The sequence below is a fragment of the Coloeus monedula genome, assembly GCF_965178545.1.
Source record: "Coloeus monedula genome assembly, chromosome: 1".
Lineage (NCBI taxonomy): Eukaryota > Metazoa > Chordata > Aves > Passeriformes > Corvidae > Coloeus > Coloeus monedula.
The window spans coordinates 139037528-139105876 of NC_138781.1; the positions used below are offsets into that span (position 1 = coordinate 139037528).

Sequence of the window (68349 nt, forward strand, 5' to 3'; positions counted from 1 at the left end):
CCACACAGGGCTGCTTTTAAAAAAAATTCATCCCAGTAGTCACAATTCTTTCCAGACACTAAAATACGTAGTTATGGAGTTCACTGAAACCCACCAAAAGATACACTTTTTCTGGAAAATACTTCTTCCTCTCAGGGCACATTTATTTTCTTTAAAAAAGGTATGTTAGTACAGTTTGCATTTTTTTTTTCCAAAGCAAATTTGGGTTTGTTTAGTTTTATAGCAGAGAGAATTTAGAAAAGGAGTGAATAGATACACACCTGTCATCTCTTCAGAAAAAGAATGGGACTGAGGTTTCACAGCACACAGACATGGAATTTTCTTACTCTTTTCATCTGTTACCACCTTCTCTTTTGCAAATATTAAATGAGGAGGAAGTCAACTGACAAATATATGCAGTCTCATTATCATGTCTCATTTTTCCCGATAACAGCACTAGCAGGTTATGGGTGAAAGCTGGTACATTGATTAAGAAGTCAGAAAACCTCTTATATACATTTACAAACAAACTCTATATTGAGGACCAAATATTAAAGTTTACACTGCTGTTTTTTCAGGTGTGTTCTGTATTACACCCTTCATCAGTGACTTCCCTGTATTTTGAGTTCCCATTCCAGAACGCAAGTGCAGCAGGAGGGATCAGATTATATTTTAAAAAAACAAAACCCAAAACCAAACAAGCAAACAAACAACAACCAAACAAAAAACAAAAACAAACCCAAACAAACAAGAAAAAACCAAACCAGAAAAAGCTATAGAGAGATAGGAAGAGAAATTTGGGCAGAGCTTGGTTATGGCACAATAATTGTCAATCATTAACAGGCAAAGAAAGGAGGAAGGGATAGAGGGGAGGACAAAGGTTATAGTGATATACATGGAAGAGCAGTCCAGAAATATGTATTCATTGGGAAGGTAGGTTTTTTAAAACACACCTTTGGAAGGTATATAAACTAGGAAAAGGACTTGACTAGTTTGGAGATGTTACTGTGTATTTTATATATGTTCTTAGAGACCTCCTGTTGGTAATACCCAAAGATATCTCAGTAATACATGAGTGATTTCACTGGCACATGTTACTGCCACATTCATCTTCCCAGGAGAGTTTTTGTTTTTGTAGGTAGGGGATGTTCTTAATATTCTTACTGGGAGTAAGAAAACAGATGGACTATTTAAGAGGAGTGCATAGTCACGTAGGACAGGAAAAAGAACTTCAGTTTGATATGCAATTAATTGGGAGATCTGTCAACTATTTTAAAAATGCATGGAGGGAGAGAGGATTTCCTGCTCATGAAGGAAGCAACACTTAAAAACAGAAACATAAACTTCATCCTCTCAAATCTACTGGAAAAAAAAAAAAGACTGGCATATTGTTAGAGAGAGTGCAAGACTGAACTGTGTAGTCACTTTATACAAAATGAGAAAAAAATGATAGATAAATGCTTTATACAATGTTTCTGCTACCACAGGTGATATTAAAGCAACACTAGAAAACTGATGCCACAGCTCAATGTATATGTCTTTACTACTGTGCTATACAAAAAAAAGCAGTCCTGTTTTGTCTGGAGAGGCAAAATGTAAAAAAAGCTTACATAAAATTTCCTTCTGCCTCATTTCTCTGCACTCAGTTTTAATACTAGGATTCCTAATGCTGTATGGCTCAATATCCCCATTTCATAGATTAGTAGAGTAACAATTTACATTTTCTGCTCCAAAGATAGAAAGTCAGAAAAGCATAAAATGCATCTCCAGCTCTGAGTTTCCCTTACTTCCAACTGTGAGGTACTTCTACCACATTATGGGGGTTTTTTTTGCCTCCATGTTTTCTTTTCAGTATGGTTCACAGTTGGATGTAGACAAAATCAGGTGTTATCCCTATGACGCAGATAAACCAAAGCAGGAAAGACATCCTTCCCCACCTCATCTTTTGGAGTGCAAAAAATACTCACTAGTGAGGCAACCCAGTGACCAGGAGCTCCAAATTGCTTTGGACAGATGTCTGAAGGCTGCAGAGCCCGATGACCTTCCCTGCTAATCCCAAGTATTTCCTTCTCTTTACGTCTTCCTAAGGGCTCTTTTCTCCTCTGGTTCTCCCATTTCCTCTCCCTCTCAGATGCACCTTCTATCACCAGGCATCAGCAGCGGGGTCGGATTCCACTCCTGCAGTGAGAGAATGAGATTATTTCCTCCTCCATCTCCTCTTCCTCTTCCCCCTCTGCTGCCAACTCCTGCAGCAGTCAGTGTTTTTTCTTAAAGCCTCAGGTGCAGGAATTATGTGATTACACAGGAATTTAATCTGCCATTGAGAATAAAATGTTCCTAGCTACTGAAAACTCAGTGCAACAGAAGACAAATACAAATAACAATCCACCTTCCAATGTAGGGAAAAGGTTGCTTCAATTTTTGAATGCTTGGACTTGAGTGTATGGTCCCTGTTCCATCTCCTTTTACATGTAGTGTTATTCAGTATAGTTAACAATGGGTATAGCTAAAAATCTGTAGCCATCCAGCTGGAGCACTCAGCTGTTGGGGTAGGAGGAAAGAATCAGTCCAAAGTGCATTTTTGTCTGAGCTGCTCAGGGCAGGAATGCCTGTGCAAAGGGAAGAGGCACGAGAAAAGGAAGCCTGTGACAGCTCTGGATCCCTCGTGCCCACAGTGACATAGAAATACTAGAACTTCAATACTCCCTTCTTAGTAAAATAACCTGTATAAATAGGACCTTGTAGTAGTAGTATCAATTGATACTCTCATCTTCAGACCTTTTTCATTGCTGTGTACTTGGGAGCTATCACCGTTCCAGTCCAGTTGACAGAAATGCTGATAACCAGCTGGAAGATGATTGATAATTATTAAAAGCTCAGAGGTAACGGGAGGAAAGACATCTCTGCCTTAACTCACAGGGACAGTCACCTTTCACCTATATTTACTGACTAGTTTTCTGGATCAAAACAACTGGGGCAAAAATAAGGTTCCAACTTTCTAGTGTGCATTACTTTGGTTTCAGAAGAGTGTAATGTCTTTGGAGAATGGTTAGAGAATAGATGCCATACTCATGCCAAGTAGTTTACGCAAAGTTAATGGAAACATCAACTCAAAGCACTGCATAAAGGCATCACAAGTAAGTAAAATTAAATTAGAAAAGAAAAAGAGGGAAAGAGCAAGAGAAAAGTCAGCCTTGGTTTAGGAGTATTCAGAGATTTACCATAAGCTGATTGCAGTTCAGTGCTAGAATGATTTCAGCTCCAAAAAATCTGGACTGGATGGGCAGAAACTAAGAGAAAAGAACCAGCCAGCAACCAAGTATCACTCCCTCACCAGTGGTATTGGGAGAGAATTGGAAGGGTAAAAGCTGGAGAACTCATGGGTTGAGATAAAGACAGTTTACTAGGTAAAGCAAAAGCCACTCACACAAGCAAAGCAAACCAAGAAATGAATGAACCACTGCTTCCCAGGAGCAGGCAGGAGTTCAGCCATCTCCGGGACAGCAAGGCCCCGTCACATGCAACAGTTACTTGGGAAGACAAATGCTGTCACTCCAAATGTGCCCCCCTCCCTGTTTCTTCCCTCCACTTTTTTTACTGAGCATGATGTCATGTGGTCTGGACTACCCCTTTGGTCAGTTTGGGTCACCTGTCCTGGCTGTGTCTTCTCTCAATCTCCCATGCACCCCAGCCTCCCTGCCAGCATGGCAGCATGAAAAGCAGAAAACCCCTTGGCTCTGTGTAAGCACTGCTCAGCAATAACAAGAACATCACTATATTAGCAGCCCTGTGTTCATCAGAAACCCAAATCATAGACTCATACCTGCTGCTGTGAAGAAAACTAACTCTACCCCAGCCAAAACCAGCACAATCCAAGCTACGAAATAAGGACTATTTAAGAGAATATTCAGCTTAAGGGTCTAGCCACCTTCATGCCTACTCCACTTTAACTGGTAAAGAAACAAAAAAGTTTGAAGTATCTGCAACATGATATGGATTTTTTACTGTTAGGAAGTGTGCCCAAGTCAAGATCAGGTTAGAAATTACTTGGGCTCATTGTGTGATAGATATTGAACTGTGTGTTAATCACACCCATTCTAGCTCCTGTTATCCAGGTGCAATGGATCATCACTAATACCTGAAGGGCCAGCTGGAGACCAAAGGTTATGCCTCTGTGGAATTTATAATTTTTCATTACAAATATCTCGGGATTGGAGAAGAGGCATGGAGTTCCCCTGTGTGGATAAACAGGAGGCGCTGTTTCCCAGAAGAGTGAACTGGTCAGCAGCAACAAATCAACTTTAAAGCACAACAGTCCAAACAGTAAAGCAGGATGAACGAATCTGCGGTCTGTCTGAAGTGGTCTGTGTACCATGCAAGGAGGTTAAAAGTATGCATATCAAGTGCTGTGACTGATGGTTACTGAATTGGGAGATTCTTTTTTGTTAACTTTTTTGGAATTAATACTATCTCTGTTATCATTGGTTGCATTTGCAAGAAGTTTTTGTTCCCAGATGTTTATTCTCAGCCCTGTGGTTCTTGCGTAAATAGTCTTCCTCAAATGTGATCCTAGCTTTATGCAATGATTAAGATTTTTTTCAGGCTGCTTGGCTTGCTAGTTGTTCTTGACAGTCACGTTTCAGCTTTCTGAACATGCACATGTTCCTCTCATGATTTCTAGTAACAGCATCCCCTGACAGCCTCCAGTTTTGCTGAGCTTCCCCAGGCTGCTAGGGCATTTTGACAAGAGAGAAGACTCACAGTCTTCAAAAGAAAGATTTCCAGCTAACCCCTGGAGAAGCACTTTCTACTTGTCAATGTCTTTCATCACCCTCCCAGCTCTGAGAGGTGGTGATGATCTCCCCCGTGTTATCCAAGAGCAGCAAGAAGGGAAGTGGTCTCTTGAGATTGCTCTCCAGTGCCATTGGAGATGCCTCCAGATGTGTGCCTGCATTTTTTCTCTCACTGATGATGTTGTCTCACACATTTTGGGATTGAGAGAACCACAAGTCAAGGAAAAAGCCTTTCCCACTAGCATGAAAGTAGTAGGACTCTTAGACAAAACACTAGCAAACTCTCTCACTACTTTAAAGCAAGTAACAAAACATTTGAAAAGCAAAATTGACCCATTTAATATAAATCCCATAAATCTTGTTTACTTTGCTTGCATGATTAGGGTTGCTAATGTTAGCAGGAGGAAGATGAGCAGCATGTAGCACTATTCACTTCCCTCTGCATTTGAATTTTGTAATGCACACATTTTTCCCTTAGAAACTGAAGGCACTTTTTTAAAAGAATTTTTTTTTTCTTCCACATAAAAAACCAGAGAACCCACGGATGATAGGTTGGCAATAGCGACCAGCATGGAATAATTACCTCTTTAACACAGTTAAGAGATACAGAAGGAACTGTCACATCTGTGCCACCTACATACAGGAAGGAACAGACTGTGGATGTGTGCATTTGGTTGTCAGACCACTGCAATACTGATGCTGCTGGTACTCAGGGCCTTCAAAAAGGCATGTTTGTCAATATGCTTTTGAGTCCCTAATTGTACTCAACCAAATTTGATCTTCATCTCGAGAAATTATTTCGTGTACCTTCTACTTTTTCTCTCTAGGGCCTGGGCCTTAACGCTAAGATTGGTAGCTTGTAATTTGTTTTCCCAGCCTCAGTCTTTCTGTGGTCCTCAAAAAAGGGGAAGGAAACCCCTTTTTAACTTTGTTGCCATTAAGATCCCTGATCCTGTTCAAGGCTTGAGACATCGTTGGCTCAAGAAGGTGGAGCTATGTCCTGGATCAGATACATTGTTGGAGGTGAAACAGTAGCTATGGATACCATCTGCTCAGGGTACCGTGTCAGTGCTATCGCCTGGCTTTGCTATTTCCAGCCAGATTCGCAGAAGCAACAGGAAAAGTTAGCCAAGCAAGGCAAACAGGGCTGGGTTATTTTTGTTACATTCCGTTTCCTTGCAGCTGGTCAAAACACTCAGAACCTTCCAAATCTGACCAGATAGAAATGCAAGTGAAAACTGAACTTGAAGTGAGCAGCAGGCAAGCCTGGAGCAGTATCTTGTGTTTAGTACCTGATCCCCTTTGTCCTGCTCCGTTTCATGAGCAAGAATGAACAGCCTTTTGTGCACACAGAAACCAGAAGGTGTAAGTGCAAAGCCAGAAGATCTCACCTATTTTTAACATCTCCCAAACCCCAGGGCAAGACCCCAAGGAAGACATTATGCAGGACAATGGGGTCATGCCAGCCAGGAAGCCCCAGGGCAGCAGGGGCTGTAGCCAGGGCCCCACTGGGTGGCTGCAGAGCAGGAAGACCAAAAGGCAAAGAGCTGCTGAGCTGAGCTGAGCTGAGCTGAGCTGAGCCTTCAGCCCCAGGCAGACCTCAGGGGTCCTGGCCCTCTCCCTGCCATGGTGTTCTGCCATGTCTGTGCCTCTGCAGTTTACCTCCCTGCAGAGAGCTCCCAGGCCAGGGGACAGCAAACTGCCCAGCCCCTGCAAGTTCAACCACTGCAAGGAGCAGGGAGATGGTCTTATTTAAGGAGCTAGTACTGTACCAGTAAGCCCACTGCAGTGGCCGCTTCCTGAGTACTTACCCTGCCTCTGCTCATGAAAAATACCACCTAAATTAGACTTGGGCCATTAAGTTTGCTTGGTGCTCTTAGATAGGGATTTGTTTCTTTTTATTAGATACAGTTTTCCAAAGGGGTGGATAACTGCTGTTCCATCTTGAAATTAAAACAAACCCATGATCAACTTTCTTGTTATGTATAGTTTTCTTGCATGATTTAGAATTTGTTTCCTCTTTTCTCTGCTGCTGGGAAATGTGGGGCAGGGACACAACACAGCATCTGGGAAGCTGCTGTAATCCCATGCCTGAGATGGTTCATCAGCTCAGGTGCCACGGGAGCTGGGAAGAGAGATGGCTGCCCCTGTGTCATCCATCATGGAAAAAAAAATGCCTAAAGCAGTGTGTATTTAAGGTTACCATCTCCCACATGGCCCTTTGCTCAGAACATCCCAACATGTTGTTAGTTACGGAGCAGGGCTTTGGGCTTAGGTTTATTGTGAGAAACGAAAGGCGTGCTTACCATTTTCTGTAATAGCAGTGGAGTTTAAATGAATGATTGTAATAACAACTAGGGAGTGTGTTTCTCAGATTTTACTACATGTAAACACATTCATAAGTGTAATCAATGTCAATGACTTCCATTTAATTCTCAGATAAAGTTTCCTTTTAAATACCACACCAAATTTGACACAGTCAATGATAAATGGAATGCAATTAGTTCTACTATTTGCTTTGATGATATGCTAAATTATTTCTTACAACAGACCATTTATTATCCAAAGCTAATGGTTATGCTCTTGCATTTAACAAGTTGAATATATCTTAAACTGTGGCAAACTGCTACGTTTCAAAATTAGATACTAAAGCCTAGAAAAAAGTGATTCCATGAATGAGTTTCATCTAATAAATCCTTGACAATGCTCAAGTCATAAAATCTTAAATTGGAAGAATTTAGTATATATTTCTCATGATTGCACAAATAAAAAAATAATTATGCTGCCTCTTAGTGATTTGCAGTCACTGAATGGATATTTAATCCTAAGGAAAATGTTCAAATTTAAATATTCTTATGGCATTTTTAACATAAGTCATCTTCTAATTGTTAACAAGACAATTATTACTTTTTTTCCCTCCAGAAATTTATTATGAGCTTACCATGATAATTGAAAAATCAACAGAGAGAGTGTAGTACTTGGAAAGACAAAAGTAATTTCCTAATTTTTCACTTTGTGTTGGTTTTGCATGTCCTGGTTTTTGGTAGCAGGGGGGCCACAGAGGTGGCTTTCTGTGAGAAGCTGCTGGAAACTTCCTCCATGTCTAGCAGGGCCAGTCTCTGATGGCTCTGAAGATGGACATGCTGCCGGCCAAAACTGGGCCAATTAGAAATGATGGTAATGCCTCTGTGATAACAGATTTAAGAAGAAACCAAAACAAAGGTGGGGGGCACAGTTCTAATTCCAGTCAGAGAAGAGGAGGCAGTGAGAACATGTGAGGGAAAACAACATGGCAACATCAAGGTCAGTGGAGAAGGAGGGGGAGGAGGTGCTCCAGGCACTGGAGCCGAGGTTCCTCTGCAGGCTGTGGTGAGGACCATGGTGCAGCGGCTGTGCCCCTGCAGCCCATGGGGATCCACAGGGGATGCAGAGATCCACCCGCAGCCCGTGGGGATCCACAGGGGATGCAGAGATCCACCCGCAGCCCATGGGGGAGGTGCCCGTGGCGGAGCGCGTGGATGCCTGGAGGAGGCTGTGATCCAGTGGAACACCCGGCAGAGAGAGAGGGCCCTGCTTCCAGGCTGGAGCAGCCTGTCCTTGGAGGACTGCACCCCGTGGAAAGAGACCCACAGCACAGCAGTTCAGGAGGGCTGTGTGCCCGTGGGAGGGGCTCACGCTGCAGCAGGGGCGCGGTGGCTGCTGCTCCGGAGAGGGGACCCACGCCGGAGAGGTTCAGGGAGAACTGTCTCCTGTGGGAGGGACCCCCGGCCTCACAGGGGAAGACTCCTCTCCCTGAGCAGCGGAAGGAGATCTTGGGTGACAAACTGACCAAAACTCCCACCCCGCTGCCCCCCTGTGCTGTCAGTGGGAAGGAGGGAGGGGTTGGGGGAAAAAAAGCTGTTTTAAGGGCTTATTTTACTTCTCATTATCATCCTCTGATTTTGTTAGTATTTTGTATCTATAAGTTGAGCCTGTTTCACCCTTGGAGTGTTTTATCCCAGTCCTTATCTCAACTCATGAGCCCTTCATTAAATTTTCTTCTCCTCTGTCCAGCTGTAGCAGGGGAGGGTGTGTGAGTAGCTTTCGTGGGCGCCTGGTGTTTGGCCAGTGTCAAACCATGACACACTTAAACTGAAATTTCCTCCTATCATCAAAAGGCAGGTCTGTCCCATCTTGATTTATTTTATTCCAAGTTTCAAAATAATGCAGGCAGCAAATTCTGGTTGTTGTTAGAGAAAATTCTTTCACAACATGAGGGGTTACAGAAATGGGCAATTAATTCTTCATTCTGTGGTTACCTTAATAACAGAAAGACAGGCCTACATCAGGTTGCTCTGCCCCAGTCACCTTGCACACACATGTCTGCCCCCTCCCAAACACCTCCTGCCTCCCTGTTCTTCCTTCCTTCCTTCCACCCACAAGTGGCTGCAGTCCCTCCAGGCACATCTCTAAATCTTACACTCTTCTGCCATTTCCCTAATGTTTCTTCTTCCTTCTATTTATCGAATTCCTCAGAAATTTTTTTCTCACTCTAGTACCTTCTCCTATTTTCTGAGCTCCATGTTTTCTTGTTCCTTGTGCGCAGGGGTTATTCTTCTCAACAGTTCAATCCCTCTTAAAATGACAGGAAAAGTTGACACTAGGGATTAAGGAAAAATTAGAAAATATACCAGTGTTTCACAATGAACACTTAAAAACATCACAAATATCATACTGGTCTCAGTAAAATCCTAAAAATTAGCAACCATGGATTGCCCCTTCTGCCAAGGACCATGTAGAAATGAAAAGGACATCTTAGCATTTTTCCTTAGGAGAAAAAGAAATGCTCTAGACATTCAAATCATCCTTCCAATTTTGCTGTCCATACAATATCTTCATATATCTGTCCATCTTGAATAAAAACAGCTGCAACAGCGGGATTTGACTTGGGAAATTCCACTTGCAGGACCACAGCTAATACACTGCTGTGTTTGGTAGGCTTTACTTTAAGGCTCTGCCTCATTATTTTCTCTGTAAACTGTCTGGTCTCTAAATTCTGATCAGAAGTATATTCCCATCATCCAGATGACATCCTGTCTCCTGCCAACATTTTGGCTGGAATAACATTCCCTTGAGGTTCTCTGTCTAGATAAAAGAGACCTCAAAAAATTCTGCATGACTGGCCTAGGGCTGCCTGAAGCTGCAAGTTCTGCTTAACTCTGTCACAACACTCCATAGTATGTATTCATTGCCCCTGCATTTATCTTAGCAAGATTTCATAAAGATTTTTGACGGATGATACATGACTTCTAAACCTTGGTATCCCAACAGAAATATCAGAAAGTGGCAGAGAGCTGCTTCTTTTTCAGTTTGAGGAAAGGCTGCAGACACCAACAGTAGCAGTCTATCATTGCAGCAAAAGCAGTCCATCATACTTGCTGTAGCTTCCACTCAGCTCCAGTCAGATACAGCTCTGCGATTTTAGCACTTCAAAGTCTCTGCATTTCTCCAGCACTTATCTTTTTCTAGGGAGTCATGTTAAAATGACCCACCTGCAGAAGGTTTTGTCTTCAGCTTTTTCAGTGAAAAGGATTTATTTAGCAAATAGAATCCTCTTCCCTTTGGGGGGAGGGCACTGGGTAAAGCTCACATTCTGCTCATCATTTTTTCTGCAGCAGAGTGGCTGCTTGCACTGAGATGAGATGTCAGCAGGAGCTCAGTGGTCATCTGCTCTGCTTAGCCAAATAGCAATGGCTTGGACCAGCCTCAGCACACCCCGTCTTCTCCCTGGCCAGTCCTTGACAGGCTATTGGGGGCAAGGGGTGTTGAGAGATATAGAGGGAACCTGGGGCTGTGGAGGAGGAGGGAGACAAGGATGGGATGAGGTGAGATAGGATTTCTGCACAAATCATGGGAATCAGACATGGTTACTGCTGCTGCCCATGGAGCAAATTGTCTCCTCCTACAACACCTTAGATGAGCTTCTATGGGACGATGACACCACAAAGCCATGAAATCCATGTACCATTACCACTGGCCAGAGCCCCATAGGGGAGATCTAAATCACGCGTTCACATGGCATGCTTAATGACCCCATGAGTGAAGTATAAAACAAAGGTAATAATATAGAGCTGCAGTGAAATCCCTTAGGATACTGATGAGAGAGCAGGCAGCTCTGCTTCCTGCAAGGCAGGCGCTGATTTCCTCCGATGGCAGTACCAAGCTGTCACTGCGGCTGCTTGCTTTAGCGCGGGATGCCAGCTGCATGATACCATTAGCATTCCTCATCAGCCACGGCTTATGTCTCTCTGTGCACAGCATTGGAAAACCAGGTCATTCTCTTGGCTCATCCTCCTCTGATAACTCCTCTTTTCTTCCACTGCCGGGAAGACGAGGATGGAGTAATTAGTTTTCACTAATGTTCATCTCTATGTGGAACTGCTTTTTGCTCAAGCCAAAAATGAAGTTTTCACATAGTTTGCATGCCCTAAGAGGAGGAAAACTGGAGACAAATTTGGGAGGCACCCATTTTCCTTGTGTTATAATGATTCAGCTAATATTTTACAAAATACCACAGAGAATACAAATGACATGTTAAACTTCCAGTACTCACCGAACAGAGAATAAGTGAGTGTAATTCCAATGAAAATACAAAGTTAAATGCCTACCCATGCCAGATAACAACTGGTACTGCAAGGCTGTCATAACAAGCAACCTAAAATCACACCCTTAAGTAGAAAAGCTGCCCAAAGTTGTATTTAACTGCTCGGGGTTTGCAGGCAGATCAGAGTCCTGATATTCCGAAGAAGCTGCAGGGGAAAATAAAAATGATAAATTCAACCCAAACACCAGATAAGAAGTTCAGGTTTTCTTAATAAGACAATGGATGTGATGGCTTCTAAATCTTTGAGGAATAAATTTTGAAAGGACTGTATAGAGCATGATACAGAGAGATAAAGCAACAAACTTTATTAAAGAGTAAGTTATTTTGGGCTGTGGGTGAATACATAAACATAAATGCCCACAAAGAATTATCTGGTTGGTACAGTGAGGCTTGTATATTGGTAGAGTAACTGTATCAGTAATTAAAGCTGCATTAATGTGCTTGACTGATGCTCTGAAAGTGTCATTGTAATGGCAGTCACAGCACCAACTGAAGCAACTAAGCTGTGAGAGGAGGAGCTACTAGCTACAGAGGCTCCTTGTCAGGAATATGCTTGAAATTTAATATGTTGGTAGACTATTAAAAATAACATGATTTAAATAATAATACACCCCATCCCCCACTGTTTAGTATCCACTGGAATAATTGCAATATCAACCAAATTGCATGCAGTGTTTTAGGAGATAAAATACGAAGCAGAAAACGCATCAGTAGTCATTGATATCCTCTCATCACCAGGGGGGCTCTTTGGAAAGAAGCACACCAAGTTTCAAGCTACTACATTGTATTTTGGGAGGCTGGGAAGGATCAAAGTCACCCTGAAATTACAGTTGGATGTGAAGACACTAGAAACATTTAAATTTCTCTTTTGCAATGATTTAAGTTAAGAAGTCCTAAACATGGCATGTAAGCTGTCCAGACCTCTGAAAACACAGATCTGTTCCTTCAGTTAGGTGAGAGTTACAGCTCACTGGGAGAAAAATATCAGCCAGGAAAGTTTGCAAACAGATTTAGTGGGAATACTTGTGCTCCTAAAACAAGAGAAACATTAAAAAAAAAAAAATCCTACTGAAGCATAGATGATCCTAGCTGCCTAAATTCAGAAGAGTAATTTTACAGAAGATTCAGATACATCAGCATTATTAAAATAGGATTTAGCCCAGAAGGCCACACATCCCTTAAACTTGTCATAACAACTCCAGATATAATAGAAGCCCAAGGTCAAACTATACTTCAGATATGGGATGTTAGTTGCAGATATCTTTGTTATATTTTTCAGCTTCATCTCTTGCAAGCCATCGGGTCTCAAATAGATCCTGAAGAAATAAGGATCTTCAGTAAGTCAAATGTCCTATTACCTGCTTCCTGAAGTGATTAATTTAATAAAAACTATTTCAGTGTTGTCCACAATCAGTACCAATGTGATAATGAATATCACCTTAGTCCTCCATGTTGTGTGAAAACAGCATTTTGGTTCACAATGGGGTCATCACAATTTCATATATACACAAGACCAATACTACGGACTTAACAGTTACAATGATGCACAAAGAATTAATTCAAAGAACCCCTGGACAGAAGTCCTTCCTTGAATTTTTTTCCAGATTTGAGCCTGGAATGTCAAGTGTGCTTAAAATGTAATTTGCAGCAATGAGCATTTTACCATGATTGGGCTTTTCTTATGCATTGCCAAAAGTGAGATAAAGGAGCTTCTCTGACACTGTTAGGCCCCGATTCTTGCACTCTACATGCTTTGGTGATATTTAGACTATGAAAATATGCACAGTATTAGTGCTGGTCTTTTGTAATGCAGCCACTGAGCTGTTAAGAAGAAACCTAAACCTTGCAGTTGCCTCCTCCCATAAATCAAACACTGCCTGTTTCATCACTGGAGGTGCAGAATTAAATACCCTTTAGTTAGATCTTGTAGTGAAGACAAACACTCTGCTTTAGAAGTTAACCCTGCAAATAAAAAAGTACAAGCAGCCACCATTTTTTTATGTTTTACTGCATATTTTCAGGGGAGTGCGAGGAGAGAAAAAGAGATTTCCAAGTTCACAATATATTAGAATAAATCCCTTTCTAGAAACATTGCATAAGATAGTGTAATAGTTCTGGTTTGATTCATTTATGACTTAAGATATTCTTTACAGATGAAGGGACACCTCTTCCTACTGCCAGCCCTTGGCCAGCTGCTACTCCTGGCACTTTGTGCTCACCCAGCAAACGGCTCACACCCAGGCTCTAACACTTTCAGCTGAGTAGAGACTTCCATGGCAGGATAAAGTGACAATAGCAGAGGAGGCAGATTGTAAAAATCTGACCAGCCATAGTAACACACACTGGAGGACAGCTTGAGTGTGCATATTAACTTCTTTGTTTGTCTTTCTCCAACAGATGATACTTCTATTGCATAGTAAGTGAGCAACATTATTTGGGTTTTTGTATTTAATTAAAAGCTAAGAAAAAAAGGCTAAGTCCTCTTCTATTCTTATTTCTTGCAGCCAGTGATCTCAAAGGTTTTCACTAAACAGTTGTGCTAATACTCTTGTAGTCACATATCAAGAAGTGGGAAAAGTAGAAAACACTAGAAACATAGAATCACACAGTATTCTGAGCTGGGAGAGACTCAAGAATATAATTAAATCCAACTCCTGCCACAGGGCAGACTAAAAGGTAAACCATATACCTAAAAGCATTGTACAAAGCCCTCTTGACCACTGACAGGACTGGGGACATGACCACATCCCTGGAGACCTTGCTGCAGTACAGATCTCTGAGCATTCAGCCCAAAAACCGTGCGAAGAGACCTTTTGTTGACAGCACTGTCACGGAGCGCGCAGACCTTAGCTGTGGTTGTGCAATTGTGTTGTGAGGGTGTGTTGAAAAGGTCTGTGGGACTGAGTTTAGGCCTCAGGCTCTGAACATGAGCCAGCATGGTGGAGCTGCTCAGGAAGACTGCTTAGAAGCTGGTAGAGACACTACCATGGTAACGCCTGCAGTTGTTGGATCTGGTTCAGAAGGTTTGGCTCTAGCACCCATGGCCCATTAATGTTTATGCAGTGTAATATATTATAAATGAAAAGCAGTTCTGGGGGGGTCCTTTGTACTGCTGGTGATGAGGTGATTCCTTCCACAGTTTCACCCATGCTAGCATCTTCAATAGGAAGAGTGGTCTCTGGACCATTCATGTCTCACAAAAATGCTGCTGAAAGAGCCTGCAATCTTCTTTAGGATCCTAAAAAATGTAGTTGTAACAGCAAGATCTGCATTCCTTAATCTGCTTTTTCATTAAGAGAATATTTTATATGCAGATCAGCTTTGTTTGCCTCCAGCTTATTGCAGTTATGCATCTAAAGCATCACAGCCCTGAATGTTATTCATGAGTTGTAGTCTTCCACCCAGTACCACAGTGCATACACATCACTAACCTCACAGACATAGGAGAAGGAAAAGTCACAGTCCCTCTGTTTAATAAAACAAAATTATGAGGTCACTTCTCTCTGCCTGAAGATGTATTAAAAATAAGAAAAACATTCTGAAAATATTCTGAAAAAGGTCAGAGCAACAAATGACCCAGTAAAGTGCACAGCTCTTTGAGCAGCAATACCGCTGAGCAAAGAACTCTCTTCTTACTGTGCATCATAAATCCTGTCTCCAGTTCTTAAAGTGTTCACAAGTAATCTTTCAAAATAGAACATAAAACCAGTTTCTGCATATCTGTGATATGGGTATAAGGGCTTCCTACAGGAGCAAGCCTCACTTCTCCACCATCATCATCTATTACCATAATCTCCTACACTTCATGGTACTAAATGCCTGGTACTAAAAACAAAGTTTTATTACTGAAAAGAATTTTCTAAAATTACTGAAATTATTTTTAAATGCTACCCCAAAACACTTACATGGCATTTAAATGTAGTCCTAAACCACATGTGGCTAGTACAAACTGTGTTTGCATTTCTGTATTTGTGTGCTTTTAGGAGTGAAAAGGATTTAGACAGCAGTTGTGATCCTTTAAGGATGATGTAGTCCTTACAGAGCAACTGTTCACAAACTGCTACACACTTTTCCACTGCAATTCAGGTCCCTTTGAAGTTCTTCAAAGTCTCGTTCATGTTCATGATATGATAATCGTGGGTAAGCAGGCATGGAAACGCCACTGACGCTGCTTGTCTTGCAGAAACCCTGTGACACCTTTGACTAGGGTGTGTTATAGCACAGATGGTTTCAATCTTTCCTTTTATCTCTCCGACACCAGCATGACAGAGCAAACACTTCCACGGTGCTGGGGAACGTGACATATGGAGCAGGACTGATGCTGTGTATGCTCTTGCAAGCCCCAAATGGCCAGGGAGCTGCAGCCACCTCTGGCCTCCTCTGGCCTCGTGTGCTGCTCTGAAGCTTACTACAGCTTTCCATCTTAGCTGGGTTCAAAAAAAGGCCAAACTGAATCCCAAAACAAACAAACAAGCCCTAAGTGCCCCTACAAGCTTATCAGCATTGCTGAAGCTTTTCTTTAATTTCTTGTTTTCTTGTTTGTGCAAAGAAATCTGCAGTCACTTAACAGGCTCGGCATTGTGTGTGACTCCCTGCACCAGCAACTAGGTCAACCAGCAGGGTAAAGCACTGTACATGTGAGAGGCTCCCTCAGCTCATAATCAGCCGATGCCTGCTGATTATATTTTGGGAATTAGCTAGGTAGAAGAGAATGTCCTCCCAGGCATGTGCTACTCTGAAATTTTAGTCCATTTGCACCAGTCATCTGAAACCTCTTCTTGGCCCCAGCTGAAAGGAGTGCTAAACCCATGGCAGCTAAAACAAGACCAAAACCAGTGGAAAGTTCAGGGGGTTTGTCTTCTTCTTCGCTCTTTTCAGCACTTGTAACTACCCAGTAATTAGTCGCAGCACTCAACACTATATAGGGCTTGTTCTGGGTTCAGAGAGTATCAGCTTTCCCAAGTGATGCAGATAACTCTTGGGTAAGATAAAAGTGAGAGGATAAAGACACAGGATATTTTTATTTGGACTATTTTTATTTACCATATGAACATCATTCCTCTCAGTGCCTTAGGCAAAGACAAATAAAACTGCAAAGATGACAGCTACCCTTACATCTAGGCAGGCAGAACTCCCCATCCTGCCAAAGCGTGGGTTTGCTTGCTTCGTCTCTAGTGGAGCTGCCTCTGTTGTAGTGCCATCAATTTGGAAACACTGCTGCAAGAACATATTTTTGGCCTTCACTCAGAAACTCCTGCCAGCCCTCCACAGAGCCTGGGAGACCTTTTACGCTGTGAGCTTGCCTTTAAGGGAAAAGTCCTTACAGAATAAATGATTTCTACATTGCTCTTGTAGCTCAAATGTTCAGATAATCTGTAAATTAAAAAAAACCCAACAAACAAATAAAACTGACAGCTTTTCAGAGTCCCACCTGGGACATACCATTTCTCTAAAAGCTACGGAATAATACTGAGATTACCTCCAAACTCACTCATATGACAAAATTCTTGAATCAGAGCACCAAAGCATTTGTGACTACACAGCAACTGCAGACATGAAAAATGGAAAGACATTTCTGTCCTACCTTCTCCTTTTTTTATCACTTTAAATCTAATCTTCCATATTATGCAGAATTTGTGAAATTGCAGCCAAGTTATTTACCTACAACCCTCTCTGCCCTTTCTTTTGCACTGTGCCCAGCCATGCCTATGCACAGTGACAGCATTTCACCCTATTTCAGGAGCTATAGAGTCAGAGGGGCTTAAAGGAGGCTTTGGGGGAGGTCATCAACAGCCTCCCAGAGAGGCTGCTTTCACAAGGGTGGCAGTGGAGCATGCCAGGGCACATGGTCATCCTGCCCAGATGGTATTGCTGTGCACTGCACCTCACTCAGCACATCTGCCGTGCTTGTTGAGGTACAGTGGGAAAGGATCTGAGCTGTGGGGAGTAAGCTGGCACATTCACAACGTGCTCTCAGTGTGCAATAGAAGCAATCTGGAACACATTTTAAAAAGCCCTCCAAGTGCAGAGCAGGGGTGGCCATACAAAAACGTTGTGCAAAATAATATTGACCTTAGATTCCACACTCTAACTTCCTTGACAACAGCTTATTTCCAGGGTGGATAAACCTGAAGATGGAAAAGTCTGCTTAAGCACAGAAACATGAGTAACAGAAACTTGTCAGATAATGACAATACAGAAAATGTATAGTGTGAGTTTCCATTCTGTCTCCTAATGCAAGGTGGAATGGAGAGTTGAAGAAATTAAAATGTGACCCATTCAGGAGTGATGTGAAGTTAGGTTCCTTCTCATGATGGACAGTTCAACTGTGGGACTCCCAGATGATAGATATTACTGATGGCTAGGACTCTGTAGGAGTCTGTAAGGGCATGAACACTAACGCCAGTGTTCAGAGTTGCAACACATTGAAATTTTTAAATCAGTCAGGGTTTACCCCAATCCTCAGTTAACGTGATTAGGACATTTCTTGCCCCTTCCTCTGCTGAATACTAACAGGGAAAGCATATAGGACTATGTGAGTCGTGGCTAATCCAGCAAAACAGCTGGTGTGACATACACGGGAATGTTGCTTTAAAAACTGTGACTTTGTAATAGTTAGAGGCCTTGGTGACAGTGGCTTTCCTCTTAAGGAGTATCTCACCCATTTGTGTATTCTACTTCTTGTATAAATTCATTAAAAACTTGAAAATGACAAAAATGTCAAATCTAGAAAATTAACTACCTAGTGACTGGATGGGAGGTGGAGGCTCCCTGGCGTGTGTGTTCACTGCCCTTAAAAATCAGATACATGTGTTAGATTACAGGTAGGTTATGGCCTCAGATATATGCTAGTGCTCAACCATAATTAGCCCTGCACACTTCCTTTCCACAAAGGGGCACTTTAAAGAAACCTATTTAAATATATATAACTCTGTAAAAATAGACTACTTTGAGTACTTAGAAGTCAAATTTAAAATATAATCACACTAGAAGAAATATCCAGCAGTCTGTGCACATTTCCAACTCGGCAAAGGACATATCAAGTATTAGATCTCACTCCAATACCCCAGGTTCCCTGCAAGCACCAGCTCTTATCAGTTGTCACAGTCTGGATTAATCCATCAGACTGGCTGTGTGCCATTAAGACCAAAGGGATGTGCAAGGTACAGAGGCAAAAGGTCTCTCTGCAAATGTAGTGAGACAGAGGCAGTGTCGCAACGCTTGCAACAGGAATTGGAAGAGCCCATGATATTACATCGGTTTCTGCCCAACTGCTGCATGTTCATTAAAAGAAAAAAATCATGGGCTGTGTAGAAAAACTCAAGGTGGGAATTGTTAGTGGCACCAGAAAGGAGAAAATATCAATAAAATGTAATCATAAGGGTTTTAAAAAAATCACTTATTTTGTAGGTTTTGTAGCTGACATGCTGCAGATTGTACATTACTATCAGTATTTTGGTGCAGAGCAATGAAGCACAGAAATGGCACCTACTCGTTCTGCCTGGCCAGCCCTTGCTCAGCTGCGTATCCTTCACATAGACACAAGATCTACTTCACCACAGAGATATAAATGGAACCAGAGAATGACAGGACAATTTGGGTTAGAAGGGACTTTTATGATCATCTAGTTCCAACCCCCTGCCCATTGGCAGACACCTTTCACTCAGCCAGGTTATTCAAAGCTCCATCCAGCCTGGCCTTGAACAGTTTCAGGAAGAGGGCATCCACAACCTCCCTGGGCAACCTGCTCCATCCTGCAGCACTGAGCCACTGCGCTGGGTGCCACAGCTGCAGCATCTCATCTGGGCATGCGTTATAGGCACATCCAGGCTTTCCCAATGCACTCTGTCCTCATGGCCATAGCACACAGTAGCTCCCACCAAGCTACTGTATAATGTAATTCCAGGTATTAACAGGTAATAACTCCTCAAAACCCAGTGATGCAACTAGAAGATCAGATCCGAATAAGCTCTTGCCTGGAAACCCGTGAGCCTCTGGGACAAAAGATCCCAGGAGTTGTTGTTGTCAAAGAAGACGGGTGGCAGAAACTCAAGAGCTATCTCCAAATCAGGGCTACCACAGCACAGCAATCAAAGTGGTCCCTCACCTGCAGGACAGCACTGCCCTGGAGGGCTCGTGGAGGGGAGGGGCAGATCAGTGTGCAGCACACGAGGAAGAATGGGCATACAGGTCTGCCAGTTTGAGACAAATTTTACTATCCTCTGATAGAAGGCAGGTTACAACCATCCCTCCCCCACCAGGTTCAGGAAAAAAACTTTTCCTTGGAGGAAAGTGAAAGAGATAAAAAACCCGTTTATTTAACAAACACACAGGAAAATAATAATAATGCTGAATAATAAAACCTCTCACTGTGGAGAGAAACCTGGGAAGATTTCAGTGTCCTTCTGTAGGTGTGGTCTCTCTCCTCCTCCTCGGAGCTGGGTCGTGGGCCCACCTCCGGGGCCTTGGTGGAAAATTCTCCCGGTGTGTTCTGATGTTGAAACAGTCCAGAAGAGAAGAAGGGAAAAGCCGAAGTCCCAGGAAAACAAAGTTCAACTCTCTGTCTCCTTCCAGAGAAAAGGAGCTGAAAGCTGGCTGGAAAGCAAGAAGGGGGCTTCCTCTGCTCTTGCTGCTGCAGAGCAGGACACAGAGGAGTGTGTGTCTGTGTCCTTGAACAACTGCTTTGAAAAGTTCACTCGGTTTTTTTCTCTCCCCCCTCTCAGGCTCAGTTTAAAAAGGCACAGAAAGGCACAGGATTGATATCTGGGCATAGAGCAGCAATAGGGGATACAAATCATAAAGTTACCCCAAGAAAATAGGAAAAACACACTAAGAAGAAGAAAAGCAGATGAGAGTGAAGAAATCAAAACCAATTAACTTGCTCAAAGAAGAAAGAAAACATGCAAAACACCCCTACAGAAAGAAAAAGAGTAATTACTATCCCAATAGTAGCTATAAACCAAAGCAGTCGCTGAAGTTAGCATAGGGATCTTACTCAGTTGCAGAGGAAGGAAGTGATCCACCAAGCACTTCTGTGAGCAAGGTGTGCTCTGCATTGCCAGAAGCACTGTCTGACAAAATGTCTCTTTATATATATCTAATGTGAAGAAATAAGGTTTTCCATGAATTACTGTCCAGCTAGAGGACCTTCCCCTCTGTCATGGCCAGAGATGGGCATTTCTTTCCTATTGGCAATTATGCCCTTCCTAAACACATTTTTACCTGAAACAGAGGTAAAATACAGCATTTAGACAGTTGATTTCAAATATAATGATCCCAAGTTGAACTGTACCATTTCTGTTCTTTTTGAAGCTCTCCTGTGCTCATTTTCTTTACTGGGAAGTGCATCCTTTCAGCCAGCCTTTGCATAGTAAAAACCAGCAGTCCTATTAGTAGAGGAGCATTCTCAAATACAAATCTAGATTTCTACTGTTGATGAGAAAAGACAGCCTGCTGGAGAAGGCAGCAATTCCCACAGTGGGACCATTCTGACCATGGGATAGGGGCTGGATGCCTGGGCTCAATCTTCACTCAAACACTGCTTGAATGGGAGCAAGTCAGATCCCTTCCCAATGCCTCATTCTCCTCATTCATGAAATAAACGTATACGAGTGACTTATATTTGAGATTTAAGAGTAAAAAGAGAGTTAAAGAGATATTGTTGCTGTTGTTATAATTTATTATTATTCACACTTTTACATCGCCTTTCTCACCTACAATGTGTTAGGCATTGCCTTACATGAAACCTGGAACTGCATCTACCAAATTTGGTTGTTTGCCATCCAAGCTGTGCTTTAGGCAAGGAAAGGTGCCTTTGTATCTTATTGATGCCTCAAACACATGTAACAAGTGCCAACAGTTCTTCCAGCTATCCCTCTTGTTCTCAATGCATGCCTTATCTTAAGAAGGTACTGTTTCACATTGTATTTTCCAAATCCAGGGAGTTCAGTGCAAGTTCATGTCTATCTTCATTGTTTAATCAAAACACTGTTGATCTCATTACTAATTCACCCAAGCAGAATAAATGTGATTCAAAGGAATTTGATGTGGAAGAATCTACTCTGTCATTTAGCCCAAGTCCAGAAGAGCCTGTTAAAGAGAGAGACCTTAAACAGTTTTAGCTCCAGAATAAACAAAAGGCAAAAAGATGCAAGGGATGGTGATGGATTATTGTGTTTCTGCATTCCAGGTGTCAGAATAAAATGTACTCCTTGTCTGAACTTTGGAATACACTTGTAGAATGGACTCAAAGATAAAATACCCAAAATGCCACTGCTGGGTGATCACTTATCGTCATAAATAAGGAGTAAGTGCTACCATAAACTTCAGTGCCTCCTGTGAGATCATTTCATTCTGGTAAAGAAATGGGGAATATACTCAAAGATCTAAATTTACCAGCAGGTAAATCACTGCCCTTTTGGCAAATTAAAATAAACTGGCAGTGATATGTGTCACATAGTCCATATGGTCGCCTTGGAGGTATGTCCGGCAAAATGAGACTTCAGCTCCTGGGAACTTCAAGTGAATTATTAGCTTTGCTCCACGTCTGTGAAGAGCCAGACATACCATCGTTTATAGACTGTGAAAAACAAGAACAGAAGATAAGCTGTTCTAACATTGCCCTCTATCAGAAATTTGAAGTAAAGACAAAATTCAAATGATTTATGAATTTTGTATGTAGCAGATGTTATTGTCATAGTTAGCAAAAGAAACATATAACATCATATGAACCATAAACACATACATAATTTTATTTATGTGATGACAGGATTCAGTGGAAGTGCTGCATGAATCAGCTGTACAGCTCAGTGCTCATGTACCTTCTGGGCCTCTTGCTCTCCCACCAGCTCGCTCCTTCAAGCGCTGGCACACTTACAACTACTGAGTAGATTAGGTTAAAGAACTGATTCAACTGAAAAATAACAGAGGCGATGGAAAAAGGTTGTTTTCCAGCCACATGAGTCCACTATGTGGTTGCAGATTGCTCATACTGGGCAAAAGGGAATGTAATGTGGGGCAGGACTGGCAGGCAAGGACACAGAAGGGAGATTATGACATTATAAGCTACCTTTGCAATCTGATGTCAAGTAGTTGATTATCAAAATACACCCTAAAACCTTTTCTAATATAATGTTGTGATGAGGAAAATATTTGGCCAGGATTATAACCGAAGGATTTAAATGAGAAGAAACTCAGAATTTATGAGAATACAGTGAATTACTCAAATTGGTTTTTAAAAAATAATTTTAGAGGAAAACTGTCTAGGATAGTTATACAGTAGTGAGACAGGGATTTTGCTTTTCTTGTCAAAACTACTGTGGTGGTAGTCTATATTATGTCTTCTTTAGTCAGCAACTTCTGTGTTCCAAGGTGCCATCTACAAAGGCACAAGGGACATCCTGCTAGGCTGAATGAGTGCTTCTAGAGCTGGGTGCCAAGATATAACAGTTGGTACTTTATTGTCACTCATCTCTTCCTAATCTGTCATAAAATGTAAGTTGCCAATCTATTATTGCTATTACTGATGTGATTATATATGGTTTCCATTTTTCAGAATATACAGCCATGTAACTCATTTAAATACTACTATATGGTAATGAAATTACCTAGATGGAATTTTAATTCAGTGTAGGTTCACAGTGGTGTTCAGGCATTTAACTCCAGTGAACTGACATCTGGCATCACTGGTGTCCTGAGATCTTATTCATGGCTTCTCCCACAGCTCCTAAAGCATCCAACCATTCTGCTGACAGTCCCCTCTGGACTTTGAGATTTCTTCCACTGAACAGATTTGTAACTGTGCACAGGTGTGCTGGACAAGGAGGGTACTGCCTGACTGTGCATTATTTGAGAATGGGACTAACATGAGATTTGGATGCAGCAGGGTGTGGATGGGAGTCCTGTGCAGCCACGGGGCTGAACATGTCCCCGGGTGTTACACACTGTACAGGGCTACAGCCTTCCCAGCCCCTTCTAATCAATGCAAGCCTAGAGTTAAGAGTCCCACGAGAAGCCCCCATCAGCTTGTCTCTGCACAAGAACTCTAAATGAGGGGCTCTGAAACACAGATCCACGACAATACTGAGCTTTCCAGTGCCCCCTTCCATGAATCAGGTGCTCTCCCAAATAACAGTAGAGCACTTGAGAACTCTGTCTTGTTTGGAACGAGGAAGGTAGTGGTCCATGCTGTACATGTGGAGTGTGCAAGTGGGATCACAAATGCTGAGACTTCTCTCAGCTTGATTTGGAACAAGGCTTTGGACCTGGATTTCAACTCTGTCAGAATATAGCCTGCCCTAAAGCTTTTCAGGCATGATGGTTTAAATCTTTCTGCACCTGTCCTGAACATGCTGCCCATATTGTACAGAAGAATTAAATGCTCATATGCATAAATACATATAAATGCAGACTCCAATGTCAGTTGTGGTAATTTAGGAATTTAAAAAACTTTGTAAAATTCAGATTTATTATCTGCCTCAAGTCCTTGAGATGAAGCTGAAAGTCAGGGATGAAGTTTTAAAACAGAGAAGCAGCTAGGGAAGAGACATTCTGTCTCCAGGACAAAGCTTAGCTGAAGAAAAAAAATTTTGCTATAGTTTGCAAACATCTTTTTTCAAAGACTTACATTTCAATCTTAGGGCTTGTGTCTCCCAGGCAACATCTGGAAAGATTAAAGTGCAATGTGCTTTGATAGGTATTTTTTATTAAAATGCTTTCAAAAAGCACCTTCAGGAAAAATAAAGATAAATAACAAAGTAATATAATATGTTTTCTCCGCTTTCTTTAAATAATTTTGGGATAACAATAGTATTTTTTCTCTCATTCTCCTATCAGCCAAACTGATGGAAGCTGCAGGATGGGGTCTTATACTGCAGTTTACCCATGTTACACAGAATATTATGATCTTACCTAATTGTATTTATTTTTCAGATATTTGCATACTGAAACATGATACTGGGACATAAGTGCAGCAATATTATTCTTCCCTATTGTTTGATCTACAGATATTTTTCAGCTTTAAAATTGTAACTTTTAATTTTTGGGGCTTTAGTCCTGCAAATGGTATAGAATCCTTATTTTACCACCTTTATTACCAGAATAAAAAAAATCTTACTGACATATTAAAACTGTGAGTAAAATTATGATCATGTTAAAACAGATGATAATATTCCCATTGTCTTCAGCAAGACAGTTTGTCAGCTTTTCTTGGTATAATATCAGAAAAGCATGTCCTCAGAGGATGCCAAAAAGCAAGGGAAATTTGTACCATCTCTGATGATTTCTGTTGTATATGTCATCCACATATCAAAGAAGAACACATAGCTCTGCAAAAATCATTAGAGAAAATTTGGCTACAAATCAAATAAATAAATAAATATAGAATTCGTGACTAATCAGAATTCAAATAAAGTCTGTATTTCCCCCCAAAATGACCAGAGATGTGAAGATTCATCACATTAGAATGAAAAGCTAAAATCCTGTCACCATGTTCATTTTGGAACCATCCACTGCTATGAGGGAACGTGGAATGCTGGTCCCGACTCACAGCTGAGAGGGCTTCTGCGGGACTGAGTCCTTGGACGGCTTCTGGCAGCAGCCTGCGTTGGCCTTTTGGCTGAGGCTCCTGCACAGCCAGCATGGATTCCCTCACTGGGGACTCCCCATTGCTGCCTGGTGCAGCACACATGCCTGGGGTCATGTAAATCCTGTGGGACCCTCCTAACCCTGGGTAGGGTTACTTTCATCACCAGGATTTTCAAACAGCAGCAGCTGCTTCCATAACCTATCTCATGTATTCTAGTTTTCACTCTCCAGATCTAAAAGAGCAACCACTTCATGCAGGTGGTAAAAGATAATTTCTAAGGGCAACCCTGCCACGTCACTTCTTGCTAACTCCTAGGTAAGCTTTCTCAGTCCTAAGTAGTTTTACCTCAATACCTGTGTGCAGCCCAGTGCACACTCAAGTCGAACTGTGTTTAGCCTGTGCATAATAAGAGTATTCAACAATAAGGAGTCATTCAGATATTCAAAGTTGAATACAGGCCTATACAGAGATCTGACCCAAAGCAATTTTTGACAAAGATTTTTATTATAGAATGAGACTTCAATGCAGTGATTTAAACAGATAATTATTTTTCAAAAATTACAACAGAAAATAATTGAGGTCATGAAGACACATCACAGTTCCTTCCTCCCTGAATGAAATTTCAACAAATAGATTTCTCAAGACATATAAAAAAGAAGTATGTACTATTTTTTTCCAGGCTTCAGAGTCTTCATAAAAATACCCCTGTCAGGCCAGATGGAGCAATGCTACAGGGAAGTATTATTATAAAAATATTAGTGAACATATCTGTTTAAACTACCATATATCCACTCCTATTGTAGCAGCTGTGGTTTTAAATGCTACTAATTACTGATTTCTCCCTAACAGCATTTATAATGATTGCACATCTGGCTTTGGTTTCTCACCAATAGCTCACTTAAAGATTGTGTTGCAGCTCACTGTTACTGTGCATTTATTCCAAGGGTGCTAATATCCTGGTTGTTTGATTTTTGCTAATATTTTCCTTTTTTTGTTGTTGTTGGTTTTTCTGTTGTTGTTTTCTAGTGAAGAGTGATAGATTGCCTACAGGCTTGCTCTGTACCTCATTGATATCAGTTAACCGAATGGCAAATATAATTCTAAAACCAACCACAATAGGCAGTGGGCTTTGAGTAGCAGATCATAGGTTCTTATTGTCAGAATCTCCTCCTGCAGTTTTACAAGCACGTTGTCATTTTGCAGGTTAGAAATGCTTGCTGTTCGTCTCTTAAGTACTGCTTTTAGAGTATCATTTACTAACCACTCTGTTTATTTATAGAGGTTGATGCCAAGTTTCCGTCTGATAGCCTGGAGCTATGGATCACTCAAAAAAATCTTATCTTGTTCCAAAAATAACACAGATAGTCTTGCATTTGCTGGTTAGTGTTTGCATATGGCATATATTGCCACATTTTGAGGAAATGGCTTGCAATAATAATGAGAAAATGTGCCTATTGTGAAATTTTGTAAGATTTTTCATTGAAAATACTTAATAATTTATCCATTAAGAAATTATTCTTGCTACAATTGTTAATTTGGGATTTAAAAATAAGTTTGCCCACATTTAAGGTAGGCAAGTTTCTGTTTTACCATGTTAGTTTCGGGTAAGTCTTTTTATACTGATACGAGAAAAGCCTCCCTAAGAAAATTGTACCAGTAGGAGCATGTAAGAGCACTATAAATGGCTGTGGGCAGCTTGGCTATGGGAACATTTTCAGCAGCCTCTAGTGGTTGAAGGACAACTTAAATGGCTGAAGGAAGACTGATTGGTCACATCAGGGCTTGTTTAACAACATTCACACTTTGAACTTGACCAAGCAGAGTTTGGAGCTTCTGGACCTACGAATACTTAAAGGGGGTAAGAGCACTGGACTAGAGGCCTGAAGTTGCTCCCAGAGACATAACGCCCCATTCTTTGCTGGGTTGGACCTGTGTGAAGTCACCTCTCTGATATCTTTGATCACATTTGTGCCTTTTCTCTGCTGCAGTTCCCCACAAGCCATCCACAGCTGTAGAAGGGCTCTAACTCTTGCCTATTTGGAAAAAAAAAAAACCAAAAAAAACAACCTAAGAAAAATAGGAACAAACCATTTGGTTCCCTAAAACCAGCAAACCAAAATAGTTTGCCTTTTGTGTTCTGCTTTTTTCGGATAATGTTGTGAATTAAGATGACAGGCAGTATCACACAACTTAGCTAGCAACAGAGCCATTTACAACCTGCTCTTTTTCACTCAGCATTTCTACTCTGAGCTAAGACAAATGGGGTTTGGTGCCAAAATAAAACAGCAACAGTTTCTTCTCAGCTCTGTGTTTTCCCACTTGACCTGCATGCAAGCCTTCCCTTTTCCCAAGCCCTTCACTGCAGACCGACAGCAGTAAAGCATTTCAGCACACATTCCCACAGTTGTGATCCCTGAAATACCGCTCTGTTTTCCAACACTGGGTGTTTTCCAAGAGCTGATCTTCTCCTCTGTACTGGGCACTGGTGGGGCCACACCTCGAGTGCTGTGTCCAGTTCTGGGCCCCTCAATTCAGGAAGGACATTGAGGTGCTGGAGTGTGCCCAGAGGAGGACAACTGAGCTGGTGAAGGGTCTGGGGCACAAGTCCCATGAGGAGCAGCTGAGGGAGCTGGGGGTGTTTAGCCTGGAGAAAAAAAAGCCTCAGAAGTGACCTTATCACTCTCTACAACTGCCTGAAAGGAATTGTAGCCAGGTGGGGGCCAGGCTCTCTCCCAGGTAACAGGCAGTAGATCAAGAGGACATGGCCTCAAACTGTGCCAGGGGAGGTTTAGGTTGGACATTAGCAGGAATTTCTTCACTGGGATGGTGACTGAACAGCAAAATGGATTGCCTATGCCCAAGGAGGTGGTGGAGTCACCGTCCCCAGAAGTGCTTAAGGAAAGACTGGATGTGGCACTCAGTGCCGAGCACTGATGTACACGGTGGTGTTCAACACTGGTTGGACTCGATAACCCTAGAGATCTTTTCCAATCTAAATGTTTCCTTGACTCTGTGATTCTGTGATCTCAGGAAAATCTACTGGCGACAGCAAGAACAAATACACACGCTTTCAAACCCGTCCATCCTTCTCTGCCCTAAGGGCAGAATCATACAAAGCCTTCTTGACACGGGGCCGCCCTGAGCCACATGTGGCTTTCACACTAATTCCCTAATCAAGCCCAGATTAATCAGAAGTGCCCGGGCCCTGAGGCCATCGGTGTCCCGAGGTGCCCGGGCGAGCCCCGACACCGGAGAGCGCAGGAGGACACCAGCGACGGCGCCAGGGCGAGCCTCGAACCCGCGACTTCATCGGACCCGTCAGTCACTGCGCCGCTGCGTCACAGCGCGTGCTCCCGCCCCTCGAGCCCAGCGCTGCGGCGGCGTCAGCTGACCGCGGGTCACGTGACCCGCCGGCGGGTGAGCGGGCGGAGGCGCCGGGGATGGAGCAGTGACGGTAACGCCGGGGCCGGGGAGCGGGCAAGGGAGGGGAAGGGGGGAGGGACAGACAGACAGGCAGACAGATAGACAGACAGGTAGGTAGGTAGGTAGGTAGGTAGGTGGGTGTCTGGGCTATCCCGAGCGGCTACCGCAGCGCCCCGGCCTCCCCCGGCGCCGAGCCGCGCAGGGCCTGGCATGAAGGGCAGCTCCGGCCGGGCCCGGCGGTACCGCGGCTCCCAGGGCTCTGCTGGGCCTCAGGGCCGCCAGGCCACCGCTCTGCCGCCGCGGGGGGGTTTTACCTCGGGGAGGGCGACGTGACAGCGCGGCCTGCGGAGCTCGAGCCGGCGGCTGCCGGGCTATGGGAACTGGCATCTAATCCCTGTGATCCAGGTCATCGGCTCCGCGGGGAGCGAGGGCAGCGACCCCCGCTCCCGGGGCCAGCCCCAGATCGCCTCCGCACAAGCGTGGGGACTCCCCATGGCGCAATCTTCCCGGCTTCCTCGTTGTGGCCGCTTCTGTTTATGAAACGTGGAGGCCAAGCGCCAGAAGTGATTTCTGAAAGCGAGCTTGAAGAAGTGACACCCTGGGGACTTAGTGCTAAGTCACATTAGTAAATTGAGCTTTACTACTGAGCTAAATAGAAGCAATTGTCCCCTGCCCCTTGCCCTCTTTTTTTTCTGAAAAATGCAATGCCGTAGTTGAGATTTTGTTTTGACATCACTGTATGTTTTTCCAGGTACAGCACTGAAAACAGTTGTTCATAGGTTTTATTTAGATTGTAGTATACTGCATGCAAGGTTTTTTCTTTGGAAATCCATTTTCCTAATAACATAGGGATGAAGTAGTGTACATTATAAAAAAGTGCTGGTCGTAGAGGTACATGATGTGAACAACAGTTACATATTCTTATTGCTTATTCTGGGTTTTATTTTGAACACTTGGTATTTCCTGCTTTATCCTGTGGTTCTTTTCTTTAAATTGCTTGGCTTTCATTTAGTGGGTCTGTATGTATTTTTTGTCTGACCAGCATTTGTATCTGTTTTTCTAACCATTCTGTAGCACTTCTTCTTTCTTCACTTCTTTTTTGGTATTCTCCATTGTTCTGATTTCAAGCCCCCTCATGTAAAACACTTAAAACTCTTCTACCAAGTTTCTTGTTCCCTTGTGTGCATTTGATAATACCTCCATTTTACCTGGAATGGGAAGTCATCTTCCTTCCCATGGCTATTAGAAATGGAACAGAGGTTCAGAAAAACCAACCACACAGACAGAAAATGGTGAGGGAGAAAGGGAAGTCCAGTGACTTAATGATTCCTGGGAGCTGCAACTGTTCCACCTGTGCCACTTCTGGAAACTTTATAAATATTCTTTATAGAGTACTGATGTTTGTGGAAAATATGAGAGTGCAATATTCCGTGTGTCTTACTGAGTAGGATTCTGGATTTCTGTGTTATGGCTCTTTTGTCTTTTACTTTGATATTTGCGAATTGCTTCTGCCACCGCCTAGTTTGTTTATCCAACATTTATTCCACAGCTTTTTCTAGTCCTAGTCTAGTCAAATCCAGACAAAAACATTTTAAAGCTTTAACACTTTGAGTGTGTATGTGAGCTGTAGTGGTGTCTCCCAGAGTAGGTGAAGTTTACTGTAAACTTGGCTGTGCCTTTTATAGGGCCAGAGTTCAGTGAAGTGTAGGAAAACCTCTTATGCACCAAGTCTGGCATGTATTAAGGAAGGTAATGCATCATAGCAGTCTGAATAAGAGGAAATTTCATTTTGTTCCAAATCATTGATAATTAGTAGATCTCCTGCAGAGACCTGTTATGTGAGATAATCCAGTTGGTGCTAAACAAAGAAGCCCTGTAGCATAGTGATGACTGATGTGGGTCTGGTCTTGTAAATATTCTGATTTCTGGATTACCTGTACCTGCCTTGGCATCACCTGCGTTTGGGTTTGTAGCACCGCTGTGCTGTGCTTGGTGGTGCAGTGTCAGACATCACAGAGTGCATGGTATCAAGGGCCCCAGTAACTGGGTGTCATCATCTCCTGCTGTAAACAGGACCCCTTAAGTCCACGGGGGATGGCTGCTATGCCAGGCTGTGCTTCATGATAATAATTTAACAGCTGGTAAACTTCAGCTTTAGGCTTCCTGAGTGGCTGAGCAAAAGAATCAGCAATCAGGCCTTTTTTTAGCTCACCTGGAATTTCACCACCCTTGATAACTTGCTACCCATAGAATGAATACACAGATGAAGGACCTAGGCATGTTGTTTTGGGCAAAGTTTGCTACCACATACTAGTTCTAACAAACACAACATTTGATTTGTTCTCCCTCAAAAAATTGAGTGCTGTAGTCTATGCTCATGAAATGTAGGTTAGTCTCTACTCATTCAAAGCTGCTACAGAAGACATTGCAGATACCAAAATTTGACATTTAGATTCTGTCAAGGTACTCTTTGATTTCGTTCTTCACTCCCTTATTAAAAAAATCCAGTAACTCTCAGTCAGCTGCTTCTGCTTCTGCTTCTTAGTGACAAAAGAACATCTATACTCTTAACTTCCTGAGCTTGACTGCAAAGTAAACCAACATCATTTGTATTTAGTACTCACACTTTCTTGACTAATGCCAGTATGTGTAATATTATTGATAGTCTGCAGTGATAACAGAGATATCAAGACTAGAAAGTGTCCTCCTTTTTGTTGAAATTTTTAGCTGCCAGGAGAACCTTCTTTACTTGAAAGAATAAACTAGATTTTATTGCATTTAAATAATTTCTGGCATTTACTTACTTTAAAACACTGTCCTAATCTGAAAGATGTTTGGAAAAGATAAGTCAGAGTTGAAATTAGTTCAGTTTTTCTTATTTTTTCTCTGATGTGCTTAGAAAAAGTTGGTTTTTGTACAGATACTGGAAAATGTATATAGCTGTGAAAATATAATTTGGGTCCTGTTTTATTTGATTTATTTTCAGTTAGATTGTTTGCTTGTTATCTTTCTGTGAAATTACAGTTGAAAGGTGCTAATGTTGCAAACTCAGCCCACTTTAACATACAGGATGGGCAGTATAAAAAGATTTTCCAGCTGTGTAAGTGTGACTTGGAAGATAGGAAAAAATGAATTTGAAACCACATGATACTCCTGGTAAAATCTCTTGCAGTGACTGGAACTTCACTTTAGTATAATGTGGAATGAGATGTTTTTCTTCAGGCAAAGCTTTGACTGCTGTACTAATGGCAGATGTTTTTTCTTCCTTCTGTTGCTTCCCTTCTGCTAGCATCTTGCCTTTATCTTCAGAATCAACAAACATCAAGATAAAGGCACAAAAATGACTGAGTTTTGGCTGATTTCTGCTCCTGGGGAAAAAACCTGTCAACAGACATGGGAGAAGCTACATGCAGCAACTACAAAACATAACAATCTTTCTACTAATTCAAAGTTCAATATTCCGGACTTGAAGGTATGTAAACCCCATGTCATGTCCTAAGAAGTGTGTTTGTTTTGCATCATCTTTGTTTCTCTAGATTAAAACTTGCAGACATTTTAGAGAGAACAGCTGACTTCTCTTGATGTTTACGTGTGGATCTAAGAAATAATTCAGACAACAGTTACCTTTTTTTCTGAACTTCTGAGTTAGTTGTTCACTCTGTAAGTTTTCAAGATTCAGCAACCTGTGTTCTTTCAGCTACTAAAGCAGTTTTTCCAAGGATGGTAGTCTTGATCTCACAGTGGTAGCAGTTACTTGGAGAAGAAAAATGGGAACTTGTGATCTGATTATTGAGAGTTTCCTTTGACTGTTTTGTTTCGCCTTTTTAAAAAATTATTTAAATGAGGTTTTTTTTCTTCTGAATTGTCTGCTCCTTTTCTGTCTGAGGTACAGTGAAAAGGCTCAAATTAAAATGCAGGTGTTGATCAGACAGCTGCTCTGCTGGATATTCTATTACCTAAGATGCAAAAAGTCCAGACTCTTGTTGGTCTGATTGCTGCAGTACTCTTGTATCGTCAAAGTTTTCAATGTCCAGATTGCCTCAAGTGCTGAGATTCCTGATCAGTGAAATTTCATATTTCATCTAAAGTAGTAAATTAAATGCTGAAACAACTGCCTTGTGAAAAATGCAGCCAATTCATAGTATAAACATTGTTTTAACATGTTTTGGATGGCTGGATTGCAGAACTGAAACTGAGCACCAAACTAGTGAGTTAGATCTGATCCTGTGGTGCTTTGAAGGGGGGTGTCTTTAACAAATGAAACACAGTGTGACTTTGGTAAATCAAGATGTCTGAGATCTTAGAGTCCAGCATTTTATGTAGTTCTGCAGAGCTATGTGTTGGGGAGATGTAGCTTTTACTGTTAGTTGGTTTTATCTTTCTATGTTTATATACATCTGCTTATGCATTTCGATCTTTGCTTCTAGGTTGGCACACTGGATGTTTTGGTTGGTTTGTCAGATGAGCTGGCTAAACTGGATGCGTTTGTGGAGAGGTAACAGTTTATTTTTACTAGGGTGCAAAGTATTAGAATAATGATGTGATGGTTTGCTGAGTCCTAATAATGCACAGGTTATTTTCACCATTTTTTGTATCACGGTGATCCTCTGGAGGCAGTCAGCAAGCTAAGATTTAAGAATGCCAAGATGCTGGTTTTCACAGTATCTGTTCTTGAAAAAAAAACAATCTGATTATGGAATAGTGGGACATTATGCATTGAGGAAGGATGGTTCTCCCTGTACTAGTGCTGTGTGCTGCTGGGTCCTGGAGAATTGTTAACAATTGAGCCTGACAGCTGCAGGAAGTAGTGATGAAATGAAGTAAAAGCTTGTTCTTTTAGCAGGAGTACTGTTTACACATTTTGAAAAAGTAACCATGTAATTTCCTAATCCACAGAAATGCTTAAACAGTATTAATATTAAAATGCAAAACCTATTAATTTTGAAGAAACTAATGGCCTTTTGAGAGTGATTTTGAGCAAAAGTAGCAAAATTTCGCCTAACCAGAATTTATGGACCCATCTTCTGTTTCAAGGAGAGAAATCTTAAGTAGATGCTTTTAAGTAGAAAAGGAAACTATTTGGCCTGGCATGTTTGAATAATATTATACGTGTCTTTTCTAGTTAGGAAGGCAGGTCTTGAGTGTCAGATTGCATTGTCAGGGTTGCCTTGTGTTTGGTTTGGATTACTGATGATTTCTACCTCACTATGTATTTCTAGAAAGGAGTTAGAATTTTTGAAGTGGAACAGACTTCAAAAAAAGTTTTGCCATATATAGTGACATTACGCTTGAACTCAACACCAATATGAGGGACCTAGCCTCACCTTGTTGAGAACTGATGACTAGCAACACTAGAGAAGATTTTAAATAAAATTGTGGAATACTTTTGAGAAGTTGGTCTCCTTCAGATACTGAGCCCAGCTTGTGCTCTCAGAAAGCTTGAATGTAGAGCAATCATCATCCTTGTTCGATCCAGTCACTTTTGATCCAGTCTCAGGCAATTTAATATCAGTTTTATGAATGGTATTTCTCAAATAGCAGGTTTGGGGTTTTGGGGTTTTTTAAAAATATATCTTTATCTTTCATTTTTCAGTGTTGTAAAGAAGGTGGCCCAGTATATGGCTGATGTTCTAGAAGACAGTAAAGATAAAGTTCAGGAGAATCTTCTGGCTAATGGAGGTAAAGTGTTAACCATGATATCCTAATGTCTCCTAAGACTGTAGAAAGGAAGGTAATGATCCTGAAACTTACTGAGGTACAAGGAAGCCAAGTGCAAGGGGCTACACCTGGGTCAGAGCAACCCTCAGTGTCAATGCAGGTGGGGGATGAAAGGATTGAGAGCAGCCCTGCTGAGAAGGACTTGGGGGTGCCAGTGTGCACCTTATTTCAGTAAAAAGCTGCACTTTTCTCTGAATCAATATTTTATTTTCAAAGCCATTTAATAGATTTTAACACAGCTTGTATTGGTGCAAGAGAGGCTAATGTAAGTGGATAAGGGCTTGGAGTAGTGTCTTTCATAGATAGCTTTACAAAACTGTCACTTCTGGTGAGCCACGTGGTCATTGCTGCCTTTTTTGCCATCATAACCGTCTCTTCTCCCACCCATTTTTCACACAGAGCAAGAAATAGTTGCTCTTATCTGTAGTTCTCCAGCCATCCTTGACTTGGTAGTAAATATCATTTAGGGTCTACAGAGGTGGATAAACCAATATCTGAAGGCAGAGTCATGGATAACTTAGCACTTGTTTATTTTCAAATTTCTTAAGCAATAGGCTCCACACATTGGAAGGTCCAGTCTGTTACGGTTCTCTTCTGTTACATCAGTTCTACATAGAATATAATACAGTAGTCTTTTTATTGTCTGTCTTAACAAAGTTCTTTAAAATTTTAGTTGACTTGGTCACCTATATAACAAGGTTCCAGTGGGATATGGCCAAATACCCAATCAAGCAATCCTTGAAGAATATTTCAGAAATTATTGCAAAGGTAAAGTAATTTGTTTTATAAAACTTATCTATTTGAACTTGAGATATTTGTGCACAAAACTTGTTCTCAAAGCTATTTGTCTGTTTTAGTCAGCTAACAATAGTAGTGAACTTTGTAGCAGTTAGTAACCAAAGAAGTACATTAGGATGTGGATAGGATTTGGAGAGTGCTCTCTGTAGGCCATCATGCTGTGCTGATTTTTGTTTCCTAGGATCACTCAGTTAAAAAATAAATAGCCAGCAAACAATGTTTACATTTAAGTTGTGCTGTACTAGCATATTGTTTGTCTGATGTTCTCAAACCTTGTGGGCTGTTAGCAGTGAACCAGGGAACTTATTTACATTCTGAAAGCCATGACACTCAGTTGTGAGGGGAGAAATAAGCCTTCATTGTTAGATGTAAAGAAAGTAATTTGAGAGCTGTCATGCGTTTCCTCATCTTTACTTTGGCAAAGTGTTTCATACATGGAGGATTTAATTTGCTTTGTACTTGCTCGTGAGCCTAGACAGGGTCCTCAGCAGTGACTGATTCAGACAGTGAGAGAGTTCTCTGTAAGCAACCCTTGCTTTAAGATCTTCCCAGCCTCTTCAGGTTTTTTTTTTTTTCCCTTCCCTATTTTCTATAATCTGCAGTCTGGCTCTTGGAACTGCCTGTGTCCCTAACTGGAAATACATAACTTGGAAAAAAGAAACGGCTGTTCTGGGTACTTACAGGGATAGTCTTTGCTGATGGATATGTAGGGACTGTAATGGGGTTGGGATGGGGGTAAGTGCTGGCAGACTTGTGCTTTGCTATAACTGCAGATTCCTGAAACTATTACATTAATTTTTTTGCAGATATTACAAAATCTTAATATATGCTACAAGGCTGACTGAGAAGGAAATTAGTACTTTCATTTTTAATATTTTCTTTGGGACTATCACTGTATCTTGAATTTATTTCAAAAATTACATTTAATAAGTATTCCTGGAAAACATCTGCAGTGTGGCCTTTTGTTGAAGGATCACTGTCTTACTGCTCTGAAGATTTGCACATTAAAAATATCTCACAGATATAAAATAATATCTGACACTAGTACATAATAGTTGCTTCTTCAGAAGAAGGTATCCAAGTGAAGCACTGAACTTTTTACAGCTGTTGTAGTATAGCACTTGTTTTTGCAGTAATTAAATCTGTTGAAAAAGAAACAAAGGACATGAAGAGATATGCCCTTCATTGAAAATTATCAAGGATTTAGTGTATGTTATTCTATGTCCTGAAGTTTGCTAGATAAATAATCTGCTTCAACAAAGTTGTACTCTAGAATCTGAACTTAACTGTCTTATATTCCTTATCTACTTCAGGGTCCTCACTGAACTATTAGGTTGGATAGTAAATGCAGAGAAACAGGTCTGCTGGAGTTCAGCCTGAGACATCCTGTTGAGGGTTTCCATTTCTCTTCATGTTTAGCTGTGCTTGTATTCTATAGGGACAGCTTCAGGACACCTATGTCATAAATCTGATTTCAAATAGTTTATAAAATATTTTCAACTGTGAGCCATAGATGTGTGTCCCTAAAGTAGGGAAGAGAAGGAAGATGACTGAAGATGCTTTATGTTCTTATAGAAAGGACCCCTAGGAGATCGTATCACCGGACTTGAAGCAGTTTTGTCCCAAGGCAGAAAGAGTCCTGACGAAGATAAAATCTTCATGTTAATCACATGCCAAAGTGAAGATATAGGAAAATTGATAGAGCTACATTCATTAAAATCTGTGAAGCCTTTTGACGTGTTGATGTTAAATAATTTGGAAAGCTTGTCAAATCATGAATTACTACTTCTCCTGTATGGTTTTATATCATCTTCCCTCACTCAGGCAGCAGATTGTGATGTCTGTCAAAATGAGTAATGGCAATTGCAGTGGGGAGTTTGTCAGCTGAGAAGAAATTACAGCAGTGTTAGAAACATTTAAAATGAAATGAAATCTGCTGAAACTATCCATCAAGTTTTTTCAGCTTTTAACTTTCAGGAGTTCTGTGAACCCCAGTGTCAATATAGAAGACTTTGGAGTTGGCATCTGTGCTATGTGAGTGCTGTCACTTAATCAAGTCATTCTTTGAATTTGAAATTAGTCATCAGACTTATGCAAGGAAACAACTTCAATATTTTTACTGCCCTAGTCCAACCTTTTCAGCAAGCCAGGCATCCACTGAAGTACAACAGCTCAGTTGTATGGCTACAAGAAGACACTCGTGTATTGCCAATGACTGCATAAGTGATTTAAATATCTGGGATTGCTTTGTGTAGAAATAGGCTCACTATGTTAGATTGGCACTTTCTTTAGCAATACTGAGTCTGCCTCCTTTTGCAGTGACCTTTGTGAGTTACTCACCAATTCAACTCCCAAAAGGAAGTTTGTTTTGTTGCTTCATTTGGTAATTTTACAAAAATTTATTTTCAAGCGCTCCATTGTAACATTGGAGTTTGTGGTTCTGTATTCTCTAACATTCAACAGGAAGCAAACCTGGTGGTTTTGAACAGTAAACTTTAGTCAGTGTAGCAGTAACAGGTTTTGGTCTAAGCAGTCATCTTTCAAAAGACTACTGACTCTACAAATGAGAGCAGTTAGAGTATTGTCAATTAGGAAATGGTGAATGGGACTGGTTTGTAAAGGCAGTGTTTGGTATCAATGGTGTTTGGGTTTTGTCATTAAGTAATGCATAGTTAGACTGTTATTGAAAGTGTTGATCCTTGGAAAAGGCAGAGGGAAAGGTCAGTCTGAGAAAAAACTGAAATTCACAAAGGTACTAGCTTAATATCTTCTGATTAATTTTCCCCTTAATGCTGTCTTCTAGATGTAAAAAGAAAGGTGTTAGTGTTACTTTTTGTAGTATAAAAAAGTTTTCATGAAGGTATATGCCTTGGGTGACACCTGCTGAAATGTTCTGCATGCTTTGCTAAAGGTTATATCAGTCCAAGGATTTAAATAGCCTTAAGTACTCCTCTGTTTAATTTTGCCATTTTCAGAGTATTTTGTCTAAAGCATTGCTGTATCTGTAAAGGTGCAAGCTGTTAATGTGTTGCCACACAAAACAAACAGAATGTTCAGGCGTTTGGTGACTTCCTGCTAGTTGAGCCAATTTAGGTGTTACCATAAACAAGGTCACTAATTAAGTGACCTTGCTTTTAAGAGAGATTTATTTTGTGGAAACAAAATCATATCTGGATCTCCAAGCTGAAGTGTTTTTATGTCAGTGGTCTAAGTCAAAATAAAGAGAGAGTTCTTTTACTGTGTTAAGCAACTTGTCCCTGGAAACTTTTACGTGCTTGTACCTCCATACTACAGTGAGGAGGCAGTGAAAGAGGCAGTGGGCAGCATTTTAAAGCCAGACCAACACTGAGCCACGTTCTTTCAGTTACCCAGCTATTACTGAGTGCACTGATTTTAAAACACTTCCTTGTAAAGGGTACACAGCAATATGAGTACAGTTGGCTGTTTAAAATGTACTAAAGTGCTTCATTTGTTTTGTATTCTTCCACTTACTGCCAAGTTATCTAGCTGGGAATGAATCATTTTTAGTAATCATGCTAATTAAGCCATCCTTTTCAAATCCATCCTCCAAGATTTACTTGAGCAGCAATGGCAAGGTGAGCATAAGTTCTATTCTAGTTCTTTAGACACAGTCCCTTTTCTTTTCATTTTTAAGGGGGTAAACCAGATTGACAATGATCTAAAAGCAAGAGCCTCGGCATACAATAATCTGAAAGGGAATCTTCAGAATTTGGAAAGAAAGAATGCGTGAGTTGTATTGTTTTTTTGCTAATGTAGCGCGGGAATGTTATGTAAGCACAGAAACTTAATAAAATGTGAAGTGATACAGGCTCTAAGCTTAATGTATTTTTGAGGTGTTTATCAATCTTGAAGAGCAGGTGTCATAAAAGAACCTTTATTACCAGCTGGCTGGTTGGTGTTAACTGACTTGTGACTGAAAAGCAATTAAGAAATCACAAAAGCATGTACAAATAGCATAAATTGCTGGAACGTTTGAGAGGAGCTTGCTGTTAGTGGTGTGTAACGCTGCTACTTATGTGTCTTGTCTAAACAAGAAAGTCTTCCCTTCACTCCAACTTAACTGGTTTTCTTCCCTCAGAATTTACCAGCAGAGACAGCTGTTGTGTACACGCAGATAATAAATTAAACGAGGACTGCGTGTTGTCTTGTCACGTACATGTGATGATCATCTGAAGTAGAGTTGCAGTACAGTAGTTCTTGTGTGCAAACGTGGTTGATTAATTTGCCTGAACCCTGCCATTACAGTGAATGGCACAAGCCTGAAGGCTGATTCAGGACCATGGGTCATGCCAATGACAGTATGTGACAAGCTGTTTTAGGAGTGAGCCATAAATTCTGGGCTAAGCCATGGCAGTTTGTCAGCTGAACACCATTAAATCTATGTACATTCTTGGTCTTTTATGACTAGGAGGAAATACACTGCTTTAAGTTTTTATTGATGTTCTGTATGTAGATCTGTTCTAGGTTAGTTGTAACTCTGAGGCTCCATATACTAGAATCCACAGTTAATAGTTTTAATGGTTCTTGTGGTTTTAAATAACTTCTAAAAAGAAAAGTTGGCCACTTAAGCATGTGACGTATTTGGAATATGGAAATGACACACAGCAGTGGAGCTACTGATAAAAATTTCAGTGACTTTGGACAGTGAGATATAAAATGCATGTAAGGACATTTTGTTTGCTCTGCTAATAACAATTGTGTAGGTAAAATGTCTTTTTGAGAATGCTGTATTATCAAGTACTGGAAACTTACCAGACAAATTAAATTTTTAAACATGTAATTGTTCTGGCTGTCTTTGTTTCTCTGCAGGGGTAGCTTGCTAACCAGAAGCCTTGCTGATATTGTAAAGAAAGAGGACTTTGTACTTGATTCAGAATATTTGGTCACATTATTAGTGATTGTACCAAAGTAAGTTTATTTATCCTACGAGCAGAATACAGTGAGAAATATAAATCGAATAATAGATCTTACAACCTTATAATACTGTAAGAATGACATCTGAATTTACTTGGGGCTTTCCTGGATGAGCAAATAGAACTGTTAAGATGCCCAGTAGAGACAAGTGAGTCTCTGAGCCTGAGTTCCTTTGTTCACAGAAACTCATCATAAGGACTGCTGAGTGCTCATGAATTTCTTGAAGAAACTGGATATTAGATTTATGTCTGTTATCCAGTGTTTGCTATGACTAGCCATGTTCCAGATGGTATCCTTATGGAAATGAGTGCTGAGTACATGACTTATTTTACATTAGAAGGCTTAATCATTAAATTATCCTGGTTAGGACTATGCCAACTTTCACCACTTAGTGAGTGAACTCTTTGCTGCTTTGCTCTGCACATTTTTAGATTGCCTGAACACTGATTTTTTTTTTTCTTTTTTTTTTACTTACCTAAGTCTCTACCATTGGAACTCTGCTTATGTCTTGCCAAAGGCTTTCTGCGTAACAGGCTGTTCTTATTTGAAATATTTAAACAACAGAAACCCCATCTTTTCCCCTGGCCAAGGAAAGTGGTGATACAGATGCCCTAAAAACCCTTGTAAAATGAGAAGATGGCCCTTAGACTCTCTTTTTGGGGCTGCGAGCAAAGAGAGCTTTTAACTCACAAAAAGCCCACTGGCTCTCTTTACCCCAGGAACCATTAGAGTCTGCCACATGTCAAACTGTGGTGAAGGAAACACAGTTTTGCAGTGTCTTTAGCAGAAAGCAGGTGGTTAATGTATCTCAGCTGTTATTTTTCTTTTCCTTTGTTGTTTTTGCTGTTGAAAGGATAGAACCTCTTCACAACCAACTACAGAAAGGCAGGGCTTCCAAAATTCCCAGTCCTTCAGGCAAGTGCAGGACTCTAGGGAACCTGTTTATAATTGTGGACAAAGTACTCCTATTAGTAACTCAAAAGAGCAGAATTATGTATGAAGTATGAGGAGTTTCTGGTGAACCTTGACAGTTAATTCCATTTGGTCCATCTGTACTTAATGATGAATGATTTAGTTTCATAGTTCTTTCTTTGATTTAAAAATGTTGCACTTGTAAACTGACATGAAGACTGAAAATATGTTACTTTTGCTATTGCTATAGTTTATTTGTCAATAATTATAAAAACAGCATGAGGAGAACTGAGCATTTCTTGAGTCTTGAGTATTTCTGACAACCTACACCTGAGTTGGAAGATGTGATAATTAAATATTTTTACCTTTTTAAAAAAATCTTGATCCATTAATCTCAGATTAAAAGTCTAACCATAACCTGTGTATTCTCTAGGTTAAATTATAATGACTGGGTTAAGCAGTATGAAACACTAGCAGAGATGGTTGTACCACGTTCGAGCAAGTAAGTTGTTAAATGCTAAATCTCATATTTACATGTGCTGTGTTTTAGGAGTGTTCTTTATCTAGAATGACTTTGAATTTTAAAGATTGGTCAAAAACTTGTCAAAATGTCTAGCTTTATAGCTTTATCTGATCAAATCTAATCAGATAATTGAGGAAAGATTCAAATTAACTCTAGGGTTAACAAAGCTATCAAACTTAAATTATGTGAGAAGAGTAAGAGAATTGAAAAATTAATCTAATTCTGGTCAGGTATATTCACCTCCAAGATGGGGCATGGTGGAGATCAGCAGCAAATACTGGCTGCTGGCCTGTAAGCTTTAGGTCTGTATTCAGAGGACTTGAAACAAGCTGTATGTACTCTTTGAAAACTTCTGAAGAATGGAGAACTGGAAGGGTAAATAGTTTTGTTGTGTACAAAGAAAGATAGCTTGTCTCTTTGGGTTCCTGGTATCAAGCTGCTGCTAGGTGCTGTGATGGGCAAGACTAAGAGCTTTAAACACTTTAGCAATCTTGTAACCACGCTGAAGGTAAAGTCCACATGTAGCACAAAGCGTTGGTTTGTGGTTAATTTTAACTGACAGACTGAGGTTTTGATCAGGCCAATCTGATATTGCCAGTTCTGTGCCAGTTAAAAAACCTGAACATGCTCTGGATAGCTTCATATTTGAGTTGCATCAGCTTGAGCCTAGAGGAAGATCTGCTAATGGTTCTTATTTAATTACTGGGAAACCATGACCTAGGGCTAGCTTAAGGAAAAGTGACTTGTTAAACTGTTGGATAGTGCTTGTGCTGAAGACAGTATGACAGTGAGGAACAGTCTTAATCTGTTCAAGCTTTTTTTCTTAAGGTAAAGCCTCAAAATAATCAATATTGTTTTTAACTATAAAATAGTAAATCTAGGGGTCATCTTTACAGCCTAAGAAACATTTTCTTTTCCCAACCTGAATATTTTTAATTTCTGTACTTTTCTATTTTAAATCCATTTCATTTTTCTTTAAAGCACACATTTCTAATGAATTTGCAGTCCCAACTTTTCAGTACTAAACCAGCTTCAGTTCCTTTTCTTGTTAAATAATTTTTAATTTGAACAAATATCATATGAAGTGTTTTTGAGTGATGAAGTATCTGAATGTGAACTGTAAGATGCCATCATTTATGAAGGGAGTAATTAAGAGCAGTCAGTTACATTCTGTATGAGGTGCTTAATTTGGGAACTAAGTCCTGTATAGTTATCTACATTTATGTCCTTGCCTTGTAGCAATAAAGTAGAACTTGGGGTACTGTGTGACTGATCTGTGCTGACTTGAACCTGATTAATTCTGACATGTTTTCTTTCTGTGTAGTGTACTCTTTGAGGACCAAGACAGTTACCTTTGTAATGTCACCTTGTTCAGGAAGGCAGTGGATGACTTCAAGCACAAAGCCAGAGAATATAAGTAAGGTTTATTTTGTGTGCGTTCTGTCTCTCATGCTTTGAAGGATCTCTAGATAGGCACTTTTGATTTTTTTCACTTCCAAATGCAGATTTATGGTCCGTGACTTCCAGTACAATGAAGAAGAGATGAAAGCTGATAAAGAAGAAATGAATAGATTGTCAACTGACAAGAAAAAACAGTTTGTAAGTCTTAATAAACTGGTCATTATAGAAGTGTGAGACATCTAAGACTTGTTCTTGCTACATAAAAATTTCATGAAGCTGTGATTCCGAGAAAGCATTGTAAGGATGACATGATGTAGCCAGCCTGCCACCCAGCTAATCTGCTCTGTGATAATTGAATTTCCTGCAGCACAAGTGCTCCTCACTGCATTGAACCAAGGGCTGGTATTGCAGCTGGTAATGTTTGAAGTTTGAAAATGGACAAGTGTTTTAATTACATAATCAGATGCTACTAAAATGATTTTTAATATAGTTAGGTCATGGCAACTGGGATGGGGAACTGAAGAGACAATGGGAAGTCTCATTAAATTTCTCTTTACTTAGTATCAAAACACTCTTGAGTCATTATGTCCATAGTGAACTGTCTTTAATTTGTCTTTATTATCATGGTACAGATATTGAGTAGATGCTCAAACATGCATAATGGGCTGGGTCTTTTTCTGATGTTTGAATAGCCTAATTATTTTTTTCTCTCTTCTCTTTCACAGGGGCCTCTGGTTCGGTGGCTGAAAGTTAATTTCAGTGAAGCTTTCATTGCGTGGATTCATGTGAAAGCATTACGTGTTTTTGTTGAATCTGTTTTAAGGTAATGAGGCAGATTTGAATAGTGATTTTCTTTCCTGGATGTGGTACGAATTTACATCCAGCTTGGGTTTGCCAAACTGAGGCATGTGAGTGCTGCTCTTCTGGCAAGGAGGAAGAAAAAAGTAGGGCTGTAAGACTAGCTGGTGGCAATAGCTCTTGTTGCCAGTTGTAAAATATTTGAGGTAGATAATTTTGTCTCTTCCCCTTGCATAATCTTTTCACTAGTGCTTTAGGAGTTACAGGTAAGTAGCAGGAAGACATACTTGCTGATTTTTATCTTACTTTATGAGCTGCTTGTAACAAGAACTAACTAGATCTTCTATTTAAATTGGAAACTTGAATAGTTCAGAATAAAAAGTACTTGGGCTTTCAGTAACATAGTTTGGCATCATGAAATGTATGCTTTTTCTTCAAGACATGCCTTTCTAAGATTTTTGTAGTCTAAACTTTTCAGTATTAAACCACTCAATATTCTAACTAGAAAATTTCTCTGCTTTTTTCCTTCATACCTATCCACAAGTGTAGTTACTAGTCAAGAACACCTGTAATTGTTCTGCAGAGGAAGGACCTTTATTTTTTATAGTTGAAGATGTTCTTGCTGTGGTCAGCAAAGGGAAAGGTGTTTTTAGCCTTTTTGATAAGTTGTCATACAGGAGAAAAACAGAGGAGAAAAATCACGTTAACTTGCATTCATGCTGCTATGGGCTTATTGTGAAGACAAAACTTGAGTAAAGAAGAAAGCTGAACTTGATTGGAATGTTGGCAGCTGTTTCCACACTCCTAGAAAGGAGGATTAAGTAGAGACTACATTGTCCACCAAGTGTCGTAAGTGAAGTAAACTAATGGGGTGTTCAAAATTTAGTCTGAGAGTTTAGGTAGCATTGAGAATTATGCTAAATACTCAAGGATTTAAAATTATTTTACAAATATTTAGGCTTCTGTTTTGTTATTTTAAACTTGAATTTCTACTTTTTGATGCCTTATGAATTGTGGACACAGAATGGTTTTGCAAAAGTGGAAATGAACAGAATTTCCTCTTCAGCAATAGGATTCTTTCTCAGAATAAAATTCTGCTTTGAATTATGAAAGAAGGGTTATTTCAGCATTTCCGTGGTTTTCTACTTGACTTCCTCAGGTATGGTTTGCCAGTTAACTTCCAGGCAATGCTGCTTCAGCCTAATAAGAAAACAATGAAGAAACTGAGGGAGGTTCTGTATGACTTATACAAACATCTTGACAGCAGTGCAGCAGCTATCATTGATGTAAGTATTTTTTAACTGCTACTGGTATGTTTTAACAAAGCAAAAAGTCTATTGGCATCATTCAAAAGCTGTACACCTCCATATTCTTCATTTTCTTACAGTACAGAGAATTTTGTCTCCTTAAAAAAATGCTGCTTCTATTTTACACTTTTGCAAGGCAGATGGTTTAAAGTTGCAATCAATACATTTGAAGAGCTGTCTGGTTTAAAAGTCACATGTGATTTCTTCTTACTGCATTCTTTCCTACTACTTACGGGAAGATAGAGACTGCAAGTTAGCATAGTAGCCCTCTGCTGAAGAAGGCTGAATCATTGTCAAGATAGAATCAGCCTTTCCATCTGTAGAGGTCTTATTTTTAAGTTTAAAACTGGTTTGTTGGGAGGCTTATTCTACTAGTTTGCTTTGTATTGAAAAGCATTGATTTTCACAGTTAAAGGTTAACTAAAGATACCATGAGTTTAGTTGAATTAAAAAAGATTCTTAACATTATATGGAATGTAATGTATTTCCGGGCCTTTTTGTGGAAAGAGGATGTGAGAAAATTCAGGTGAAAATTAAAGATGCTGAACTTCATGTAACTTCCTGGATCTTTCAGCACCCTATAACATTCTTATCAGTGACTGACAGTGTTGAGATGTAGTAGTGATGATGTGTTTACTATAGCAATGGATGTGAATTATTGATACAGAACTACTTAGATTTTGAAAAAGCACTTAGCACTTAATTGTGAAAAATACTGCTAGTCATTTGTCAAATGTCTAACTTTATCTGTTATTTAAACAGTCACTTGAACGTGCAAATTTAAGCTTGAAGTCTTACCTGGCCTATTTGCTTCTAAAACATATGAATATTTCATTTACTTAATAGGAGTCTGAATTGTAAGAGTATAACTGGTTTCAAAACTTTTATTTGCAGGCAACTATGGATATTCCAGGTTTAAACCTCAGCCAACAGGAGTACTACCCATATGTGTACTACAAGATCGATTGTAATTTGCTGGAATTCAAGTAAAAGTTCCCTAACATGACAATCTTCTCAGTGTTGGTGTAAACATAACAGAAGTGAGGTTGAAGTAACAGTAATACTTTTAACATTCTACTAATCATATGCTTGCTTCTTATGTTAGGTGAATTGAACACACTGTGGTCCATCTCTAGGCATTTTCTTTTTAAAGAACAGTGTAGGTAACCAGCTTTTAATCGACTATGTCTGTAAATGTATATTGAGAGAATTGAAGTATTTATACCAGAGTGATTTATTTAAGGAAAAGCTTATCCCTCTTTCATATGGTGGTCTGTGTTAATTCCATTTACCGTTGTTTATAAAAAAACTTGTTTACAGAAGACTAGTGTAAATGTTCATGGCCATTTTGTTCATTTGATTTAGTAGATACAACTGTGTTAACGTTGTTGAACTGTGATGTAAAGTATGTAAAATTGGTATGAAATCGTGCTTTCTGAATGGTTTAAAATTACAATTGATGCACTGTAAACACAGGGAAAATAAACATGCCTGTGCAAATGTGTCACTTTCTTGTACCACATAAAATCGCAGATACTTGTGTCTAAACTGAAGCAGTGTGTTAAGTCTTTAACGGTGATGCATCCTGCATGCACTGGTACAGAAATGCAATTGGCTTCAGCACAAGTACTTTTAAGAGATGCAGGAATTAATTTTACTTTGTGCAGAAATGCTTAAGTATGTTTTTTGATCACTACATGTATGTATGAATGTTTTTCATGTTTATATCTTTGTGACTCTAAAGAAAAGACGTGAGACAATTATTGGGAAGGTGGTGGCAAGCTGGGATGCTAACAAGCTAGGTTGAGCTGGGATTTTTTGATAATTCTTTCTTCTTTTCAATCACTTGAAGCTTGAGACTATTTTACGTCTTTGAATACTGTGCTCACTTTTTTTGGCAACATCTGTTCTACCACACAGGGAGTATGACAGCTTCCTTTTCATGTGTATAGAGAGGAATTGTTTATTTCAGTAGTAGCTATTACAAGTACTCTACCTGTCTGAATAGCTAAATATGCAGTAAAAACTGCAGTACTATTTAAAACTGACTTGAATCAAGAGTGAGACTGGAAGCACTGATTTGTCAAAATTAATATCTGAAGTACTGTAACCACTGTATTCTTTTCTTATTTAGTCCCTAACTGAAAATATCAGTGCTCCAAGCAGTATAGAGCTTTCAGCTGTGGGATCTCTAATCACAACCCAGCAGCACCTTTGAGGAATTGGCTAACTTTTTAAGTCTGCATTAAGATCTCTAATTATTAAAAGAGAAGTCTAGCTTTTGAGTGCAAGAGTTGCATCTAGCTACTGATTTTGACAGGGTTTGACATCTATGAAAATATTTGCTATGTAAATTTATATTTGCTTTTCTTCCTATTTTTATAGACGAAAAGAGCAAGATCAGGTGTTCTGTTGTGCTCACGCTCCCACTTCTCATTTCCTTACAGAAGATAACAGCTGTTTATTGTGTCCAGGTTGTTAAAGTGTGTGCCCAAGTGGAAGGGGTTTTCCCTTTTATCAGCCTGCTCTGCCTCTTCGACTGGCTTTTGTTACTGCTGCACACAAAGGTTGTCATCTTGGTTCTGAGCCCACTATAACACATACACTGCTTAAAAGTGAAGAGGGTTTTTTGTCCTGCTTCTCTAATCACAGGAGGAATCAGGCTAAACTGTGGTCTCTGTTCTTCACCTTTGTTCTCTTTTGGTTTTGTTTTCTAAGCCATTCTGCAAACAGGTGCAGATAAAGGCTTAGGTTTCCAGTAAGTACTGTATGAACTGCTTTGCTGTGTACTTGGCCCTGTTCAAGATACTGGTGTTTGCTCAATCAGCCTTAGATCCTTCTGAAATGAATGGCAGCAAAGAGCAGGTGGACAACAGAATGACACCACCATCCAAAGTGAGGGAAGTAGTTGATATGCTGGAAAACAGAGACAGAAATGCTGGAGAAATGGGCTGACAGGCACTGCAGGGACTTCAGCAAAGAGAATTGCCAAGTCCAGTGCTGGGAGAGGAATAACACTTAGGCCCCAGTATGTGCTGGGGGTGGACTAGCCAGGAAGCAGCACTTGCAGAGGAGGTGGGATTGCTTGTGGGAAACTAGTTGTGCTTGTGGCCAGCCGTCTCCTGGATGGCTGTTAGTAAGAGGGTAGCCATCCTTCCCCAGTATTTGGCACTTGTAAAGTCATGTCTGGGCTCTATAATACGACAAATGAAGTACCACAATGGAGAAAGTTCAGTGGAAGTTACCCAAGCTTGGAGCATGTGACACTGTGACTGGGAGAATCATGTCTCTCCATGCTGGGGAAGAGATGGGGAAAGCAAAGAGCAGATTTTACTGATATTTATAACTGCCTGAACGGAGGATAAAGAGAAGATGGATACTTCAGATGTGCCCGAGTGCTTCTCGGAGGTACGTGGCAATAAGAAGAGGCAAAGGATGCAAGTCTGAATGTGGGAAATTCTCAGGCTGTGGTGGGTTGACCTTGGCTGGTGGCCAGTTACCCATCAGCTGCTCTCTCACTACTTCTGTTTAGTGGGACAGGGGCGACAAGGTGAAAAAGCTCCTGAGTTGAGAAAAAGATGCAGAGATTGCTTACCAGTTACCGTCACAGGCAAAACAGGCTAGACTTGGGAAAGTTGGAGTTGCAGAAGTTTAGTGCCAGTGCAAGAAGATTTGGTTTGCGAGAAGCAGACAAAAAGTGAAACACCTTATCCCTTTTTTTTTTTTTGTGAGGCTCAGCTTAACTCCTTTACTCCTAACCTCTGTCCTTCTGTTCAGCAGCATGGACAGATGGGGAATAGGGGTTATGATCATATGTTCATAATAATTCCTCTCTGCTTTACCTTCCTCCTCACAGATTTCCCCTGCTCCAGCATGGCTCCTTCCACAGGCTGCAGTCCTTCAGAGTAAACCTAGTCTAACACAGATCCTCTGTGAGCCACATTTCTTTCAGGGCTCGTCCACCTGCTCTGATTTGGATCCTCTAGAGGCTACAGTGTGGCTATGTGCTCTGGCACAGACCTCTAATTAGGCTGCAGGACAGTTCTTGCTCCACTGTGGTCCCCTCTGTGGGCTACCGGGAAAATAAATACCTACAGTGCATTTCCTTTCAATGATGTATCTAGTCTGGCATTACCTGTGGCTGAGTAGACTCAGAATTGCTGTTTAAAAGAAGGGAAAATTGCAGAATATTAAATGTTAGTGACCAGCCATAGAAGAGCTAGTGTCTGAATATCGCTGGGCCTTTCTAATGGTGAAGAGAGATACTTTGGATACAGGGGCTGGGAGTCTGCATTAGATTTGATTTACAGGGAAAGGCTAAAACCAAACCCACATCATTTTACAGTTTATTATATTTCTGTGGTTCTTCAAAGATTTCTGGCAAATGAAACGAGGTTAAAACTGTGTAGAAATGGAAATTTTTCATTTTGTTTCCAAGAAGCATGCCAAGTGATTAGGTTAGAGAGTAATTTGTGGAAGAAATGAAAAATGTAGTATCCTCTGGAATGTGAGGAGTATGAGAATTTTATTTTTCTTACAATTAAGTAACAACCGATGATTTATGTCCTAATAGGAAAAGCAGACATAACTGGATTGTCACAATTTACATGTCTGTAATCAAAGTCTGGGAAGGGGACACAGCTGCTGCACAGCACAAGTATCAAAATAGCAATGTATTAGTCTTTTAGTAAATTTAACATAGATCTTGAAGTGCTGATCAATGCCATTTGAAAGCTGACACGTAAAACTTGGTAATGAAATTGTGTGGGAAGGCAATACCTGCAGTGAGTTCCAGGATCACCAGGACTGGGAAGAATGAGCAGAGAACTGGGGAGAGGCAATGTGGTAGCCAGGAGCTGAAAGAAGGGGCAGTTAAGCACACCTAGGAACTCATTATTGAACAGGAAGGGGTACAGGGGAGCATCACCATAGCTGAGGTCAGAGCAGGAGAGGGTTTCAGTGAACTTTAAGGAAAATGAACCACCACAAACTTGTTTGAAGAAAACAAGCATCACTCTGTCTTGAAGAAGGGCAAGAAGAGGATCTGGGGAACTACTGTCTGGGCAGCATGACCTTGATCTCTGGGAAGGACAAAAGAGCAAACTGTGCCAAGGACAGGAAGATGACTAAGGGTAGTCAGTGTGGATTTATACCTTACCAACCTGCTAGACTTCTGCAATGACATGATTAGATCAGTAGATGAGAGCAGCAGATGTTTGTTTATCTTGGCTCCAATGAGGCCCTTGATGCTGTCTCCTGTAGCATCATTGGCAAACTGATGGAGTACAGACTAGGTAAATGCACTGTGAGGTGGACTGAAAAGCAAATGAATTTACAGGGTCAAAGGCTTGTAATCAGTGGCACAAAGTCCATGCAGAAGCCACTAGTGACTACTGGAGTATCCCAGGGTTCAACACTGGGGCCAGGATTTTTTAACGTTTGTATTAATGACCTGGATGGTGGGACCGTGCACCTTTACCAAGTTTGCTGTTTGTCTCGGTTTGAAAGACAGGTGTCTGCTAAGGAAGGCAGAAGCCCCCCCTTGTAGTGGCAGATATAACCCTTTTTCCCTCCAAGTTATTATATTTTGAAATCAAGGGCCTTTAGGCAAAGATGTGGGAAATAGGAATAACAGTTCTTTACTATATATATATATATATGTATATGTATATAACCAGTCAAATCAAACAACAATAACTATGGCAGTAACAGCAATCACAAACCCAGTGCCAGCCTTCTCGGCTGTCGGGCCCTTTCCCCTCGGGTGCAGTTCCGCTCGCAGCCGGCAGGGGCGCTGGCGGCTCCCGGTGAGCAGGGCAGGTGCGATGGTTCCCCCGCGGCTGCAGGGGGCGCTCCGGAGCGAGCTCGGGGAGCACGCGGCACCGGTGCCCTGGGATGCCGGGAAGGGATGGGACAAAGGCTTCACAAACCCCTGGGCAGCCGATCCCGGACTCTCGGGAACGGCAGGCTGGAAACGGCAGGCAGGAGCGGCAGGCTAGAGCGGCAGGGACGAACGCAAATCCCGGGTGGCAGGCGAGATGTATCCAGATGGGAGAACCCCCACGGATGCCCAGGCAGGCAGGGCGAGCAGGGCTACAGCGTAGCGAAAGCTCGAAGCAGCAGCAGCGGGGCAGGGCAGCCACAGCTCGGCCTCCAGCAGGGCAGGAAAAGCGGCTTTTGGAGTCCCGGCGTTGTTTCCAGCAGGAAGAGAAGAACGGCCAAAAAGAAAGAAGCAGCAGCTCCTTTCTCTGCAGCTTCTCTCTCCGGACGCTCAGAGCGAACTGCCCCCACACCCAGGTGTAGACAAAAAGTAGCCAGGCCCGCCCCACTCCCTTTTTTGTCTTTCTTAAGTACAGCTATTTGTCCCCTAGCAACATGCATATGGGAGAAAATTCCTTTAACAGAAAAAAAACCCTAAGACTAAACTAAAACCCCAACACTGTTGACACAAAACTGGGAGGAGAGGCTCATATGCCAAATGGTCCCTGTTTAGAGGTCTTCAATACGCTGCAGAAGCAGGAACATGGGAACTTTATGAAGTTCCGACAGAGGGAAATGTCAAGTCCCACATCTGGGGAAGAATACCAGATTGGCCACGTACCAGTACAAACTGGTGGCAAACTGGCCAGGAAGCATTTTTGCAGAAAAAGGACCCGGGGCTCCTTTTGGAAAAGTTGATCATGAGGCAGCAATGTGCCCTTGTAGTGAAGAAGGCCAACAGCACACCGTAGGAAGATCATTGCCAATGGGTTGAGGAGGGTGATTTAGTCCCTTCACCTCAGCACTAAGGAGACACACCACAGCTTGGCAGTGGTTCAGGTTGGCAGGCACCACTGATGACCATCATCTAGTCCTCCCTCTTTAAGCAAGGTCAGGAAGAACAGATTGTTCAGAACTGTGTCCAGTAAGGAGCAGAAAATCTCCAAGACTGAGTACTCCACAACCCTCTCTGTGCAATCTTCCCTGGTGTTCAAACACCCAAGCAGTAAAACTGTGTTTTATTTAGACAGGACGTGTCTCCATTTGTGCCCATTAGGCACCACTGAGAACTCAGGCTCCTTCTTTACATCCTCCCATCAGTTATTCATGAACATTGATAAGGTGCTCTTGAGACTAATTATTTTCTTGAGCAGAGGGTGGTGCAGTATTCAAGCACTTGTTTTCTGGGGATGTTTTTATTGTAAGGACTTGGCAATGCATAGGGACCAGCAGATGTGGGATCTTTGTTTTGGTTTCTTTTTAAATACATAATATTTTGAAATGCTTAGCATTTATACCTCTATATTAATTCAGTTTTCATAAAGATATTGATGATTTTAAAAGCTTTCTGAAAGAAAAATGTATGTATGATCTGCTAAACTATGAGATACAGAAAGATGTTGCAGGCAGTGACTGGTTTCTGAGAAGTGTTTAGAAAGTAACTTCTTCCCAGATATCTTTATACTTTAATTGTGGTTTAATTGTGGTTTTCTGGCAGAATTCCCACTGCAAAAGGGATATTTGAATTGTGCTTCATCACTTATGTCAGCAATTGCAGTGTTTGTCTTCTGCCCAACCAGGACTGGATTCTTAGACTCTAATATTTGCCAGCAGCTTAGTATTTGTTTCCAGGCAGAGAGAGTGTGGTTTATCTTATACTGACTTAAATATCTTTAAGAGCACCATTGGTGAAATGAGTCAGAAGCAAATGGTATCATGCTTCACTTCATGGGAATAGGATCCCTGCCTGGCATTGTTTGATGTTGCTTCAGGATAAACAAATGAACTCTGTCTCTCTCTGTACTGTGGCATTAATGGCAAGAATCACAGATAGACTAAATCGTGAATGTTTCCTCTTGCAGAGCTCCCATTTTGTAGGCTCCGGGGAAATACAAGTGTAATATTTGTATTCCTGAAACTTCACTGAGTTGAATGTGGCTTTCCCAAGGTTCTTTTGAGTCCGTAAGCAGGCTGTTACTATGCTGTATTTCCCTGAGACGCTGGGTGCGATGGTGGTGCTGGGACCTGGGAAGCTGTGGCTGTGTGGATGCTTTTGGACAGTCCTGCATTGGATAGAGCCAATAAGAAAGCTACAGGGGAAAAGTACTTTAGGCAAAAGAGATGCTGGAGAGCCAGCTGTGAACAGACAACAGCTTTAGTAACACTGAAGAGTTACAAAGAGCACTGTGAGTGTGCACGCCATCGTAGGGCTGATAGCTCGTTTTTGGCCTCAGTATTTTTCTGAATATGTAGTGGGTTTAGCTTTTGTTCTCTGTAGGCTCATCAAGGATCTCTCCTGTCTAGCTCTGTCCGGGTGTGTGCTCTCACATCTCCCTGACGAATTGCTTCGGTTGCATCATCTGCAGAAATGAAATCTGTACTTTTCACCTCTAGAGGGCGACCTCAAGCTGCTCGGAAATAACTTCCCGGGTAAAAGCTCTCGTGAAGCCTTTGCTGAATGATTTGAGCTTGAACTGAAGTGTTTGGTCTTTGAATGCTCTCATGGTCTCATAGTACCAAGGAAGTTTTTAATGTTGTCCGTAATTACTATGCTTTGCTTGCCCGTACTTCCTAGAAATTCATGTGGTGCCAAGCACATATCCAACTTCTCATCTGTTGCAGTGGGGATACTGCAACATGCATATATCAAACCAGGAGTCCCGTGGAAAGGAAATATATATGGATGGATTCTTGCTAGATGTTTCAGAGATGTTTATTTCTCCAGCCACATGGCCGGGCTCTGCCCAGGAACTGTTCCAGTCACCGGACCGAGGGTCCTTCTGCCCGCGCAGGGAACACAAACCAACCCATGGGAACGAGGCTGAGCAGGGGCAGGGAAACCCCGTGTCTGTGCCCTCAGGGCCCCTCTGCCAGGGCTGCACGGCAGGGGAGGAGACCCTGACACCTCACCCGTTTTATTTTAATAAAAGGAGAGTGAAAACAACTGGATAAACATAACAAGAACAGTTTCAAAACAAAACAAGCCACCCTCCTGAGTCTTTAAATGTCCAAACAGATTCTCTGGAACATCTTAGGGCTGACAGAAGGGAGACAGAACTCTCTGAGCATGCTTTGTGGGGAAACTGAGGCAGGAGAGGGTTTAACTTCTTCCGTCCCCCTTTTCATCCCCCACTCGGCATTGGAAAGGGATTTTTGGGGAAACAATTGGCAAAAGCATGGTTTTGTGAGGGAAACCATGGATGAAAAAACGGATTAGGAATACACTGGGGGTAATAGGACATAGGGTAAAAGGGAAAGGTGGGATTAGGAAAGAGAGACTGTAGGGGGGGCTTACAATTGTTGCAGCAGGGATTACTGCAACAAGTATATTTCAAACCAGGAGTCCCGTGGAAATGAAGTATATATGGACAGATTCGTGGTAGATGTTTCAGAGATGTTTATTTCTCCAGCCGCATGGCCAGGGCTCAGCTCAGGAAATCCGGAGTCACGGGACCCAAGGGTCCTTGGCGTTATCAGGGAACACAAACCAACCAATGGGGAACAAAGCTGACCAGGGGCAGGGAGACCCCGTGTCTCCTCCCCAGGGCCCATCTCGCAGGGCTACGTGGCAGGGGAGGGACCCCAACATACAATGGAGATATTGTCTAACATGACTACGATTTTTTGCATATATACTGCCTTTTACAGGAACACCATCAGGCCCAGTGACCTGCGATGCTTGTAACCCTTTTCTACCTTGTATAATTTTGAATTCCACCACCTCTCCATCTCCCAAGCTTGGGATGCATTTTTCAGGGCTATTCTTTTTAATAGCAGTTCTACGCACAAATATGTCTTGCTGGTTGTCACACCTAGTTATAAAACCATAATTTTGCTTAACATTATACCATTTTACTATCCCTAAGATTTTAGCTACTATGATTTTTTCCTTTTTCCGAGTGGCTGCTGTTTTCTGTCTCGCTGTGTCTTTGCTCTCTCCTTCGGTCGCTCCCGTGTTGCAATTGTTGGAGCTGCTCGTGCCTGCGCGCTCTTCCCGGGGTCGCGTTCGGGGCTGCGCGGGCCGGGTCGGGCCGCGCCGCTCAGTTCTCCGTGCGTCGCCTCCTCTGCTCTCAGCTTCACTGCCGATGCCAGGTGCTGCACCCACGTCTCGGCCGGGCCCCCGAGTGATGACTCCCCCGTGCCCTGCTCCAGCGCGTGTTTCGGCTGGGCTCAGCTCCGCTCCGTTCCACCGCCATCGCCGCCAGCCGCCGCCCGCACGCCGCCCCTCTCGGCCGGGCGTTCCCGGGGCTCGCTCCACCACGCGCTGTGCTGGGCCGGGCGGGCACCGCCGGGTCCCGCCGCTCCCGCCGCGCCTCGCTCCGCCACCGACACTGCGGCTCGCGTGGCTCCGCCCGCACGCGGGAACTGCCTCGCTGCTGCTCGCAGAGCGCTCGGTGCACGTGGCCTGGGCCGCACGGTCCCTGAGCCAGGCTTCCCTTCGCCAGGACACAGCTGACATTGCTCAACAGTCTCGGTAATTAAATAATATTCACAAAAATATTCTTCCATCGGCATATATTTTGACTCCAATAGTAACTGTGTCCAAACGGTTTTCCAAAAGCCCTTGGTAAGAATTAAATCCCAAGAAACATAGAAAAAGTTCTTAAACAACCATGCCAGGAAGTGTTTCAGTTCTTTTTGAGCTTGAATCAAGCTAAAATTTACAAATCGTTGTTCAAGAATCATTTTAAGTTTAAGATAAATGTCCATATGCGGCTCTGAGAGCCAAGAGTCTTCCCACGGTTCCTCCATAGTTTAGATATGGAATAGCAAAGCAAAATCAAGAAGAGGAATCCAAAGTTTCCAGGGTTTACTCACACAAATCAGTCGCTTAGGGATCGGGGATCGTTCTGCTCACAATTCTCTACCATTATGTTGCAGTGGGGATACTGCAACACGCATATATCAAACCAGGAGTCCCGTGGAAAGGAAATATATATGGACGGATTCTTGCTAGCTGTTTCAGAGATGTTTATTTCTCCAGCAGCATGGCCGGGGCTCTGCCCAGGAACTGTTCCAGTCACCGGACCGAGGGTCCTTCTGCCCGCGCAGGGAACACAAACCAACCCATGGGAACGAGGCTGAGCAGGGGCAGGGAAACCCCGTGCCTGTGCCCTCAGGGCCCCTCTGCCAGGGCTGCACGGCAGGGGAGGAGACCCTGACACTCATCGAAGAGCCTGAAGTGATTGGCATGTCCCAAAGGTGGAACAGAGTTCTGGTGGACTCAGAATTGCTATTTAAAAATGGTATATGTCTAATTTAAGGTACTTTATCGGATTTCAGTATTTTAAAAGTAGATTCTTTGACTACACTGTTTACTATTACTGTTTATTTTACCAAGTATTAAATGAAGGAATTTGAGGGATCACATGCATTTTGCATCAAAGCAAAAGTCTTCAGCTTCCAACCTTCTGTACCATCTCCTTTTGCAATGTTCAACCCTGCTTCACACCCATGGCAACAAAGGGAAAAGACAGTGATCCTGCAGCTGAAGGCTGTAGAACTTTAATTCTGGCCTTTTAATCTTTTTCCCTTTTTTAAATAGATTTGTGAGTTTTTTGATATGTGAAAATATTCCTGTAGTTCCTGAGCCACTAAGTTTTCTTTCCACAACAAACTTAGATTTTTAAGTCAAATATTCAAAATGTAGGGCTTTGATAACTTCTAGTAGAATCTGGCATAAGGTTGCCTTTTCCTTTCAGACTCTTCAGGAGGAATTCCTGGTCTCTGGAGACAGAGGCACTGTGGGAATCATGACACAGTTATTTTAACTTGCATATGTTTGTTTTGCCATCTCTACCTTGTGTGAGCAATAGTGTCAGTCCAATGCAGATCTGCCAGCTGGCCCAGCTGAACCCCACCTGTTTTCCCATGTTCTCCTCTGGCTAAGAGAAAACAGAAAAGCTGTTTCCAACAAAACTTCACATGTAAAAATTATGGGGCATGCAACTGTAAGAAGAGTCACTCTGGGTTACATGGGACAATCTCACTTGGTAAGGCCCTGCTTTCCAACAGCAGAGCAGCCAGGGGCAGTGCCTTAGCCCTGCTTGCTTCCCAGTCCCGTTCTGCTCTGACACATCACCTTGGTCACATTACTCTGCCACAGGTCATTGCATGTTTCTTACTGAATCTCTTAGTTCTCTGTCCTTCTGCAACTCCAACTTTCCATTTCCCCCCTTTTCCTGATTCTCTACACTCTTCTACTCCTCCCTTTCCTTGTTCCTCTTGGATTTATAAATTGCTACTCTACCAGAGGCTGCAGTTTTGAATGCTTTCGTGTTGCTAAGTGATATTTTTCCTCGCTTCTCAACATCCTGGTTTCCTTAGAACTGTTCAGTACCTGCAGTCCCCACTTGGTTGCCCTAAAATCAGATGCATTCATGCCTTTATCTCCCATAGCTAAACAACAGCTTAACTTGCCACATTCACCCTTGTGAAAGCATGGAGTCATTGCTAAAACTATTTCTTGGACAGTACTGCTTCAGAATTGGTTATATTACACAATGTATTTGTTGACCATGATGTGTGTTGTTACAAGAGACTTGCAATCTGCTTGTAAGGGCTTATCCAACCTGGACCAGGCTCTGGAACATGTGACTTGAGGCCCATTATGCTGCAACAATCATCAGTGCCCCAAAGTATTGTGAGGCAAAGGACAGGCTGACCAATTATTTGGCCAATCTACTCATTATGCTCCACTGATTAAGGGTCTGAAAATATTAAATTACGTATGGATTTTCAGTTACTAATGGTACAGCAAATAGTCAAGATGAAAGACACAGTTTTCACCAGCTATTAAAGTCAAACTGTCCATAAAGATTTTACCCCTTGTGAAACTGTGGATCAGAATTACCTATGTCAGTGTCCTTTTAGTCTAATTCAAGGTTAAATATGTGTCAAAAAAACATGAAAACAAGCATCATGAGCTTAGATGAATGCAATAGGAAATACACAGCAGATGCAGCCAGAGAGAGGTTCATCCCCAAGGGACAGGCCTGTACTGCTTCTGGGACTGTTGTGGGAGAGGTGTTAGTGCCAGTTCGGGACCACAGGGGTTGTATTGGCCTGTCACTGACACACTGGGCATTGAGATGGCTTAGAAGTGCTCAGCACCTTTAGAGACACTGTAAGACCAAATTTAAATTTACTTTTTCAGACCATGATGAGTAGTCTGTACACAGAGAGGAATGTCTGTGATGCAGAGCCCCAGCCTGTAGGAACTCCTTACTGTCATTTGCTCTAAACTAATAAGTATTTTTGGCTTCTTTCTTCCTCCAGCAAATAGTTTTCCACTTAAAATAGTGTTGAACCAGTGGGACGCAGTTACTCTGCCACTGCTGTTACCTGCACACAGCCTGGTGTGACATGGCAGGGCCTGCCTTAACGTGCCATTAACGTGCCATAACACTTGCTGAGTGTTATTTCCACATCTGAAAAGGATTAGTTCTGACACCATTGCTGTACTGATGTATCCTGGCTCTACACCAATGAAACTATTATGTCAGCAAAGTATTGTAAGGGTCCGTGTGTATGCACTTACAGAGAAACTGTAAAACATCAGATTTTAATTCCTGCTGGCAACAAAATCTGAAATTAATACTGATGAAGAATTTTGTGCTAAATAGTAAACCAGTGACATTTTTAACTGGGGTACATAACTTTGAAGAGTAAAGCTTATATCAATTTTACTTCATCAGAATGAAATAGAAATAGCAAGTTTCTTCCTGAATACCAAACTGGTGTAATATGAATTCTTCACTTAAACTGTCCAAAATTATTAGTTTCTAAAAATGTGTGACACACCTGTAGTGGCTAAATTTTCATAAGAATTTAGAAAAACACTTGTAAGTGCATATCTGTGAGCATCTTTGTTACCAGCTAGAGGTGCTTTTAATCCAATTTCCCTCTGGTCTTGACAGCTTGGGCATCTCAGCTTGTGGAAACACTGTGGTTTAGAAAAACATCTTCCCTCAGCTTTGGCAGAGAGAGCTTTGGCTGACTCTTTTTGCAAAGGACTTTTTCCTCCTCTGAAGATATGAGGTGGTCCAATGGCACTGTAGATGAATGAAGATGGATAAAAGAACCAAACCTTTTGGAACTGTGTCTCTGAGGGGATGGCACTAAAGCCGTCTTGAAAAGTAGGCATTTACTGCCACTGTGTCCAACACTGTGACTGCTGTAGCAGTCACTAGTAATACAAACAACAGTTTTAAACTCAATACTCTGAGTGGTTTTGAGTGGGACCAAACTCTGTGGAAAAGTGATAATTAGACTATTTAGGAAGAATTAGCCCATCTGATACAAGAATGGATTATGGTACCTGCATCTTGGTATTTTTCTAAAAATTATTGTGGTTAATGCTGTAAAGTAGTGGTTTCAAATTATTTTAGGATATTTTCTGATGGAAAATATTAAGACAATAATTAGGTAAAATATCTTTACATTCTTTAAAAAACCCTCCACTTTTAATTCTTAAAAATAAATTTTAGATTTATTAAATATTTCAGCTGGCCTTATTAAAAGATGCTACTTAAGGCAGATACAAAAGAATTCTCTTTTGTTTCTGTGAAAAAAGCTGTTGTAATAAAAAAGTCCATTTCTCATTCAAGCACTTCAAACTTCAGAGCTTCAAATAAGCTAAAATAGGCAGGTTAAATGCCATCCCCATTTCAGTTAATAATCTCTTGACACTTGTTTCTGTCAGACTCAGATTGCACTCAAATTCTAGATCAAACCTGTAATTCTCCTGTTGTTCTGCTTTGCCGGAGGACAGTTCAGGCTCATAATTCAGGCCTTTGTATCTCTCGGCTCTCACACAGCTGACCCCAAGGAATGTAATAATCAAACCAGAATAATAATATAAAATCCATTTTTGTTTAAAATAACTATGAGGGTACATTGTTTCCCTTGAACTATTTCCTAATTACATTTTTTTTAAAAACCAACCAAAAATCAAGCCCACAAAAACTCCCTCCACAAAAAACCCCAAACCCACAAACTAACAACAACCAGAAAAACCTAAACCAAAACCAACAAACCCACAACAAGAGGACCTCCACAACAATGAAATTCAAGTTTCAAAAGATAGTTGTGAATTTCACAACAATCTTTGGAAGTGGGTCAGCTGCTTTACAGAACTATTTTTTTTCCCCTGTAATTACTAACACCTTGTCTTATCTTAAGCAAATATTAGCAAAGGACATTATCTCAAAACAATACATTTTGAAGTAGCGAACCTTTTTGCATAACATGGCAAAGGAATCAGGATGTGAGCATTTCCTGCAAAAGAATGGAAGGAGCAGAGTTAGCAAACAGAAGGCAGCTTAATCGAAATGTGAAATTCAGCTCTAGACAGCAAAAATGGTGTTGCCTGCATGTAAGCTGGCTGTCTCAGCTCTCACCATAGACAGCCTGAGGAGCAGTTTGTTAGTGCTGTGTGAACAGGAGTGTCCAGTGCCATTTCACACACCATAAGGCAGCTGAGATCTGCTGGTGGAATCATGGAATGGTTTAGCTTGGAAAACACCTTTAAGATCATCAAGTCCAAATGTAGGGTGATAGGTAAAACATGGGGCAATGAGAAGACCATATCTATCTGGATCCTACCTGGATCACCAAGTGCTTTGCTTATCTACCTGACTTAATACCTTCTGCCTGAGCAGCTGAACTTCTCTGTTCCTTAGGTCCCCATGGACTGCAGTGAGCCATAGATAGGGTTACATGTGTTCATCTCTAACTGAACCCAAGGGCTTCATTTTCACATTGTGATGTCTCCAACCTCCTCAAGCTGCAGTTCTTACCTGGAGCTCTCTGCAAATCACTGTTTTGCAAAGCTGCTTTCTCTCTCTCTTTTTTTTTTTTTTTCTGTTGCTTTTTAACTTCTCCTGAAGCTATTAAATTATTAAATTTGTGGGGTTTTTCCCTATCCCTGTGGTGAATTGCACACAGAACAGGAAACAAAGGTGCTGCCAAGTGTGTACCAGCCAAGCATTGAGTGCACTGGCATTGTATCAGTGATCCAGCTGTGGTCAGACACAGCAGGTTCAGGCTCATGGCTTTGTCTCAACCAACAGATGTGCAAAGAGCAAACACTTGGTGCCCCCCCAGCTGCTGGTCTCTCCTCTGGGGCCAGCGGACTCAGGCTGCTCTGCTTGCACAGGTGTAGCACAATACACCCACAGCACACAGCAGGAGCAGAGTGAAGCTGAACGAACACCTGGGCACTGAAAGGATGTCATGGATAGACTTAATGGACAAAGAGACCAAACCCTCCAGCAGTGTTTTGGTCCGCAGCACAGCTCCTTTGAAAAGAGCAGCTGGGTGAATAAAAGATTCAGAGAATGTTCTCTGTCTGAATGAGCCCATGCCTCCTCAAAAGCAGCTGGGATAATTCTCAGGATAGATCTTCCTGAGAGACCTCTTTGCTTTTATACATATCCTAGCTTTTATACATATGTCCTAGTTGGTGTACTGGCATGGTATCCCATACAATGTATGTATTTATTTTGCCAGCAACACAAAGACTGGACTATTCCCTTTTTGCAGTTTTGTAAATGAGGCAGAGAGCTAAATTTCCAAATTCCCAGACATGTTCAGATTTGCAAATCCATCCAATCTCAATTTAATTTAAGCCCAGATATTCAAAGACACTTAAATGTTATCTACTCACATTTAGACACAAAGTATGCCAGAGCAGAGAACCATGAAATTCATAATTTAATAGAATTCCTCAAATAAATAAGAATGTATTTAGTTATTTACTATCATCACCAGGTGCTTCCACAAGACTGAGGTAGTGTGTTGCCACAGGAGAATAACTAACTTTTCTAAAAGAAGATTATCTTTGTTTTCCTTTCCCCAGTCAATGGACTTCCCACTGCAATTGGTTTGACTATGGTGTTAAAAAGTGTAACAATTTTAAACAGAAGCAAGTGAATCTATCTTAAGTCAAGCAGCCCTTGAGTCGTCACCATTTACAGACATCATTTACAGACTGTCACATCACAGCAAGCTGAAATCAATGCTACCTTACGTTAATTTGCAGATGAATCAACTCTTTAAGATACAAAATAGTGGAACTGATCTTAAGAGAGGCAAGAAAAATCTTAGCTGAAGAGGGAAACATCCATCATAGGAAAAGGGCTTGGTCATTTGATGGAGAGGGACAATGCAGCCCTTGCAACATGGCATTTGTGCTCCGTCTCTAAGTGAAAGGCTTCTGGCAAACTGAGCTCAACCAGCCGGGAGCCGCCTCTGGCCCCGCTTTGCTTATGAGAGGAAAACACAGCCATGTTGTCGTCATTCAGAGAAGGAGTGGAAGGGAGAAATAAGTAAGCTGCTGAGATGGTAATGGAGATATATTTTGAAACTGATGTAAATCCTGTTTGGTGACGTGCTGGTGAGTCACGAGGGTGGGTGGAAGTGATTTTACATAGTAACGGTATCATCTGCTTTCTGCAACAGCAAACACAGGCTCTGCGCAGCAGCCAGTGAATCATATGCTGAGTACCAACCCAAGAGGGGCGAAACCTCAAAATATTTACAGTTGCATTTCACATCTCAGTGCAAAAAGGCATGGGGAGTAGGCACAGGTGGTGTACAGCTATTCTGGTTTCCCCTGGACTGACCACATCCAACCCAAGAGTCAAAACTTTGGAGGAATCTTAGGAGGATGCTGCTCTAGGCTCCACAGTGTTTAGACAGAATAAAAGAGGACAGACATGAACAGGAGGACAGGATCTTTCAGAATTAACATTTATAATGAATGAGGCTGAATTCAGAATAATTGTACTGAGGTAGATTTTCAATGTCACTTTCAAATAAGCTCAGCAGAAGCACTGTAGCTCAAAGGAAGATGTACAAAAGGTTGTGCTGAAGCTTAGAAATATTCACAAGTACTTATTGAATGGAGATTTTTTTTTTTCGCCTTTTTTTTTGAACATTTTATCTTTTAGATGACAAAACAGGCTTTAAAATTCAGCATGATTGCTCTTAATTGGGCCCTTACACACTGATAACACAAATGTAATTAAGTCCTGCCAGTTTTCATCTCCTTTTTCCCATCCTCTTGGCACAGTAGGGAACAGAAAAAAAAAGCCTAGGAGAAGAAGACAGCAAAATATTGTATTTGTCAGGTCTGTAGTTGACTGACCAGACCCTGTATAGGTAGAATTAGAATTCCTCAAGTTACAGAGCTTTCCTAATGTAGTACACAACTAATGGAGTGTCTGACTACTCCCTTTTTAATTGCATTTAGATTTTCCTGCACTGTTGTTTTCAGCTGATAGAGCATCTACTCTATAACAAAACAAATAAATTACTTATAAACAATTAAAATGTGGCAGTACCTGCTTAATATTGTAACAACCCACAGAGAGAAGAATGCATCCAAAGGAAAAAGTCAAAGATATTTTAATTAAGACTTAGGTATTAGGGCCATAAAATTTTAGACTCATTCTGCCAGGAACAACTGAAGTGATAAATGTTTACCCAGTATGATACTTAGTTACATAAAATACTGGTTTCATAACTAGGTTTTATGATTTACCTTCTTAATTAGGAACAAAGTGTAGTCTTGGAACAGAGTACAAGGTAAACAGATTTTATGTGGAGGAGCTCTGCAGAGACTTGGGTAAATGAGAATAAATCCATCACTGCTCTGTGCTACTGCTCTGCTTGCAGTGTGAGTTTTCCAGGGACATTACGCTTGGTGCCAATGTCGGCTCCTGCAAGGCAGCAGCAATTGATTTGCACCCTTGTAGGGACAAACTCAGTGGCTCCTTCTGCCGGGGAGTACCACCCAGGTATTTTGAGCTTCTTTCTGCATTATCCTTTCTTACTTACTCTTAGTATCCTTGCTGGATATTACACTTGATATTCTTCATTCAGGCTCCTTAATCAATAGATATTCAAATGAGGCCTGGTGTACAGATGACAACTTTTTTCCCAGAAAATAATTTTATTTCACTAGCTGCCAGTTTATTTGGAGAAGTCCGGGATACCCAAAGGGACTAGAGTAAAACCTTCTATCTTCTTCAAGAAGGAGATCTCAGCTGGGCTGTCACAGCCTAGCAGTACTTTGTAGTGGTTATTGCACCCTCCCAATGGGCTTGTGAAGGGAATGGCTGTTTAGAACAACCAGCAGCTCTCAATGTGACAAAGTAATACAGCCAAAGCTTCTTTACTATTACCTTTTTCATACCTCCTCTTGTTTTGATCCCTTTGAACTATTTGAACTCACAGGAAAGTAGGAAATATTTTCCATGAGGACAAGTACACTTAGCCGTTAGCTAGCATGCTATCCCTGGAGCATCCCACTTTCCTGAAAACCTGGTATCCACTATCACCCAGTCTCCGCTCCTGTGGAGGGGTTGCAATCTACTTTCCAAACTTGACTGCAGATGGGGTAACTGCATTCCAAGAGTAGCAAAGGGCTCTGCTGCTCAATTCACAAATGAAGCAAGTATCCTCATGCAACTTTGGAGTGTTTGAACTTCCAATGTGTCAGAAGTTAGATGGAGGCAAACCTCAGGTTTTGTCTTTCCACATACTGATTTTGAAGATTTCTGTTCACACAGCACACAGAAAAAGCACAATGGATGTAGTACAAACATGCACATCTACCCCAGTTTTCAGTCATAAGGTATCAGTAAGATGTCACGCAGTGAGGACACTTTGATGCCTGCTATGTATTGGTTTTTCTCTACTTGCTGGGAAAGTGAATATGATTATACTGATCCCAAACTTCCCACTTATGCAAAGCTTGCAGTTTTTTCACTGGGAAACATTCGCTATTCACAAGGGAAGGAGAGTGGACCCTGAGAAATTCAGGTCAGCACTAAAGTCCAGCTGTGGTTCAAAGGCTGAGTGAGCTGAAAAGAAATGACCACAAAATTTCCTTGAGAGTACTCCTCACAGGAAACTTCTGTGCTGCCAGGCTCCTGTTATTCACAATTAAGAATCTGGTAAATTATTATTTTGAAACTAAGTTGGAAGATTCAGATGGGGGAATTCAAGGCCTTGCTCTCTGACTCTGTGGATATTGTAATTTGAGGATCTGTTTTAGAGTCATTTTGAAACACGAAAAAGATGCAGTGGAAGAGTGAGTTAATTTCCTTCTCTCTTATTTATGAGCTGTTTGGAGACATCTTACCAAACCTTCAGATGTAGCTAATATTGAGTATCACCCACACATGTCCAGGAAGCTGTGAATACTAAACTGAAAACTTTCTTGGTTTGAATGGCCGTATCAGATAAACGAATGCTACCATTTCCTTGTTGAAAGAAATGCATAATTAATGCAGAGTGATGCAAAAATTATATGGTATAAATTTTAAAACTGTTTAAGAGAATCATTTGAGAAATCAAGGCAAGCAAATTATATTTTTCAAGTGTTCATAACAGTAAAGAGCAATCTCAATCAATAAGTCATATAAACAGTGTGAAAGCTTCAGAGGCAATCTTGCTTCCAGGCATATTGTAATCTTGGAGTGATGATGTCGAATGGGTATAACACAGCTGAATAATTCTATTTCTCCTCAGATACACAAAATACATTTCTAGAAAGAAAAAGTTTTTAATACAAGTTCTTCTTTCCCCTCTAATAATGTCCTTGAACCACAGGGATCCTGGGTAGGTCAGTAAACTGATCTCCTGTCTACTTTCCGGGGTGAAGAGAACAGGTTTGCAAGAAAAGCTGGAACCTGAAACCATGTACTAGTTTGAAAACAAACCAGTGGGAGGCACCAAGTCAGAATAACAATTTAATGGAAATTAAAGAAAAGGGGGGAAAAAAACTAAAAGAAAACACTGTTTCAAACTGACAGAGTCAAGATACAACCTGAGTCCCTGTTAAGCAGGGTGGTGGTAGCAGTCTGCTAGAATGGTGGCTACAGTCCTCTGAAGTGGTGATCCTGTAGAAAAAGGGTCTGCTCTTCCTCAGAAGGTCCAGTGGTGGCTGTGTAGCTCCTGTCCTCTGGAAATCCAGTGGAAAGGGTTGTCTCTGGTGTTCAGACTCAGATTATATCCACGCTGGGATGCTTGGTTCCTCCCTCTGGGTGGAGCATCTCACAATGGGGTAATGAGTCATGAGGCCAGGTGTTGATTGGGCTCATTAACAGATGATAGTCCAGAGGGAGTTATCTATGAGTCATGGGGCAGGACAATGATGGGCCATTAACAGCAAGATAGTCTGGGTGGAGGAGGCAAGGAAACACTGCCCCACCTGATTTCAACAGCTCATGAGGATGGTAATAGAATACACTGCAACCCAGGACAAACCAGATTTAACACCATCTAATAAAACAAGCAGAGATGCCACACAAAAAACTGAAGAGAGGCAGGACATCTTCTCCTATTGCTTCTTCTGCACCTAACACTGAAATGGTCATAGGGATACAAAAGAATTCATTTGACCCAGCATAACCAAGGAGAAAATTAATAATGGGTGCTACAACAATTACATATGGATTTTATGAGGAAGAGTGTCTTTTCATTATTTTAAACCAATTTTAGAGGTAAATGTAAATGTAAATTCCCCAAGATCCCCTTCCCTTTTTCATCCCCTGCCCATCCTGCTGTTTTACTTCCTACTCCCGTTATTTGAAGTAGCATATTTTGAAACCAGCATACACAGAGCAGACATCACTGATAGCATGAGGAGGAAAAGCATCACTGCAGTGTGCACCAGCCAGCACAAAACCAGAGCAGCTAAAACACAGCCTAAGCTCCACTAATAGGATCTGTGGGAGACCACCCTTTTTTAGCAATTAATGGAGAGAGGTCAGATTTTAATGCCTTGATCATCTCCTGGAGTGAGGGTAGCAGCATGACATATTAAATTTGATCCAAAAAATTGCATTTTTACTCCCTCTCCTGCTAGGCTACACCACCTCAGGTGCTGAAGTAAAGGAAGAAAAACAAATTGTAAATGGTTCCCCCTCAAGAGTTCTGCAGATTTTAATTCTTCACTTGCATATTGCCATCAACCTCTTCCTGCCATACATCAATTGCTCTCCACCCAGCTTCACAGGCTTAGTTCCCATCTGATTACACTACTGGAAGAGATGGAGTCAGGCCAAAGATTCATCTGATCCTGGGTATTTTCTGTTTCTGGAGGCAGATTTCCTTTTCTGTCCACTTTCTCTCCCAATGTGATTCTCAGTGCAAAACTAGTGTTATCAAATTCATACCCTTGTACTGTTATCTTGCTGTATTAAAGATGCAATCACCAGTTTCATGCCAGCCAACATGCATTTCCCTGCCATAGGCTGTGGTACTTTATAGCTATAGCACATGCCCTCTACACAATGGCTGTGTGCCTCTGTGCCTCAGTTTGCTCCTTAGCTCAGGAGGGAATCAGAATGGTGCAGATCCATCAACATTGTGCATTGTGCACTGCACACTCAGCAGGGAGGAGTAATTTTCAATAATTCAGAATGAATTATGATAAAAGGGTACCCACAATTGCATTTAGCTCTTTTAACAAAACAATGCAAACATCTTTTTTTCTCCTAGTCTCTTAAATTTATTTTAAACACACCAAAGAATAAAACTTCCCTTGGCTGTGGAAAAAAATTCCAGTTTCAAAAAGTAGTTCTCAGTTCCACTAGGAGCTGATGAAAATAAAACTAAATCATTTACTTGCTAGAGTTAACAAACTTTTTATTTTAGTCATACAAAAAATCTTATTTGAAAGTATATTTTTAAATTCAAAATCAAAATGACACCAGAAGCTTAAATATGAAAACAATAATAGTTACATTATTATTTTTCTGCAGTAATTTTTTCAATGTTCCACCAAAAGCGGGAATTTGAAAGGTGATGTGAAATACTAGTGCAAAGCAGGCACCTCTGTAGGGCTCAAGGAAAATGAACATGGTTCAGTAAAATGATTTAAGAGCCCGCTTTATGGTCTAATTCCTGTCTAGTGGTGGTAGCAATAACAGGAAACAAAGAGAAGCCTTTTTTTGCTCTCTTGCCATTGTTTTTTTAAAGGTTTGAAAACTGTACTAGGAAAAATAAGTGTCGGAAGACAAAGTTCCTCCAAGTACAGCTAGGACTGAAATCAAAGTGATGTGAAAGCACACATGCCAGCAAGCAGCAGCCTGCCAGAGCCCCTCAAACTTTTACGTGAAAATGAAACAAAATAAAAAGGCTCCCCCAAGGTTCTGCTCCAGTGTGTGCTTTGTTTAGAGCTCTTGGTCTAGCAAGTTGTTTTGCACAATTACAGTGTGAGACACTGACTGTGTTGTTCATGTTTTCATTTGAAGACTCAGGGATGTCTGGCAGTTTTTCCTGGGCCATGCCCTATGCCCATCCAGGGCACACAAAACTCCTGGGAAGAGGGATGTGTGTTAGGCTTCTTTGTTGGCTTCAGACACCATTAAATCCCATTGCCCTGGGGACTATTTGCTGGGGAGCAGTCTGATTGAAATATAATCTCTTTTGAAACTCTCTTTTTATAAAAGTAAAGTATTTTTAATCTGCCAAAACATTGCCACAGTAGTAGAAAAAGTAGCTCCGATCACTGCCCCACTTGCCCTGGGACCTTGGTA

At 41.3% G+C, this 68349-nt stretch overlaps 1 protein-coding gene across 1 annotated transcript; it reads left to right on the forward strand.

Annotated features, from left to right (window-relative positions):
- Positions 1–28386: 28386 nt before the first annotated feature.
- Positions 28387–46315, forward strand: ATP6V1C1 (ATPase H+ transporting V1 subunit C1). Its single transcript, XM_082290070.1, has 13 exons — positions 28387–28454; positions 31713–31895; positions 32851–32918; positions 34017–34102; positions 34815–34909; positions 38595–38686; positions 39770–39868; positions 41220–41288; positions 42634–42726; positions 42815–42908; positions 43436–43533; positions 44668–44794; positions 45710–46315. The coding sequence occupies exons 2-13, from the start codon at positions 31764–31766 to the stop codon at positions 45803–45805; spliced, it is 1149 nt and encodes a 382-aa protein (XP_082146196.1). The 5' UTR covers positions 28387–28454; positions 31713–31763; the 3' UTR covers positions 45806–46315.
- The last annotated feature ends 22034 nt before the right edge of the window (positions 46316–68349 follow it).

Coding starts and splice junctions, on each gene's coding strand:
- ATP6V1C1 (XM_082290070.1), top strand. CDS start 31,764: ATGACTGAGTTTTGGCTGATTTCTGCTCCTGGGGAAAAAACCTGTCAA. Junction 42,727..42,814: donor CACAAAGCCAGAGAATATAA/GTAAGGTTTATT, acceptor TTCCAAATGCAG/ATTTATGGTCCGTGACTTCC. Junction 42,909..43,435: donor CTGACAAGAAAAAACAGTTT/GTAAGTCTTAAT, acceptor TCTCTTTCACAG/GGGCCTCTGGTTCGGTGGCT.